This window comes from Toxorhynchites rutilus, chromosome 2 (assembly GCF_029784135.1).
Source record: "Toxorhynchites rutilus septentrionalis strain SRP chromosome 2, ASM2978413v1, whole genome shotgun sequence".
Taxonomy (NCBI): domain Eukaryota; kingdom Metazoa; phylum Arthropoda; class Insecta; order Diptera; family Culicidae; genus Toxorhynchites; species Toxorhynchites rutilus.
In genome coordinates this window covers 41,435,892-41,507,980 of record NC_073745.1, presented here as the reverse complement: position 1 = coordinate 41,507,980, position 72,089 = coordinate 41,435,892, and the positions used below count along the sequence as shown (strand labels likewise).

At 40.3% G+C, this 72,089-nt stretch overlaps 4 protein-coding genes and 1 long non-coding RNA gene across 7 annotated transcripts; 2 read left to right on the top strand and 3 right to left on the bottom strand.

Moving 5' to 3' along the window:
* The first annotated feature begins 13,004 nt into the window (after window positions 1-13,004).
* On the top strand, window positions 13,005-18,298 carry LOC129765691 (uncharacterized). Its single transcript, XM_055766104.1, has 2 exons — window positions 13,005-15,851; window positions 15,953-18,298. The coding sequence occupies exons 1-2, from the start codon at window positions 13,005-13,007 to the stop codon at window positions 18,296-18,298; spliced, it is 5,193 nt and encodes a 1,730-aa protein (XP_055622079.1).
* Window positions 18,299-27,261: 8,963 nt separating this feature from the next.
* On the bottom strand, window positions 27,262-51,388 carry LOC129769314 (structural maintenance of chromosomes protein 5). 2 transcript variants are annotated; one of them, XM_055771476.1, is made up of 7 exons: window positions 51,122-51,388; window positions 50,925-51,066; window positions 50,306-50,862; window positions 44,295-45,104; window positions 43,075-44,239; window positions 27,678-27,953; window positions 27,262-27,570 (listed from the first exon to the last, which is right to left on the bottom strand). In XM_055771476.1, exons 1-7 carry the CDS (start codon window positions 51,169-51,171, stop codon window positions 27,457-27,459), a joined length of 3,114 nt encoding a protein of 1,037 aa, XP_055627451.1. In that variant the 5' UTR covers window positions 51,172-51,388; the 3' UTR covers window positions 27,262-27,456. The 2 variants fall into 2 exon arrangements, with proteins under 2 accessions (XP_055627451.1, XP_055627453.1); XM_055771478.1 differs by lacking the exons at window positions 27,262-27,570; window positions 27,678-27,953 and adding an exon at window positions 39,873-41,197.
* Window positions 51,389-54,372: 2,984 nt separating this feature from the next.
* LOC129764986 (uncharacterized) lies at window positions 54,373-55,002 on the top strand. Its single transcript, XR_008741314.1, has 3 exons — window positions 54,373-54,455; window positions 54,512-54,586; window positions 54,646-55,002. It is a non-coding gene; the product is annotated as an uncharacterized LOC129764986 (long non-coding RNA).
* A 4,017-nt stretch (window positions 55,003-59,019) lies between these two features.
* On the bottom strand, window positions 59,020-59,893 carry LOC129770704 (aprataxin). 2 transcript variants are annotated; one of them, XM_055773694.1, is made up of 4 exons: window positions 59,777-59,886; window positions 59,519-59,724; window positions 59,238-59,463; window positions 59,020-59,182 (listed from the first exon to the last, which is right to left on the bottom strand). In XM_055773694.1, exons 2-4 carry the CDS (start codon window positions 59,678-59,680, stop codon window positions 59,028-59,030), a joined length of 543 nt encoding a protein of 180 aa, XP_055629669.1. In that variant the 5' UTR covers window positions 59,681-59,724; window positions 59,777-59,886; the 3' UTR covers window positions 59,020-59,027. The 2 variants fall into 2 exon arrangements, with proteins under 2 accessions (XP_055629669.1, XP_055629668.1); XM_055773693.1 differs by having other exon boundaries at window positions 59,519-59,893.
* Window positions 59,894-67,276: 7,383 nt separating this feature from the next.
* Window positions 67,277-68,425, bottom strand: LOC129765690 (uncharacterized protein K02A2.6-like). The gene has a single exon (XM_055766103.1). It carries the CDS (start codon window positions 68,423-68,425, stop codon window positions 67,277-67,279), a length of 1,149 nt encoding a protein of 382 aa, XP_055622078.1.
* Window positions 68,426-72,089: the final 3,664 nt, after the last annotated feature.

Below are 72,089 nucleotides of genomic sequence, written 5' to 3'. Positions count from 1 at the left end.
CAAATTTTTGCATAACTCGAGAACTAATCAAGCAAACGAAACCAAATTTGGCATGTGGAGGTTTTAGGATGCAATAAATGTTTCTATGGTGGATCGACACTCCTCCCCCCTCGCTTAGGGTGGGCTGTCACACAAATGAAAAACAAATTTCGGCATAACTCGAAAATTATTCATGCAAATGGAGCCAAATTTGGCATGTGAAGATTTTAGGGGGCACGAAACGTTTCTATGGTGAATGAACACTCCTCCCTTATCTCTAAGGGGAGAAGAGGGGAGAGGTCTGTCTTTATTCTATCATATTTTCTGTATCAAACATTTATTCCATGTAACGGAAAAACATGTTATTTGCAAGTGGTTGAAAAATCTTGAACGAGAATTGTGTCTGAAAATAATCTGATATTATAATGATGAGTTTTGGTAGAAGTAGTAGGATTTTTTTTAGTAAAAGGTAAATTCAAAGGGGTCGATTAGAAGATCAATCAAAGAACAGTTCTGCGATTGGACTCATGAACTTGCGCTTAGTAAGAAAACATGAATGATTGATGGTATTGATAACAAAAAACAAATTTTGGGCGGGATGAAGTTTGCCGGGTCAGCTAGTAGAATATAAATTGAAGCATTGTTTATTCACAATGACACAAAGCAGCAAGATCATAGATTACATATCTTTTTGTTCGTACTGATTACATCCGATGCTACTACTGAAATGAATTCACTGCTTGACTAACTAATACTAGAGCCGGACATCTGCGGCTAGTATAAGTGAGAGACATGAGTACCAACATAATGCCAGAAGAAAATCTCGAATCGAATACACGTAACCCGCGTAAATTCGACAGTCGCGATACTTATTGAACAGACCTCGTATTTGAATAGCATATAGCCGAAGTACAGTCGAAGCGAAACGACTGATACATTGAGTGATCTGAACTTGCGATCCCAGAGCTTAACTAGTCAGCTATGTCCACAAGCGTTAACATGCTCTGAACATGCTCTGGGTAGGGCAATTACGTGTTCCTCCAGCATAGTGGCCTCAATGAGCCTACTAGGATTACGATCTGTAGCTGGTTTGGGGCGCCAGTTAAAAATTACTTTATATAAAATTCAGAATCTGGAATATATCCACCATTTCGTTGCCCGTGATTCCTTGATTGATGGCTAAAAACCCAAAACTGTCGGGTTCAGCTACATCAGCTACATCTGCAAAACTTGGCGAAATAATGTTAAGTCTCAGAAAAATGGTTACGGGTAGAATCTTAGCGCGATGTACGTAGTGCAATTCCTGCAACTCGATTTGGGAAACGTTGGAAAAGGCTAATTTATTCGAAATTATATTCCAGAACTCGTTCGAATGAAAACATGAATACGAATGAGGTTTTTAAACTTTTCATATTCGAATAAAAACAACAATTGGGTCTCATGACTTCAACCCTGTTCCGCCCCGATCTAATCACTATCGCAACTACTTTGTCACCAAAGTGTAGTGCTCTCGGTTCGTATGTGTCCCACTCCGTACTCTTATTTCGTACTTAAGTTGCAATTTTTTTCACTCGATTTTCCACTCAAATGTAATTAGCGCCGAGGTTCATCCGATCGACTTGATGTGTAATCACAGTTCCATACAACATTGGCGGCAGCCGGTTTTGGACTGCGCAAAGTCGAAGACTGTGGGCATCTCCGCGTGTGTCGCTCCAATAAAAGACACACCAGCGCTTCTTAAATATACAGCCTGAGAGTCTGTGCTGCTCGCTCGCTCGATCGATTCCGCTAGGATGGTTCGCTGGTCCCGGAGGCCATCCGCTAGCCCACCAACCAACCAACCAATCAACCATCCGACCATCCAGCCAACCCCTACCGATCGATGACACTTTGCGGTTTAATTTTGTCCGGCACAAGTGCGGCCCGAGGCGCGAGAAAAGAGACTGTCGCAGGATGCGGCCCCGTAGCACTGCTGGCCTTCGTGCGGGAATTTGTCATCCTCAACGGGTTGTCTCGAAGCTTATCGGGATCGGGTGCGGGGGAAAATGATAATAAATACGAAGGTGCGCGTAAATATCACACTTTCGGAACGGCGGGTTAATTATTGGCGTCTTCCGGGAGTGTCGCTTGGAAAGCCATGCAACAATTTGCACCTGTGTGCTTCTTTTCGTTAGCTCGGCCGGGGCCAGATTGCGCGTAGACTCGGGGACCTATTAGCCAGGATGCATTGGGTCGTAAATAGGGGAATTTGTGTCAAAGGGATTGCGGCGCGTCGTGTGCTTGGATTTATGGGCAATGTACACGAGAAGGCGATGACAACCGGTAGCATTACGAGTTTGTTGGTGAAGTCTCAATAGATGCGTGCGAGCACGAAGAGCATAGTTTTAGTTTTGATTTATACATAAAAGTGTTTTGCACTTGTCGCTAACTGTAATTTCGCAGCACTCATAAATCCCCTATGGTTTTATTCGAACATTTCAGCTGCAATGATATTCAGGTTGATTTTCGCTGGCATGCTGGCCTTCATTTCAAATGCACTCAGAATCCAAATAACGATAATGTTGTGCATATGAACAAGCGTATAAAATAGACCCATTCGTGGTCCTTAACTACTTGTTCATAGTGCTCCCGTGGCCGAGTGATGAGCGTCCCACATTATCATGCCGGGGCTTCGGGTTCGATTCCTGTTCTGGTCGGGGGATTTTTTCGTCAAAGAAATTTCTTCCGACTTGCACTGTGGTCACGTGTATTCTAGAACTTGCCACTCCAGAATATATTCAAGGCGTGTTATTCCACATAGAAATCTCAACCAAGTATGTACTACTAACAAAAATGACGCAAGTAATACTTATGTTGAGAAGGCCAAAGTTCCACTAGGGAAGTTAGTGCCATCCAAGAAGAAGCTTCTTGTGCAGAAACTCCTATCCCTACCTCCCAGCGGTGTCGGATGGGGTACGAGTAATTATGATGAAGATCGGGTAACAAACCCCGGTGGGATCTTGGTCGTATGCTGACAGTAAAGGGGGCCTATCCAAGCATCTGCTCACTATGGAGGTGCGACTCAAAACAGCGTCTGTTCAGCATGTCAGGCGCTGCTGATCACTGTCCTCGTTTCAGCGGGGACTCTAAACAGAGCTGTACACGATGATCCTCCGGGGAGACAGGGAGTTAGTGCAGGCCCTGCAAGTCATCCGTAAAAATGAAATGCACAGGAAAATTCACAAAGAAATTCGGACAATCGGACTAGATCCACGCAAAGAACACGGACTAGAGACCGGAAAACTCGGAACATGGAACTACAAGTCGCTCAACTTTCTTGCGTTCACCCGAATTTTATCGGAAATATTGAGAGCTCGCCATTTCAACATCGTAGCGCTGCAAGAGATGTGCTGGAAAGGTTCGATAGTGCGATCGTTTCAAGGTGGTTATACCATCTACCAGAGCTGTGGCCACACACACGAGTCGGGTACAGGGGGAGATGCAGAAATGGGTGATTGGCTGGTGGCCGATCCACGGAAGAATGTGCAGACTGAGAACGCGAGACCACTTCTTCAACATCAGCATTATCAACATCCGCAACCATCTAGCTAGCACCGATGACGAAAAAGAAGAATTCTACGCGCAGCTAGAGCTTGAATACGATCGCTGCCCAAAACACGACATCACAATCGTCATCGGTGATTTGAACGCACAGGTCGGCCAAGATGAGGAGTACAGACCAGTGTTGCCATACGTACAGATTTATCTGGAATGGTACAGATTTTTTCGTTATTTTTGGTACGGATTCCTTACGGTACAGAATACAGATTTTTGTCAAAATGTACAGATTGGTACAGATTTTTCCGGTGTGTGAAATTTCTTACATTCGAACAAAGCACAACGACTTTTACACCCCAGTATCGCTTGGTGCTGCTGATCATAAGAGCATTTACAATGCAATAATTGATCAGTTTCATAAGGACGGAATTCCTTACAAGGATCGTCTGATAGTATTCGCGTTCTTCATATTTCTAAATTCAAGAATATGTCTAATGGCTAGTTGGTATATATATTTTTTATTTCATCATTTAAAAATAAATTGAATCGTTTTAAAAAAACGTGCTAAAGATAATTTATTTTTTACAGGCCCGTATTTTTTTATTTTTTCGTTAGGGTGACTATTTCCGTTGTAGGGTGGTCCAAAAAATCACAATTTTAACTTTTTCCCTAAAATGTTTTTTTTTAAAAAAAACATAACTTTTGAACTACTGGAACGATTCTAATGATCGACGTATCAAATTGAAGCCAATTACCTCGTCTTCATACTTCAGTTGCAGAAAATTTGAATTTTGTTTCCATTATTTTTTTTTTTTTTTTATCCAAAATATATATTTTTATTAAGGCTCATATGGCGTCAGCCTAACGGGGCCGGGAGTTCAATATTTCGACAATGTTTGCTTACAACTATGTTAGTAATATGTAACCGATTACTCGCGGTTGGCTCGAGGTTAGTATTACAAGTGTTCTCATAATTGGTATGTTGCAGTCTTCGATGCTCTGTACGTGTGCCCGACACGGGATACTTCCTATTGGGATGCAGCTGACCATTAATCAGCAACGCCCCCCTAGTCTGTAACCCATATCTAGCGTGGTGCGTCTTTCTCCACTCGAATCCAAGATAGAATGGTCACTAGCCGGCGCAATCATCAGCTCGTGTAGAGTTGTCATAAGCGGTACAACCTTTGGCTCTTGTTGAATAATCAGTGGACTGCACAACCTTTGGCCCGTGTATCTGTAAAGAGTGTGTGTATATATTGCCGCGACTAAGTAAAAGTTTATCGTTTGGATAGGAGGGATATGAAACGGGGACACAACGAAGGAAACATCATTAAACGTTGACATCGGCGTTTCTGAGGAACAGGTATAGATGAAGCAGAAGATCAGGATCACGGCTACCTAAGATATCCCGGACGGGGATATCCGATTGTCTGCCTTGTGCTCTCAGTGCTCTAGAGAGCTGAGAGCGAGCAGCATGGAACCGGATACACGACCAGACAACATGCTCGATGTCGTGGTAGCCATCGCCACAATCACAAAGATTGTTTGCTGCGAGCCCAATGCGATAGAGATGCGCGTTTAGGTTGTAGTGATTGGACATAAGCCGAGATATCACGCAAATGAAATCACGACCTACATTCAATCCCTTGAACCATGCACTCGTCGAGACCTTAGGGATAATCGTGTGTAACCAACGACCGAACTCATCTTCACTCCACATGCGCTGCCAACTAACGAGTGTGTCCTGACGAGGAATGTGAAAAAATTCATTATAGGCAATTTGCCTTTCAAAAAGTGTGCCTTCTGAAGCGCCCACCTTAGCTAGCGAGTCCGCTTTCTCATTCCCCGGAATCGAGCAATGAGAGGGAACCCATGTTAAGGTAATCTTGAATAATTTTTCGACCAAAACACTCAATAGTTGTCTTCTTCTTGTTAGGAAATAAGATGAGCATTTATCAACTTTCATTGAGCGGATTGCCTCTATTGAGCTGAGACTGTCTGAAAAAATAAAATAGTGGTCGATGGGCAATGTTTCAATGATCCCTAATGCGTAATATATCGCACCCAGTTCAGCGACATACACGGAACAAGGATCTTTCAGTTTGAAAGAGGCACTGGAATTTTCATTGAAGATGCCGAAGCCAGTGGACCCGTTTATGTATGAAAGAAAACCTGTCGTAGACAGATCGGAAACCATCTCCAGATGTATCGCCTTTGTGGCGAAACAGATGAATACTGCTATATAAAACTTGGGGGCTGCGGCGCGTCTGTGCGGGGGTTTCAAAAAGAAAGGGCCACAGTAATCCACGCCCTAACTGAAAAAGGCTTGCTGGGGCGAACACGTGCTCCGGGAAGTTGACCGATGGGTTGGTGTATTTTTGCAGGGTTGACACGGAAGCATCTGCGTAGAGCTGCATTGACCACTCGTTTGCCGTGTATCGGCCAGAATTCCTGCCGCATCGTAGAAAGTGTTAAATTGCGACCTCCATGCTGAGTTTGTAGATGAAAATGGTTTACTAACATACGAGTGAAAGGATGATGACTTGGTAGTATTGCCTGGTGCTTAGTAACATAATCAATAGATGAGTTTCGAAGACGACCACCAACTCTGATAATTCCTTCCTCATCTAGGTAGGGGTTTAGTAATCTCAATGGTGATTGTTTGAGGACTAACTGCTGTTTCCTTAATTGTCTGATTTCCTCTGCGAAGTGTTCAGATTGTGCTAAATGCGTCAACACCCTTTTGGCTTTTCCTATCTCCTTCACAGCTAAAGGTCCAGTGATGTGCTTTGCTTGGAACCTGGTATTGTGTCCGAAACGCAAACAGTAAGAGACGATACGTAGAAGTGAGTTTAGAGATGAACGTAAGTAGAATAATGGGTCTGGCTGAGTGCTCACAGCCAGTGCTGGTAGACTAACACGAAGTTCCAGGTCTTCATATGTAAATGAATCATCCGGTCCGTTTTTGGGCCAATTGTTCGGATCCTGTAACCATTCTGGCCCTCGCCTCCACAGTTTACTTTGAATGAACTCTTTTAATCGTTCGTCAGCTAATCGAATATTTTTCAGCTGTTTGTTATTCGATATGATTAATCACCCAAAATAATCGATTAATCGATTGATCGGCACACTGAGAGATATAATTCATTGTATTTTTCATTATTTTAGTTGCTAGTGGTGCTGCGGTTGCTGTTTGGTTTACCAACCTGTTTGTGACATCTCTTCATCAGTTGTAAAAATATAAAAAAAAAACAAGCTATGCATCGTGCCACAAACTCTACTCTCTAATCTCTAAAAACTCTAATAAATACTAAAATTGAAATACAGGTCGGACTCGATTATATACAGAGTCGATTATATATGATTCGATTATATACAATTTTCGACTCGATTATATAAAGTTTGAAAAAACTTTTTTTTTACATTTCAAATATACCTTATTTCAAGCAAAAATGTAATTTTCCAACGTTAAAGTGTAATTTAGGTGGCTATTGTGAGTACAGTGGAGAGAATGAATCATATGGTTAAACAAAAAAATATATGTTGGTTATTTACTACCCAGCAAATTTTTAGTTTTTTTTCACTCACATTCGATTTTTTACTATTATCCAGAAGAACATTCTGAACTGAAAAGTCGATGACAAAGTTATTAATTGCAAAGCAGAAGTACACTGACAAAAACATGCAGACTATAGCGTTTACAAGGCCGAATTAGTCACTACATTGTGAATTTAAAAATGTAAAATATAAATTCAAAAATAATGAAAACACCTCTAAAAAATTAAAACTACAGAAGCCGTACCGGCGTTTTTTTCCCTGCATTTGGATCGATTAATCGACGTGAATTATTCGTTCGCTTCGATTATTGGTTGCATAGTATTCGCTCGATTAAAAAAAAATTACGCCACATGCAGAAAAAAAGACATAATCGATTGCTGTAGGAAGTATTCGATTTATCGATTAATCGAACGATTATCGGGGATCACTAGATTGAGCTATGGGGATAATAGAGTAAAGCCATCATCCAAGATCAGCTCTTCATTGATTCTGCCGACTTCCAAAGGCTGTTTGTCCGAAAAATGGAGAATAACTCCTGATATGCATCGTTTCCCATTGTGAGCTAACGCCGAAATGCAGGCAAAAAGGTTGCTCGTTGCGTCGGGAGGAAAGCGAGTGGTTAATGCAATCGAAAGAAAACATACCCATTTTGATCGTCAAATTGTTAACTTGTTTTACTATATTCACAGTTCATGTTTTAAGCAAAATGCTGGATAAATTTCCTGTTTAATGGTATATAACACAACATATGTCACAATAATGATTTCGAGTAATATGCATTTGAAAGCTCTATCCCTATATACCCTATAAAGAAATCAAGGACATAGTCCTACGTCAAAAAAAAATTTTTTGGCCTTGGGCATTTTTAATTTATTTTGAATTAAGAGACACAGTACTGCTATAACATTTATTTAAATTTTGTTTTTCATGTGTCTAAATTTTGTCGGTATATTTAGAGCATTGTGCTGTACAACTTTTTTTTTCGTATCTTAAAATATATGAGATTATCTTTACATTGGATTTAGTTGGTTTAGCAAATTCATACGAGTCAACAGTGCGATAGTGCTCTGTGAAAAAAAATAAAGTCCTTGTGGGAAGATCATTCGGATTAATGAGAAAAAAAACTTAAAAAATCCAAATTATCGTTATTTTTTTTTATTTCAATCCTACATTTCAAAACCACGAATACAATAAAATAATCGATTTCAAAAAAATTAAAATAATAATGCAGACGACAAAGAAAATTATTTTGGTGTCTCTCACTGCTCTCTTCAAAATTCAGGAAAAAATAACGCCACGTAGAAAAAAAAGACACATACAAACGCATTTGAATAAAATATAGAGCAGAAGTGGGTCTAAAAGTTATATTTTATATAAAAAAAAAATGTGTACCGCGTATTTAAATTTTTTTTATTATTAGATTTATTGATGAAAAAATTGTTTGTAGATATTTATCGATACACCTTAGTGAGATGTACTTTCAGTATTTTTTCTTATTTTTGTCTCAAAGCTATTAAGAATGGCGTGAAAAAAACAAAAAGGAGCATTTTTCACCATAGATCCTATGGTACCATATGAGGACTCAAATATATGGTACTACTGCCAAAATGTTTAATTTGGTGACCTATACAACATTTTCCATACAGCTGGTGATTTGGTTCGGGGGCACTGTTGGTTCTGGCTGCACTGCATTAGCCTTTTTTCTATCATAACCAGGGGCTGGTGCTAGCGGGCGCACTTTAGACCAGTCCTCTCTTCTCTCAGCTGTCACATCGCGAGCCGGCCAGCCAGCTTACCCGACCGACCGGCTGCTTAGAGCAGTCATATTAGTTGTTCGACCCGCTTTAAGGAAACACAACGTAGGGTGAGTGCACCAACATAATTTTGGTGCCGTGACCAGGATTTGGTCCGAACCACGTGCTGAGCGCTGTTGGAACCAGGGCGCCGCCATCTTTAAAGCTAGCATTGACGGCATTCAACAGAGGAGTTTATTGTTCCCGTTTGCTGCTTGTAACAATACAAGGCTCGATTTATCGGGCACAAGGTAATGACCTGTCCGATAAGATTTTGCGAGTATCGCAGGTGCCCTTTAGATACCATTTTTTTCATTTTCATGCACTGATCGACTTCGCTTGTTCGTGGTTAACAATTTGCCATTGAAACTGGACGGTGGCATTGTTTCTGGCCTAGAGCGCCATTTTGCTGCTTCGATCACCGAACACAATTGGAGCATTGTGCACTGTGGCGTCCCTAGCCACTTTGTATTCATCTGCAAATTCCCTTCAACACGTGCTGTGACGATCCCCATCGAGGATTTTTCGTGCTGTGGCACTACGCGCCGTGGTTTTCGGTAGACCTGTTGCAGTGCAGCAAATCTGGCGATACGCACTGCAGCATTGGACCTATTTCCTTGTAGCTGCCCCCTCGTGGCAGTACATCGCCGAGTTCGTTGGATTGACGGTGTCCGTGACGATACTCGCTGCTCTGTAGGACGAGTTACCTTTCCCGCTACCCCTGCGGTGGATTCGAGCTCCCTTCGCTACCCTCTGTGACCATTTCGACGGACTAGTGTGACGATTCTTAGTACGGACCGTACTGCATCGAGTTCCGGTTGGCTGAATAAAAATACAAGGCTCGATTTATAGGGCGCAAGGTAAAGACCTGTCCAATTAGATTTTGCGAGTATCGCAGGTGCCCTTTAGATCCCTTTTGACGTAGGACTACGTCTAACCGGAAGATATAGGGGGTGAAATGGAAATCTAGGCACTGAACAAGTAGGAAAAAATACAAGATTTGGAACGTTTATAACTCGAGCATTTCTCAATAGATCGCAAAGGTTTTTGCATCAATTGATAGGAAATATATCTACGCATCTATCATAACGAATAACATTTCATTTTTCTTGAGATAAATAATTGAATAATTGTGAAATATCAAGCATTGTCCAAATGCACTATGTGCCCATTTTTGATTGGTCCATTTTGTGCTCCTCAAATTGTACCGACCAAAACGGGCAACCAGAGCAGCAGCGAAATAGAATGAAGCACGATTGGAAAGGAAAAAGAAAAAAAAAAGAACGAAACATTGGTCGCAGTCTCATACATGCGTAATTCTCGAGCCAGCCAGTCAGCTTAAAAATCCCCGCTCCGCTGCCGTAACGATCATTCTCATTCAAACCGTACACCACATCAGTTCGCATCACAACCCATCAACAAACCAAACCAAGCAGCCAAATCTGGACATGGCAAAGGAGGAAAAATTAAGGGAAAGGCAAAACCCGCTCGAATCGTGTCGGTCTGGAGTTCCCCGCAAGGGTAGCTAGGCCGAGCGCATTAGTACCAGTGCACCAGTCCACCAAGCCGGCGTTATATAGTTTCGGCCGCCGAAGTGATCGAGTTAGCTGCCAAAGCTGCTCGCGCCGAAAACAAAACCCGCATTCGGAACAGAACACATTCGGTTCGGTGGACATCAAGTCAACAGGCAGTTGCAACGAGTGGTGAATGGCAAACGCAATCGCAAAACGGCAGCTGGTAGCAGAAGAAAATAGTTTGTTCTTTATACAATCTGCTTTGGTGGCAAATCCAGAACAAGGCGGCATCGAGGGCGTTCGAAATGGTTTTTTTCAAAACCACGAGTACAAAGTTTTCTAAATTGAAACCATTCCATAAAACAAGGCGCTTATCAGGGCCATTAAACCTTTCAAAAAAGAGTTTACGAAATATAGTTCAATGTTTTCTAAAATAATATCCAAAATAATAATAAAAAACAATTTGATTTTTTCATAATTTGTTTGCCAGGATCTGCTGAGTATGTGAATTTGGCAGTTGTTCTGAGCTTATTGATAGTTGGGGACTTTCCTGATTATTCAATTTACACCAATTCTTAAATTGTTTCCAGATTGAAAGTACAGTAATTTACAATTAGTTCGACATTTAGCTAATTGGACGGACATGTAATGCGACATAATTAGTTGGACATTTTTGTAAACATAGAGATCCAAATTATGACCCCACATTGAAAGTCGACACTGTACCACTGTCATCGCAAATGTTCAATTACAGGTTAAAATCGCCTCCAATGCGACACTGAGTGGTGCTTCGGCACGTCGCATTGAATGTAATTTACTGTACAACATGTCACAAAGCTGGATGGGAAGAAATTTTCCAACTGTGAAAGCTGTGGCGAGTGGCAACAAATCGCTAAACAGGAAGGTTTAGCCGAACAAGATGGGGATATCGAGTGATAACAAAACAATAAACTCTTTAGAATGAAGATAATTTTGTGATCCTGAAAAGGACCCTTTTTAGCCTGCATGTGAATCCAACGAGCGAACAAATCGTAATGAATGTATTTTTTTGCCATCGCTGCCTTTTAACGCTCATTCGTTCGTCTCGTTGGACTCGTCCCTTTGGCTGAGTCTGCCGATTTGTCTCTATCCTGTGAGCGTGTACCGCTAGAGTATAAAGCGCGCGGATCCAAAAAAAATATCTCATTTTCTTTCAAACCGTAAACCAGTGTGGTTGTACGGCATCGTTTAGCATCGCATCACATCATAAAAAGAAAACAAGCAGCAACGTGGACGTGTTGACGTAACAAAGGAGGACAAGTTAAGGGAAAGGCAAAGTCTCACTCGAACCGTGCATGTTTCCAGTTCCCTGTTGGTCGCATTCATTGATTGCTCCGCAAGGGTAACTAGGCCGAACGGATTGGTGCCGGAGCACCAGTATACCTAACAGCGATTATAGAGTTTCGACCGTCGGAGTGCTCGAGTTGGCTTGCAAAGCTGCTCACGACAATCAGAAAACACGCATCAAGAACAGAGCAGCTTCGGTTCGGCGCTCGTCAAGGAAACAACTAGTTTCAGCGAGTGGCAATCGCAATCGCAAAACGGCAGCAGGTAGAAGAAAGAAAAAGTTTGTTTATACAGACCGCTTTGGTGGCAAAACCAGCCACCGTAAAACACAGCGCTTTACAGGGCCATTAAACCATTCAAAAAAGAGTTATTAAAAGTTTTTCACAATACCAATGCATTCTAAAGTGACATAATATGACATATAATATAAACTGTTTTGTTTTGTTTATGCTTGTTCTTGAACTGGTTGGGGTTTTTTAAATTGATCATTCAGTTTTCACAAACCCATGTATAGTTTCCGAATTAAAAGTGGCTTCAAATTACAACACATTGTATGCAGGATGGCATAAACGAATTTTCTCGGTAGCAAGAACTGCTTTCTTTGGTTGACTGACTGACGTTACATCTGCATTGTATAGGAAAATAACTAAGGAGCAACATGATGAGCTATGTATTTCCTGCTGCTCTGTTCTTATTTTAAGTTCTTATAGTTCGTTTATTTTTCAACAGATCGTCTCCAAAACCTCAGTTCTTTTTTATTTTTATTTACTTTGTTTACGGATACTACAAATCTTACAATTCATTCGTCTCCGAAACCACAGTTTAAGGTACGGTAATGTGCTCAATAATGAAATATATGATAGTGAATGAGTTGATGACTACCTATGCATTCCCTATCACAGCCATCATTTTGATTGTACGATATATGCATACGCCGAAAGATGCCCGGCGTTGAGCATTTAATAAGTACAAAGCCTTTAGAAAAAAATCAAGAATCAAGTTTGTAAAAAAAAACGCAAAAACACAACACCAAAGGTTCTTTTCAGAACCCCCAACATGTTCATAAAAAGTAAACAGTAAAGTAATTCATTTTTCAGGTAGATAGGTAGGTAGAAGAAAATAAAACAATATAATTAAAATATATATTTAGCAAAAGCTGTCCCCTTTGTATAGTCCTACGTCACTCCGGTTATGTCCCCGACATTACCCACCCGTCTTTTTTCTACAAGGCACATTTTGCCTTGGATCAGGTCATCCGGAGAGCATCCATTGCTGATTCATCAAGCCTCTGCGGAAGATGGCAGAAACGCGGACGGCGGCGCAGATGCTATCCCGGCGTGAGACGCTGCTTACATCGCTGGGTCGGGCAGAAGCTTTCATCGAAGGATATGTTGCAGAACGGGACCAAGCGCAGGTTTCAGTGCGTCTTCAATACCTCGACGGCATCTGGAATGGGCTCGAAGCTGTGCAGGCGCAGCTCGAGGACAACGAAACTACGGATGAAGGTAGGGCAGAGCATGCATGTGTTCGTGAGCAGTTTGAATCTCGGCTGTTTGAAATTAAAGCTAGTCTCCTTGCAAAATTACCTCCGCTTCCCGTTATTCAAGACCACAGCCCTCCTCCCATTCGTAGTTCCTCCACTCTCTCTGGTATCAAGTTGCCTACGATCTCTTTGCCCGAATTCGACGGTGATTACATGCAATGGCTTGCATTCCACGACACTTTCATGGCGCTCATTCACTCGAATCCGGAGTTGCCGGATATTCAGAAGTTCCACTATCTACGAGCAGCTGTCAAGGGTGAAGCTGCTCAGCTGATAGAATCCATCGGAATCAGTTCCGTCAACTACGCTTTGGCTTGGAGGACTTTGGAGAGCCGCTACTCTAACGACTATTTGCTGAAGAAGAGACACCTGCAGGCGCTCTTCGACATCCCTCGCATGAAGAAGGAGTCCGCTGCGACGTTGCATAGCCTGGTGGATGACTTCGAGCGGCATACGAAGATTCTGCAGCAGCTGGGGGAACCAACCGATTCCTGGAGCGCCATCTTGGAGCATCTTCTGTGCACGCGACTGCACGACGACTCACTGAAGGCTTGGGAGGACCACGCGTCAACAGTGGAGAACCCGGACTACGCCTGTCTCATCGATTTCCTGCAGAGGAGAACCCGAGTGCTGGAATCCATTTCGGTGAATCACCATACCGCCGAGTCTTCAAGTGGTCATTCTCATTCGTCGAAGAGAAATCACTCTCATTCCCAGTTTCGCCTCACTTCTTGCGCATCGACTACCAGCTCTGGGGGTAAGTGCAGTGCTTGCAACGAAGCGCACTTCATCGCGAGGTGTTCCAAGTTTCAAAGCCTTCCGATGAGAGATCGACATAAGTTGGTGACTTCCAAACGGCTATGCCACAACTGTTTGAGCAGTGGACACTTCGTTCGCAATTGTTCCTCCACTCTCAACTGTCGCAAATGTAATCGACGGAATCACACTTTTCTCCATGAAACTGATTCACGAAAAGCCAGTAGCCAAAATGCTTCTTCTGGTTCAACAGCAGTCTCGTCAGGGTCATCTTCCACTCCATCACCTACGATCGAACCTTCTACGCAATCTATAGTCGCTGCTGCCGAAAATGCTCCACCTGTCGAGGTCAGTACTGCTCTACAACAGCCCCGTGAGAACGTCTTTCTGCTCACCGTTGTCGTGAAGGTCATCGGTTCCCACGGTTCGGAATATCTCGCTCGCGCTCTCCTGGACAGTGCATCGCAACCAAACCTCATCACAGATCGGATGGCGAGGATTCTACGACTACGTCGACAGTCTGCAAATGTAACGGTCCAAGGGGCAGGTCAGCTTTCGAAATCGATCACTGAATCCGTCTTCGCTCAGGTGCAATCCAGGAAGGGCAACTTTTCTTGTGGTGTGAATTTGCTCGTGATGGATAAAGTGACCGCCGATCTTCCGTCGCAAAGCATTTCCACTGCAGGATGGAAAATTCCGGAGGATCTCTTCATGGCTGATCCTTCGTTCAACGAGAGCCAACCAATAGATATGGTTCTAGGCGCCAGGCACTTCTACTCCTTCTTCCCCAGCAACGAACGCATCCAGCTTGACAGAAACGTCCCACTTCTGGTCAATAGCGTCTTCGGATGGATCGTGGCCGGTACTTCGTATGCTGGCCCATCCACGCAGGCATCGATGCCAACCGCCTCGTGTAGTGAAGTTGAGATTTCCATGGTTTCTCTGGAGGAATGTTTGGAGAGATTCTGGCGAACAGAGGAGCTGACCAACACCGATACATATTCTGTAGAGGAGCGAAGATGCGAGACCCTGTATCAGTCTACTGTCTCCCGAAATGAAGAAGGACGCTACATCGTGCGTTATCCCCGCAAACCCGACTTTGAAGTCATGATTGGTGAATCCCGAAACAATGCCCAGCGACAATTCGAACACTTGGAAAAGCGACTGGAACGGGATCCACATTTGAAAGAAGAATATCGCAAGTTTATCAAGGAGTATATCTCTCTCGGCCACATGCGGTTGGTCGAAGCTGACGATGATGATGCTCCTGCGTACTACCTGCCCCACCACCCCGTAGTTAAGGAGGAAAGTACGACGACCAAGGTTCGGGTCGTGTTTAACGGCTCAGCGAAAACTTCCACCGGCTTCTCGCTTAATGAAGCTCTTTGCGTGGGTCCCGTGGTGCAGGACGATCTGCTGGATATTATTCTTCGATTCCGTACCTTCCCCATCGCTCTCGTTGCCGACATTGCCAAAATGTACCGGCAAATACTCGTACACCCCGATGACGTCAGGTTCCAGCGCATCCTGTGGCGATTTTCCGGGAAAACACCAATTCAAGTATACGAGTTGCTAACCGTGACGTACGGCTTGGCTCCATCTTCCTACCTGGCCACACGCACACTGCAGCAGCTAGCGGAAGACGAAGGCGCAGCGTATCCGATTGGCGGTCCAGCGCTCAAGAAGAACTTCTACGTGGACGACTTCATTGGTGGTGCCCAATCTATTGAAGAAGCGATCCGTCTGCGTACCGAGCTCGACGAGCTACTACCGAAGGGTGGTTTCGAGTTGCGGAAGTGGGCCTCTAACCGTCTTGAGGTGTTGCAAGGTCTCAGCAACGAGCAAGTTGGGACACAATCCGCCCTTCAGTTCACTCCTGAGGAATCCATCAAAGCGCTTGGGATCATTTGGGAACCTGAAGGCGATTTTTCCGTTTTGATTCCAAGATGCAGTTCAGCGATGCAGTTCCAACCAAGCGGTCCATTCTGTCCGATACAGCCAGGCTTTTCGATCCTCTTGGACTCATCGCCCCGGTGGTCGTTCGTGCTAAAATCGTTATCCAGGAATTATGGCTGCTTTCCTGCGACTGGGATGACCCGGTACCAGAACCCCTCCGTTCGAAATGGGAATCTTATCAACAGGAGCTATTGAAGATCTCCGAACATCGTGTAGATAGATACGCCCTTCTTTCCGATTCCGTCGTTCAGATGCATACTTTCGCTGATGCATCCCAGTCCGCATATGGTGCCTGCACCTACGCCCGATGCGAAGACAGACAAGGACGAGTAAGAATCCAGCTTCTAGCTTCGAAGTCCCGTGTAGCGCCGCTGAAACGAATCACAATCGCCCGCTTGGAACTGTGTGCGGCTGTGATGGCCGCTCATCTACACTCTCGCATCAAGAATGCCATTGACATCAAGGTTTCCGCTTCTTACTTCTGGTCGGATTCCTCAGTGACACTGCATTGGTTGCGGTCACCTCCAAACGTCTGGCCTACATACGTGGCAAACCGAGTGGCTGAAATACAGCAGTACACACAAGGCTGCGAATGGAAGCATGTTCGTGGAGTTGACAACCCTGCCGACTTGGTCTCTCGAGGAATGACGGTCGAAGACTTCCTGAACAGCGACTTGTGGAGTCGTGGTCCCGATTGGTTATCTCAGCCATCTCAAAGCTGGCCAATTTCGATTCCTCCGGGTGTTCCAAAGGAAGAGTTGGAGGTGAAAACCATCGTGGCAGTCACTCAAGCGTCATCAACAATCAATCCGTGGTTCTCTCGCTGGTCCTCCTATAGTCGCTTGCTTCATATCGTCGGATACTGTATGCGCTTCGTCAGAAACACCCGATCGAAAGTCCGCACACAACCTTCACACTCAGCTGTTCCCACTTCACACCTGCTCACCGTAGAGGAGATCAATAAGGCCAAAGCATATCTGACCCGATTGGCCCAGGAAGATGGCTATTCCGCCGAAATAAAGCAGCTGAAGGAGGGGAAGCCCGTTTCCAAACAGTCGCACATCCGTAAAATGACTCCATTCTTCGATCCAGAGGGAGTCTTGAGAGTGGGAGGACGTCTTGAATTTGCTCTTATGCCCTACCAAGCTAAACATCCTGCCCTAATCCCTACTAACCATCCGTTCACCCACCTAATCGCTGAACACTTCCATCGCAAACTGCTTCACGGCGGCGGGCGCTTTCTGTTGACTGCCATTCGCGAGGAGTATTGGCCACCCAGAGGTCGAAGGCTCGTCCACAGTGTGGTTCGGAACTGCTTCCGATGTACACGTCTCAACCCAGTACCGGCTCAGCAGCAAATTGGACAGCTGCCTTTCCATCGAGTCGTTCCAAGCCGTCCGTTCAGCATCACGGGAGTTGACTACGCTGGTCCTGTATATCTTCGCCCAATCCACAAACGCGCCTCGTCATCAAAAGCGTATCTGTGCCTCTTTGTGTGCTTTTCGACCAAAGCAGTGCACTTAGAGTTGGTCAGCGACCTATCTACTCAAGGTTTCCTGACTGCTCTTCGACGCTTTATTGCCCGACGTGGAAGGCCTTCCCGCATCTATTCGGACAACGGGAAGAACTTCGAAGGAGCAAGAAACGAGCTAGCTGAGATGTTCGCCAAATTCCACGACCGAGCCCAGCAGGACGAAATCATTGCCACCTGCAACGACGAAGGTATCACCTGGCACATGGTTCCTCCAAAAGCTCCACATTTCGGTGGCCTGTGGGAGGCAGCCGTCAAAGTGGCGAAAAAGCACCTCTACCGAACCCTGGGAACAACTCGCTTATCGTTCGAGGAAATGGCCACCGTCCTCACGCAAATTGAAGCAGCCATGAACAGCCGACCATTGCTTCCGATGACCGAAGACCCCAACGACGTGGCCGCTTTGACTCCAGCTCATTTCCTCATCGGATCATCGCTGCTTGCTCTGCCCGACCCAGATCTGCGACACCTGCCTGCGTACAAACTTGACCACTACCAGCAGCTGCAACTGCATGCGCAGCAATTCTGGATGCATTGGAAGAAGGAGTATCTGCAAGAGCTGCTGAAGGACACCCGATGTTGGATGCGCAACAACGACATTACTCCGGGAAAGCTTGTCATCGTAGTCGACGAGATGCAACCACCGATTCGATGGCCCCTTGCTCGGATCGAAGCCATCCATCCTGGAGGTGATGGATTAACGAGGGTTGTTGATCTACGGACCGCTGGTGGCGGTATCATCACTCGACCTATCGTCAAGATCTGCATGCTTCCGTGTTCCATGGGCACCCAGAACGACGAATAAAACTCCAGCACCATCGTTGATGCCCATAGCACTAGATAAGTGGATTTTTGTTTGTTAGCTTAAGATAAAAAGTTCCTAGATTTTAAGACAAATCCGTAGCCTATATAGTTGAAAAAATAATGTTTCGTGTTTATTAGTTTTCTGTTGAACATAACAGTTCAAGACGGCGGGTATGTTGGTTCTGGCTGCACTGCATTAGCCTTTTTTCTATCATAACCAGGGGCTGGTGCTAGCGGGCGCACTTTAGACCAGTCCTCTCTTCTCTCAGCTGTCACATCGCGAGCCGGCCAGCCATCTGAATCGAAAATGTGGGTCGAAACATGCGTCAAAAATGGACAAGTTTGTTGCCATATCCTGTGCTGGAAAATTGGCTGAGCTAGCAGCGAAAATTGTTTGTTTGAAAGTTCAAAAGAACGAGCTACTGACTATGTATTTTAATCAGTGGAGAGCATGTTTTCGAAGTTACCGAGGAATTGGCTTGCCTTTTTCCTATGGATGTAGGATTCGAGGATGTCTTGAAGGATATCGTCAAATCATCAATCAACTTTCACGCATTGGATCATCGTGAGTTCCAAGCTTCTTCTCTTTTTTTCTTTATTCTTTTTTTTTCACTCGAAAACAACAAATGGGATATTTTCATTTTACCCATTTTCTGACATTGAAAATTTCTCAAGTGTCGACAACTAAGAAAAATGATAATGCACTGCAGTCGATTAATGCTGATTTTTCTCACAGATGGTACTTCAAAATACATGAAACAATTCTCCAATTTGTTCTACCCCATTCAGTTTCGATGATGTACATGCCGCTGAAAACATGCAGATGGAACTCATTGAAATGCGGTGTGATTTAGAGCTTCGTGACAAATTTGAAAACCATGGTGTCTTGGATTTCTAGTCCAGATTTGTTCCAGAAGCGTGATTTCCAGCTCATTTTATCACTTTTTGGTCGAATCCACAATTTTAGCCATTGTTTCAGTCGGCCTGATTCTACGCGGCGTGTGAGGTGAGATGACAATTGTCACATCACCATCACGCAACTTTCCTCACTCTATTCCTACAGTCGTATCGGATGCCGTGAGAGGTTCATTTTATGTATGTGAGAGGATGAACAGCAAGTGACAAGGTATTCATTCTGCTGGTTGCCAAATCAGATCAAAGATGCTGCATTCGCACATATGTCTAAGAATTTGCAAACATTTAACTTTTGTCACAACCTTTTATTCCTGCTTTAGGCTGTTTAAAATAGTAACAAAACATTATTGGTTTCAAATGATAAACGAAACTGGCCAGTTTTGCAGACGCTAGTACATATTTACAGATATTTCAGATTTTCATCGCATAAATTGGAGAAAAAAACACCTGGCATCTCAGAATTTTATTTATTTCGCTCAGAGAGATCAGACCATTTGTTTAGGATTTAGTTCGTCCAACAAGCAGACGGAAACGGTTGTTAGCATCATACAGAGTTTAACGCTTTCGTTTGTTTTGATCGTAATTGCTGCTGCTTCCTGCGTACTCACTGTTTAATTGTTGCTCCGGCTCCGGCTTCGATGTTTACCACGGCTTCTGGAATGGATATGTAGTTCGGTGTTGATGGCTCGCTACTAGATAGATTAAACATAACACCCATGTAATAAATATATTGTAGAAAAAATAAATTCATTTCATATAATGGAAAGATTTCCGGAGTGCTCATTCGCCCGATCGAGAGATACTCACTACCGCTTTCACAAGAAATACAAACTGCTCGCAATTCGTCACACGTATTGTGAAAATTAAATAAAAATGGAATATATACAATACCAATACTATTGGGTTATTTACGACCAGAAATGATGCTTACTTTCCTTTTTTGATCGGCCTGATTCTGCGTGGCGTGTGAGGTGAGATGACAATTGTCACTTATGTCACGCGATTCCACCAGGCGTATGCCGTGAGAAATCTCACTTGAATGAACTCTCACTTTATTCCCGCTCTCAAATATACGTGACGATTGTCACATGAACTGGGATTTCTAGGTGACAATCGTCGACATGTCTTGAGGTGTCGACAGTGCATGAAAACAAATGAAAAAAGGAAGAGGAATAATAAGTGTTTTTTTGGGTCGTATAGAATCGATAGTAATGGTATTATATGTATCAATAAATTCAATTTATCTTCAATTTTCACAGTACGAAAGACAAATTGCAAGTAGTTTGTTTTTTTTTGTGAAAGCGGTAGTGAGTCTGTTATTCCTCAATTGGACGAATAAGCACACCGAAATTATTTTCATTTCATGAAATCTATTTATTTTCTCTAAAATATATCTATCATATGGGTCTTGTGTTTCATCTATCTATCCGCGAGACATCGTCACCGAACTGCATATCCATTTCAGAAGCCGTGGTATATGCCCGAGCCGGAGCCAGAGCAACAATTTAACACTGAGAGTGCAGAGAGCAGCAGCAACTACGACCAAAACAAACAAAAATGCTAAACTTTACAGGATGCAATCAACTGTTTCACCAAATCTAAATCAAATACCTGCAAATTCGGCAGAATGTCCTGATACACTAACAACAGGCCAGGTTAAATCAGATCTATAGATACGGTACTGACTGCAGCAAAACAAATATCTGACCTCTCTGAGCGAAACAAATAAAATTCTGGGATGCCAGATGTTTTTTCTCAAATATATGCGATAAAAATCTGAAATATTTGTAAATATGTGCTAATGTCTGACATACTGACCAGCTTCGTTTATAATATGGAATCAATAATGTTTTGTCACTATTTTAAATAGCCTGCAGCAGGAATAAAAGGTTGTGATAAAAGTTAAATGTCTGCAAATTCGTGAACACATGTGCGAATGTGGCATCTCTGATCAGATTTGGCAACCAGCAGAATAAACGCCTTGTCACTTGCTGTTCATCCTCTCACATACATCAAATGAACCTCTCACGGCATCCGAAACGACTGTAGGAATAGAGTGAGGAGAGTTGCGTGATGGTGATGTGACAATTGTCATCTCACCTCACACGCCGCGTAGAATCAGGCCGAGTAAGCATCGTTTTCGTTCTCAAAGAATAGATTGTACTGGTATGGTGTATTAATAAATCCAATTTATCTTTGAATTCCAGAGTGCGTGTGACTAACTGCAAGCAGTTTGAACTTCTTGTGGCCCGGATGGAAGCACATCCTGCGGTGGCAAGGGGAGTAATGTTTTGTCAAGCTTCGCGCATAACCAAGGAGCATTATACGCGGCCTTATTCTGCGTGGCGTGTGAGGTGGAATGACAATTGTCACTTATGTCACGCGATTCCACCAGGCGTATGCCGTGAGAAATCTCACTTGAATGAACTCTCACTTTATTCCCGCTCTCAAATATACGTGACGATTGTCACATGAACTGGGATTTCTAGGTGACAATCGTCGACATGTCTTGAGGTGTCGACAGTGCATGAAAACAAATGAAAAATTGAAGAGGAATAATAAGTCGGCCTTATTCTGCGTGGCGTGTGAGGTGAGATGACAATTGTCACTTATGTCACGCGATTCCACCAGGCGTATGCCGTGAGAAATCTCACTTGAATGAACTCTCACTTTATTCCCGCTCTCAAATATACGTGACGATTGTCACATGAACTGGGATTTCTAGGTGACAATCGTCGACATGTCTTGAGGTGTCGACAGTGCATGAAAACAAATGAAAAAAGGAAGAGGAATAATAAGTGTTTTTTTGGGTCGTATAGAATCGATAGTAATGGTATTATATGTATCAATAAATTCAATTTATCTTCAATTTTCACAGTACGAAAGACAAATTGCAAGTAGTTTGTTTTTTTTGTGAAAGCGGTAGTGAGTCTGTTATTCCTCAATTGGACGAATAAGCACACCGAAATTATTTTCATTTCATGAAATCTATTTATTTTCTCTAAAATATATCTATCATATGGGTCTTGTGTTTCATCTATCTATCCGCGAGTCATCGTCACCGAACTGCATATCCATTTCAGAAGCCGTGGTATATACCCGAGCCGGAGCCAGAGCAACAATTTAACACTGAGAGTGCAGAGAGCAGCAGCAACTACGACCAAAACAAACAAAAATGCTAAACTTTACAGGATGCAATCAACTGTTTCACCAAATCTAAATCAAATACCTGCAAATTCGGCAGAATGTCCTGATACACTAACAACAGGCCAGGTTAAATCAGATCTATAGATACGGTACTGACTGCAGCAAAACAAATATCTGACCTCTCTGAGCGAAACAAATAAAATTCTGGGATGCCAGATGTTTTTTCTCAAATATATGCGATAAAAATCTGAAATATTTGTAAATATGTGCTAATGTCTGACATACTGACCAGCTTCGTTTATCATATGGAATCAATAATGTTTTGTCACTATTTTAAATAGCCTGCAGCAGGAATAAAAGGTTGTGATAAAAGTTAAATGTCTGCAAATTCGTGAACACATGTGCGAATGTGGCATCTCTGATCAGATTTGGCAACCAGCAGAATGAACGCCTTGTCACTTGCTGTTCATCCTCTCACATACATCAAATGAACCTCTCACGGCATCCGAAACGACTGTAGGAATAGAGTGAGGAGAGTTGCGTGATGGTGATGTGACAATTGTCATCTCACCTCACACGCCGCGTAGAATCAGGCCGAGTAAGCATCGTTTTCGTTCTCAAAGAATAGATTGTACTGGTATGGTGTATTAATAAATCCAATTTATCTTTGAATTCCAGAGTGCGTGTGACTAACTGCAAGCAGTTTGAACTTCTTGTGGCCCGGATGGAAGCACATCCTGCGGTGGCAAGGGGAGTAATGTTTTGTCAAGCTTCGCGCATAACCAAGGAGCGTTATACGCGGCCTTATTCTGCGTGGCGTGTGAGGTGGAATGACAATTGTCACTTATGTCACGCGATTCCACCAGGCGTATGCCGTGAGAAATCTCACTTGAATGAACTCTCACTTTATTCCCGCTCTCAAATATACGTGACGATTGTCACATGAACTGGGATTTCTAGGTGACAATCGTCGACATGTCTTGAGGTGTCGACAGTGCATGAAAACAAATGAAAAATTGAAGAGGAATAATAAGTCGGCCTTATTCTGCGTGGCGTGTGAGGTGAGATGACAATTGTCACTTATGTCACGCGATTCCACCAGGCGTATGCCGTGAGAAATCTCACTTGAATGAACTCTCACTTTATTCCCGCTCTCAAATATACGTGACGATTGTCACATGAACTGGGATTTCTAGGTGACAATCGTCGACATGTCTTGAGGTGTCGACAGTGCATGAAAACAAATGAAAAAAGGAAGAGGAATAATAAGTGTTTTTTTGGGTCGTATAGAATCGATAGTAATGGTATTATATGTATCAATAAATTCAATTTATCTTCAATTTTCACAGTACGAAAGACAAATTGCAAGTAGTTTGTTTTTTTTTGTGAAAGCGGTAGTGAGTCTGTTATTCCTCAATTGGACGAATAAGCACACCGAAATTATTTTCATTTCATGAAATCTATTTATTTTCTCTAAAATATATCTATCATATGGGTCTTGTGTTTCATCTATCTATCCGCGAGTCATCGTCACCGAACTGCATATCCATTTCAGAAGCCGTGGTATATACCCGAGCCGGAGCCAGAGCAACAATTTAACACTGAGAGTGCAGAGAGCAGCAGCAACTACGACCAAAACAAACAAAAATGCTAAACTTTACAGGATGCAATCAACTGTTTCACCAAATCTAAATCAAATACCTGCAAATTCGGCAGAATGTCCTGATACACTAACAACAGGCCAGGTTAAATCAGATCTATAGATACGGTACTGACTGCAGCAAAACAAATATCTGACCTCTCTGAGCGAAACAAATAAAATTCTGGGATGCCAGATGTTTTTTCTCAAATATATGCGATAAAAATCTGAAATATTTGTAAATATGTGCTAATGTCTGACATACTGACCAGCTTCGTTTATCATATGGAATCAATAATGTTTTGTCACTATTTTAAATAGCCTGCAGCAGGAATAAAAGGTTGTGATAAAAGTTAAATGTCTGCAAATTCGTGAACACATGTGCGAATGTGGCATCTCTGATCAGATTTGGCAACCAGCAGAATGAACGCCTTGTCACTTGCTGTTCATCCTCTCACATACATCAAATGAACCTCTCACGGCATCCGAAACGACTGTAGGAATAGAGTGAGGAGAGTTGCGTGATGGTGATGTGACAATTGTCATCTCACCTCACACGCCGCGTAGAATCAGGCCGAGTGTTTTTTGGGTCGTATAGAATCGATAGTAATGGTATTATATGTATCAATAAATTCAATTTATCTTCAATTTTCACAGTACGAGAGACAAATTGCAAGTAGTTTGTTTTTTTTGTTGTGAAAGCGGTAGTGAGTCTGTTATTTCTCAATTGGACGAATAAGCACACCGAAATTATTTTCATTTCATGAAATCTATTTATTTTCTCTAAAATGTATCTATCACATGGATCTTGTGTTTCATCTATCTATCCGCGAGTCATCGTCACCGAACTGCATATCCATTTCAGAAGCCGTGGTATATGCCCGAGCCGGAGCCAGAGCAACAATTTAACACTGAGAGTGCAGAGAGCAGCAGCAACTACGACCAAAACAAACAAAAATGCTAAACTTTACAGGATGCAATCAACTGTTTCACCAAATCTAAATCAAATACCTGCAAATTCGGCAGAATGTCCTGATACACTAACAACAGGCCAGGTTAAATCAGATCTATAGATACGGTACTGACTGCAGCAAAACAAATATCTGACCTCTCTGAGCGAAACAAATAAAATTCTGGGATGCCAGATGTTTTTTCTCAAATATATGCGATAAAAATTTGAAATATTTGTAAATATGTGCTAATGTCTGACATACTGACCAGCTTCGTTTATCATATGGAATCAATAATGTTTTGTCACTATTTTAAATAGCCTGCAGCAGGAATAAAAGGTTGTGATAAAAGTTAAATGTCTGCAAATTCGTGAACACATGTGCGAATGTGGCATCTTTGATCAGATTTGGCAACCAGCAGAATGAACGCCTTGTCACTTGCTGTTCATCCTCTCACATACATCAAATGAACCTCTCACGGCATCCGAAACGACTGTAGGAATAGAGTGAGGAGAGTTGCGTGATGGTGATGTGACAATTGTCATCTCACCTCACACGCCGCGTAGAATCAGGCCGACCGTATTCACATTTTCAAGTATAGCTATTATTCTGTCAATGAAATCGCAACTGCTCTCAGCAGAGAAATTTGGAGCGAAGAAGAGTAGTAACACTGCAGTCGTGTGGTTCGATGTTCCCCTTCACTCTCACCAAGTTTCGTGGTCTCATCAGTACCTGTTCGGTTCCCTAGCAACGATAAAGTTCGGTCTGTACGAGAAGCGTGTGGCAATTGTCACGTTGTTTAAGTGCGAGAAAACGTCAAAACAGATTTCTATCAACGAAAGGTTCGTGTTCCGTAGACTACAACAGTACAAAGAAACAGTTGATGTAGGCGATAAGGAACGTCCGAGGTCGGAAACAAAAGTGTTCATCGAAATTAATTGGATAAATTGATCGGTGCGTACATCGATGTGAGTCACTTTTTGACGCCCAGGTTGAAGCGAATATGTTTGGAACGAAGCAAAAAACTTCTAGAATGGTTAAAAAACTAGACTAGTAACAAACCTACCAGACGTCATCTCCGCAAATGACTGGCCATTTGCCATTCCATCGGACTATTCACTTTGGGCCAAGTTGGAGGAGCGTGCCTGTGGACGTTCTCGTTGGTGTTATCAATCGTTGGAGAATTCTATCGAGAAGCTGTAGCGATTGACGATTAGCCTAAGCGTTTTCGACTCTACGTGAAGAAGGGATGGTCGAATAATTTTGCCAAAAAAGTTAATTGTGGATACTTTTACACCTTCAATAAAATTCAATTATCTAATTTTGTTCTCGAGTTATAAATTTTACAAGTATAGAACTGAATGCTTTCTAATTTGAAATAAAAAGTGAGTCAAAAAAGTACCAGTGAAATACGTATATTTTACATTTCATTATGAAAAATATTAAGAAAAAAACCATTGCGACCCGCGGCTATAATGAAAATTCTAGTACGGCCCGTGCCATGTCTGTACCTGACCACCACTGTCCTATACAATATTTGCCATATTGTTGTTGTTTCTTTGTTTTTAAGAGGCTTTAAACTTTGCAGTTCATTCGCCTCTAGGTATTTGCCATACAACTGGTGATTTGGTTTGGGGGCACTTTTTACTCCCTTACCCGGCCGGGCCCTTTCAATGAAAAGTTCGTTCGGATTTTTCTTTCTGTTTATTTTTGTGATCGCATTTTTGCTTCTACTATTGTTACTCTAATTGACAATGACTTCTTTTGCTACTATGGTACTCACCTAATATAGAGGTTTTCTTCTGACGTCGTGTGGTATCGGTGTGAAATGTTTTCTCCCGTCGGATCTCCACCCAATTTTACTTTAATTTTGACAGTATTTTCCGAACAGAAAAATGATTCATTATTTTCCCCAAATATAAGACAAAGTCAGCCACATTACAACTATAATCTATGATAATAATTAAATAAACTAGCTTATTGTTTAAGTGTCAAAAAACGGCAAAATATGAAATCGGAAACCACTTGCACATAATGGTTACAACCCTGACCCAACGTCTGTCTATATCCGATAACCCTTTCACGCACAGGACACCCAATCTAAAGAGCGCACTCATTCGCATTCGCACACACCTGCATGCTGTCGCGCACATGAACGGGAAAATTAATTTTAGCTCTTGTTTAGCGGCGGATTGATCTGCAACGGTTTGCTATTAATCTAGTTTATATTTCCAGTCGTCCGCGCCCCGTGCAACAACGATGATGATGATGATGACAATTTTCTTTTACATTATGTTTTTTTAGAAAGTTCGATTAAATTATTATCACGTTACGCTATTTTAATTGTTCCTTTTGGTCATGTAGAAATATTAAAACAATTTTGAACCGATTACGCGCATGTAATACAGCGGGTAGTACAGATAAATTAGCCGATACAATGTTGTCCGAACAGGTAACCGGAGGCGCGATAAGAGGGATCATATCGACGTGAGCGAAATGTATTACTTTTCATCGTTCGTTCACCACCTGGTCTCGCACGAAGACGTGTGAATCTTGAATGAATTTACCATTGTGGACTATAAATACACTCATTAGATCGTTGTACTTCAGATTGGGTAACAGCTGTATGGAGGGAGAGAGGAAGGGGAAGAAACACATTAGATCCGTTCAATCGATTGCGTTGGTTTGCTTCTAGCCTTCCGTCGGCTTCCTACCGCACGCACACTTACCTTAGGCGTCACGAAGAAGTACTGCGATTGGCCAGGGCGACAAGTCTCGTCCACCAGCATCTCGAACACCTTGCGCTCGTTCCTTGGATCCATACCCTGGTTGATTTCGTCCACGCAACGAAACGGGACATGCGTGATGTGCTGCAGTGACAGCGTATAGATAGCGATGGCGACGGCGCGTTCTCCGCCGGACTGCACGTGCCGATCCAGGGCCTGCAGCTTTTCCGTGTTGCGATACTTCACACGAATTTGAATACCATACTCCTCGTAGTCACGCTAAGGAAAAAAATGCAAACGAAGAGAAATTAGCTGCTGGTTAAGACTGTTTCTCGTTGCACTGCTGATTAGCAGTACCACGTTTTTAATTAGAGATAGATCAGGGGCACGTAATATACAAATTTTGGAAGAAGAGCGCTAATTCTAATGCAGCGGTACTCAACATTTTTCTCACGAGGGCCACAAATACCTGCTAGTCATGGTGTCACGGGCCACAAAGAAAAATAAAGGAGGATGGAGTTCATTCATTTGATCGATCGGAAAAAGCCACCAATATGTCTTTCGCGATTTATCAGCCATCCAACTAGCCACCAAATGGCAACGGCAGGGCCTGTCTCGAGGCCGAGTGTTTAATTTGGTTTTCCAAATTGGCGAATGAACTGAAATAGTCTGAGAGTCTGAAAGAACTTCTATAATTCGAAACATCATCATCATTACACCAATAAATCTGCACACGCTTCTGAATTCTCAGATGCTAATAGACGTAGCGCACACAGTATGCATCGCGAATATTCTTCTGGTGCTAGTCATACAGTGACTCCAGCCGATTACATACTTGTTTTCCCTACCATAATTATCTATTTGATAATGCATAAAATCAACAATTCGCATGTGCGATTTAATCATACACAACCAATCTCCACATAACGGTATAAAACCCGCCGCGTATGTCCTTTTCAATATTTCTCTCCTGCTTCGCTTCCATCCGTCAGTGCAAGCTCTGCACTATGCTTACATCGCGCATATTCTGGTGATGCATTCTGAAGCGACATATTTTGCACGTCCGTTTAACACGATAGTAGGAAAGAATCCAACCAAGCACAATATTTATAGATATTTATATTTATAGATTATTTTTATTTTTTAGCTTTCAAAGCAGTTTTTAAGCTATGGAAATTTATTTGGCTTAAAAAGTCTCAAACCTTTTATCTTTCCAAATAAGCGACTGTCATACCACTTTGTTCAGTCGGCAAATAGGTGTTAAAGCTCAAATTCTGGAACCCCAGAAGTAAAGCACTCGTTTTCGAAATGTTGCAACAATGAAATGGTACAAATATAGCAGCACTCTCCCGTATTAAAACCGACGTGGTGCACACACCGAACGAAATTTCTGTGGGTGCCACCAGCATTGAGAAAAAGTGTCGTCTCCTAGCTAGAGCGAGACTGTGACTTCAATAATGATGATCACGATTTGAATTGTTTAAATCCGCCTCTAGCTTTGAAAAAGACCAATTGGGAAAACTTCACTAAACCCTCAACTTTGAGAAAGGCCATTTGGAAAACCTCGCTGCCATTCGGTGGCTAGCTGAATGCTTTATGAATCGAGAATGCTTCGAAATCGCGAATGCTTCTTTATACTCAATAAACAGGATACGGGCAGAGCTTAAATTGCAACATTTTCTCTATCCACACTGTCCGTAGAACGAACACTGCATTTGCAATTCTCTATTACGAAAACATTCTCTGTTTTCTAATTTTGCACCTGTTGGGGAGCCTGGGTCTAAAAAATTTCGATAGACATGAGCTACCATGTTAATCGCGAACAGCATCATTAATGAAAGAACTAGTTCTATGTCGAAAAAGTTAGGTAATGATTTCTTAACTTTTCGTTATTGTTTCGCTAACACAAGATGGGCCAACCAGAAGAGTCCTCCGGGCCACATGCGACCCACAGGCCGTAAGTTGAGTATAGCTATTCTAATGGCTACTAAAAAAAATCTGCGCCCGACTTTCAATCATAGCGCCCCACAACGATGATGTCTTGTATACGGAAAATGTTGGTAATAATGTTCTAGTTTCACCTTGATGAATGGAAAGAAAAATTACTTATCATCAAATTCACAACTAGGAGCCAATGGATGCTGTTCTATTCACAATTTTAGATGGATTACGCCCAAAAAGGAACTAATGCGGGGGCAAGTCCCACTTCGGAGTTCTCCGTATCCTAAATGGCGGCGCATTCGCTTACCAAGCGAATGATCGTGGGTTCAATCCCAGGACTCTCCATTGATTGATTGGCCTTTTTCAGGGCTAGGGACAAATGAACGATGTAGTTCAAAGCCTCTATATTAGAAAAAAAAATCGATAAAATCACAATCTATTATAGACTACTGCGAATCACATACAGCATTGCGATAAATGAACGGAGAAAGCAAATACTTCAATTTGAGCTCAGCCCGAAGCAACTTGTAACGAGAAAAAAATAAGAGGCATTATGATTCAATTGCAGCAGCGTTCACGATACGATTCAGCTAGCGACCAGACGGCAGCGGAAACGAAGATCTGAAGATCGAGAGTTTATGTTGAGTTTTCCAAATTGGTAGGCGAATGAACTGAGCTTCAACCCTCTAGAATTCAAGACTCACTCACTCTCTTACATTATATCAATCGAATACCGGTCATTGTCTAAGGATTGAAAAAATGGATTAGTAAGTAATGACGACCTAGAAGAAACGCTTTTGAATAGCATTGTTTTCAACACGCTCTAGCAGCAAACTGTGCCAATCGAATCCGGTGGTAACCAATTAAAAAAATGTATTCAAAAAGTTTGAGAAGCCTCTCGTGGTAGTGAAAAATCTACCATTTGCGATGCCCATTGACAAAATGAAAGCGTTCTAGAACAATTACACTCATTCTTTTTTTTTTCATAGAGAATGGTCGTGTCCAAGACACGAAATGAAGGACAAATTTCTGCATAACTCGAGAATGCATCATAGCAAATAGACCAAATTTGGTACATGGAGGTTTTAGGGAGCAACAAATGTTTTGACGTAGGACTACGTCTTCCATTTCTATACCGGGGTGTAAAATCAAAGTTTCGAAAACGAAAGCATTACGCCGGAGACCGAGATTTTGAGCGTAATTGGCTCCTAAAGAACTGAACGAAATGGTATGATAAACACTTCATTCGAAAGATAAAATGTCTACGCGTTATATACTTGTTACTTTTTGATCCAAAAACTTGTTTCAATAGCCTTAAATTGCTTTCAAAACAGGCTATTCAAATCACCAATCGGTATATAAGCGAGCGCCGCTCGGAAATCCACTCAGTTATAATTGAATAGCGATTGGAGCATGTGGTCGCTGTTGTGGTGAAGCTGACTTCGTTCATCATGAAAGCGCTGATGAACGGTGTCACCAAGAACCTGTTTGTGTACATTAGGCCAGAAAGGAATCCACCAGGAGGAGGGTGATGCCACTGAAAAGGTGACCAAGAAAGTACCAGCATCGAAAATTGGCTCCGCTTGAGGCATCGGAGCAGCCACCACACACACACACACACGCAACTCTTTTCGTTTGCTGGTTATCGAGCAGAATCCAGAAAGATGTGATCGTTGCTGCAAAATAATCTGCCGGAAAGAGTTTATTTTAATGTTTTCTATCCATATAATACTGCGACCAAATACATTTGGTTTTGTGATTTTTCAATCGTAATTTAATTTGTTTATTTGGACTATAGGCTGTAAGCCCGTTAGCCTTCTTAAAATTAAACGTGAATACAGAAAACATAAAACATACAAACTTAGAACTTATACATTCAGTTGGTCTCTAAAATATAATCTTAATCTTCTTCGAATTTCTTCTGATGTCATATTTACAGAAACAACATTTTGCAGCACGTTGAACTCACGCATAAATCTGGCTGTCGGTTCATGCTGGGTGTAATTTCTGTTCCTCAGGGGTGGGTCAAACATCCTCCGTCGACGAAGAGAAACGGGGCTGGTGTTAAAACGAATCCTGTCGTAGAGACGCGGGCTTTTGATCCGTCCGTTCAGTACGTTGCAAAAAAAAGTTACGTCTGTAATTTTGTGCCTGCTGCTAATGGTATCCAGATCTACCAAACAGCAGAGATCTTTATATGGTGGCCGGGGTTCTTCTCTCCATCCCAGATTTCTTAGCGCAAATTTCAAGAACTTCTTTTGAACATTTTCAAGTCTTTGAATATGTAGATCGTACTGCGGTCGCCACACCACACTCGAGTTTGGATCGTACAAGGCAGGTGTAAATTTTCAGGATTGCGTGCGGATCGGTAAAGTCCTGCCCGAATCGACGAGTGAGTGCAAATAGTTTCAGCGCTTCTTTGACAATACGCTCTATGTGGCAATTGAACGAAAGAGATCGATCCATCGTCACGCCTAAGTCACGAACATTCTCTACTTGTTGTAGATTCGAACCTCCCAGTCTATAGTCGAAGCTTATTGGCTGAACTCTCCTCGTAAAGGTCATAACGGAGCATTTGTTGGGGTTTACGCTCAATCCATTGTTCTCGACGAACCTCTCAAAATTGTCCAAATCCTGCTGAAGCAGATGACAGTCAGCGATGTGTTTCACTGGCTGGAAAATCTTTACATCATCCGCGTCCGATTTAGGGCTGTTTTCATTCTATCATATTTTCTGTATCAAACATTCATGCCATGTAATGGAGAAACGTGTTATTTGCAAGTGGATGAAAAATCTTGCACGAGAATTGTGTCTGCAAATAATCTCATATTATGATGTTGAGTTTTGGTAGGAGTACTGAAATCTTATAAAAAATAATTTGTAATAGTTTGATTTCAAAGCAGTTTTTGAAACATGCAAAAAAATTGAATTAGTAATTAACAACCGTAGCTCATACACCAGTTGAAGTGATTATCAAACCACTTCGTTCACCCGTCAAAACATTATTAACACTCAAATCCTTATACCACGAACGTAACGCTATCGTTTTCGAAATTTTAAATTTACTCCCCAGGACAGATGCAGTAATGATGTGATGCGAAAATACAGAAGAACTCTCCAGCAGACGGCTTAAAAATCAACGCGGCGCCTTCACTGAAAAAAATGAACCGCCGTGTATGATATCTATCTTCCATTCTTCCTCTGTATCAAACAGACTTCCTGTGCGCGCGCTTTATTTTCGAGAGACGAGCAGGGTTGCCAATAATATTTTTCAAAAAACTGGAAGAAAACTGGATCCTGTAAAACAGTTTTGTTTTAAGTAGATCGGCTTTCATTTATCTAAAATGATTCCTTTTTTCCATTTCAACGCTTGAGAAATCGAATTTCCTTCGAAGCCACGTGTAGTATTTATATGTACTTCATAAAATAGCGGAATAAACTATTCATTTATAATTACATTCAAGCAGATAAAAGTTTCCCGCTACTCGAACATTACTGTGAAAAAAATATTTGAGGATATTTTTTCTAGAACCGCTAGAAATAAGTAAAACTTGAACAATCTCGTATTTTTGCTCTATGTCCATGGAATCGCTGATAGAAGATCGTCGCTAAACTGATCGCCAATGTGATTAATTGAGGTGCATGAGGATACGGTTTCTGGTTATAGATCACTGCAACGAACCTGACCTCAATCCTCTTTTCTTTTTCTTCTATCGCGAGTTTTGACATTTCTGTAGTGTTTCTTTTGACCATCTTCATTGCTATCTTTTTCGCACTCACGAAGAATGTTAAAAATATTGAAGGCAAAAAATTGTACTGAAAATAAATGAAGTACATTTTTTCATCAATTTCGTTTCATCAATCATTTCATCATTTAATAAATTTTTCATCTATAAGCCCCAACTGACATTTTGGCAGGAACTGAAATTTCAGTATTATTGACTTCAAAACAAAACGAGTTCATTCAATAGATAGAAAATCAGAATCAATGCATAATACTTGAATGAACATATTTCGGCTATCGTGCTTTGTTTTTCTCATTTCCTAAAGTTTTTCCATTTCCAATCTGTGCTGTATCAACGATTTGATGAAAAACGCTTCAAATCGTGGCAGTTATGTATAACTATTGAAACCAGCACTTAACTGGAATATTTCGAATAAACGTTTCCTGAATTTTCGATACCTTCGTCTTTCAGCTGCGTGTAGCGAAATCTAACGTCACAAAGATTTCTCCAGAAGGATAATCTTTCTTGGGTGAAATTCTGGTTCGACCAAAAAGGTAAACAAACAAAGCCCGAGCCACGAAAGCGTTTGTTCTTTCGATCGGAGAAACATTTGACTCCGCATCACATAGATTAATACCAATTCTTTGATAAAATATTTATTGTAACGAATACAAACTTTACATGTTTTTTTTTTGTTTTTCTTCGTTTTTCCTGGCACTTCACTTTCTCTTCTCTTGGGTGGCACTAACGTTCCAGTGGAACTTTTGCCTTCTCAACGTAGCACTACTTGCGTCATTTTTTATAAGTAGTACTTGGTTGCGATTTCTATGCCGAATGTGCCTTGAATGTACTCTGGAGTGGCAAGCTCTAGAATACGCGTGACCACAGTGCAAGCCGGAAGAATTTTCTTTGACGAAAAACAGAAAGTGGGTTATATCTATGGTATAACCGCAATGGTGACGTAGAACTATCGTTGATTCAGTGATCCTTTGTTTGAAGTTGAATCTGAATCCATTCTGAATGAATGAATAAATGAATATTTGGGGGACTTCGAAAACGAGAGCGTTACGTTGGAGGTACAAAGTTTTATGCATCCAATATTGGATACGAAAATATCCTACTGATGGGGAAAAATAATCTTCAGAAGCTGTGGTTAATCCTGTTAATTGCGATTGATTGAAAAATCACAAAACCAAATGTGTTTGGTCATAGTGTTACATGGATAGAAAACATTAAAATAAACTCTTCCACATGAATGTATTTTCAAATTCCCAGAGGAACTGGCAGATTATTTTCAGTAACGATTAGATATTTCCACATTTTCCTCGATACTGGAAGCCCACCAGTGGTTAATGCTAATTCGATAACCACCTGATAATAGCACTTGATTGAAAAATATTTGGTCACAGTGTTACATGGATAGAAAACATCAAAATAAACTCTTTCACATGAATGTAATTTTAAATTCCCAGAGGAACTGGCAGATTATTTTCCGGATCTTTCTCGATGGTGAATGGCATCCAAACGGAAAGAATTCCGTGCGTGTATGTGTGTGTGTGTGTGTGTGTGTGTGTGTGTGTGTGTAGCGGCTGCTTCGAGATCTTCCCGGGGAACCGTTTGTGGCATCACTTTCATTCATGTCTGGCCTAAGGTGCACAAACAGGCTCTTGGTGATACCGTTCATCCGCGCTTTCATGATAAACGAAGAGCTTCACCACAACAGCGACAACATGCTCCAATCGCTGTTAAATTAGAACTGAGTGGATTTCCGAGCGGCGCTCGCTTATATACCGATTGGTGATTTCAATAGCCTGTTTTGAAAGCAATTTTAAGACTATTGAAACAAGTTTTTGGATCAAAAAGTAACATGTATAGAACGCGTAGACATTTTATCTTTCGAATGAAGTGTTTATCATACCATTTCGTTCAGTTGTTTAGGAGCTATTAACGCTCAAAATCTCGGTCTCCTGCGTAACGCTTTCGTTTTCGAAACTTTGATTTTACACCCCGGTATAGAAATGAAAGACGTAGTCCTACGTCAAAATATCCCGACCTGAACGGGAATCGAACCCGAACACCCGGCATGAGAGTGTGGGACGCTAACCACTCGGCCACCGGAGCACGACACTTCAGTTAATCTGCTCGTACATTGTGTAGTTATATTTCAACTTCATACTCTTTTTTACTTTTCTACGTAAAAAACGTAGTTTTTCGTAGCCAGTATACCCTTCATCATAACGTTTCTCAGTCTGTTTCTATTCTTCGTTTTGCAGTGGATATATTCAGAAATAGTTCTCTCCGCAGTTTCCGCCACGATAGCAAGAGTGAGGGAGAGAAAATATTTATACACTGTTACTTTAATTTACATAAAATGAGTAAAACTGAAGGGCACATAAAAAACTGGATAAAACTGGATATTTGAAAAAACTGGAAGTTTTCAGGATTTAACTGTTTGACTGGATCGAGATAAAAAAAACTGGAAGAATCCAGTTAAAACTGGAACATTGGCAACGCTGGAGACGAGTATCGATTTTCTTTTCCTCACAACCCTTCCATGTGCAAGCGATGAGATCGGGCTTAAGCATACTGGCTTGGGATTGGCTCTTTCTCTTTTCTTTTTGAATAATCAATCTGCTTCCATTGATATGGACCATAGCCATAACATAAATTTATATTTTTCTTCGTGTATATGGCTTTGACGCTAAAAGTAAATATTTTGATGTAAAGAAACATATATTCGCATGTTATTAATATAGTGTAGCGCGTAATTTCTATAACTATTTCGCTAAAATAAATATTTAAACAAAGCTCAATCTTGTCGATCCATATAAATCCTATGCAGCTATCTCTTTTGCCTGCCCAACAGATCACTAATAGCGAATTCGTTTTTGTTCAGTTTCAACCCCAGTGTCGCACTAACTGCTGTCAAAACGTTTTTTTATTCACTCAGTTTCGCACTCAGTGTCGCACTAGTTCGCCCCGAAAGCTGTTAGTTTCGCACTGAGATGTTTCACGGGTTGGCACTCGGGTTCACCAATACAACTATACTGAACTGTCAAGTTCCGAATATTGTTTTGGAAAATCTAAAAATAAAGACTATGAAAATGGAAAACCTGCTGCTTTTGCTTTTGTATTATTGGAATCGTAATCCAATTCGGATTCTGATCTTGAAGAGTAGAGTAGACGGCATTAAGCTACGTATGCTTTCATTGGGAGGTGAAAATAATTATGGATATTCAGGTGGAATAAATTTCAAAATCAAAATTATGAATGAAAATTTACTTTAACGTATCGAATATTTATTTTATGTGATTAAATAAAAGTTTTTTTTCCGATATCGCAGAATATTGAACGAAAACTGTGTCTAATGATGGTTTTATATTATAATAGTAATTATTTGTGGAACAAACAGGAAATGCATCGAAAAATGGTTAAGTGTGTGTCAGAACTACATGTGTTAGGTAATCAAACAATATTAAGTAAAAAATTTCATTCAAACTTTTATATGTTTACACTGCACTTGGCCCTTCTGATCTGATGGAGAACAATTTACCTCCCAAGCACTAATATCACCACCAGACGTCGACACTGTACATTTGCCGTCGTAAATATAAACAAATCAGACTATATAACGCACACCAACAAACCACCGCATTCGTGAAACTGAAAACGTTTTTTTTATTACAGAGTCAGTTTGGTACTGACTCAGTTTTAAAAACAGGAAGTGGGTTATATCTATGGTATAACCGCAAGGGTGACGAAGGACTATCGTTGATTTAGTGATCATTTGTTTGAAGTTGAATCTAAATCCATTCTGAATGAATGAAAAAATGAATATTTGGGGGACTTCGAAAACGAGAGCGTTACGTTGGACGCACAAGGTTTTATACATTCAATATAGGATATGAAAAACCTTGTTCTGAAGAATAATCTTCAGAAGCTAACCTGCTAACTGTACTTGATTGACAAATCACAAGCCCAAATGTATTATATGGATAGAAAACATTAAAATAAACTCTTTCGCTTGAATGTAATTTTCAATTCCAAGGGGAACTGGCAGATTATTTTCCAGCAACGATTAGATATTTCCACATTTTCCTCGATACTGGAAGCCCACCAGTGGCTTCAATCAAGTGCTATGCTGGTGATACTGGAAGCCCACCAGCATAGCACTTGATTGAAACATATTTGGTCACAGTGTTACATGGATAGAAAACATTCAAATAAACTCTTTCACATGAATGTATTTTTAAATTCCCAGAGGAACTGGCAGATTATTTTTCAGCAATGATTAGATCTTTCCGGAACTTTCTCGATGCTGAATGGCATCCAAACGGAAAGAAATCTGCGCGTGTATGTGTCGATCCTTCGCCGTCCACCTCCTCCAGCACGTTAGGCAACGATGTTGTCTTGTTGATGTCCTCACGAAAAATGAATGTGTCTCACCACCAGAATATCGCTTAAGTATGCTTTTTGTGTGTGATTGAATCGAGAGAAGGTGTGGTTTACGATGGTAATTTGGAAGGCAAACTAGAGGGGAATGAACTCTCTGAGCTCGGAACTTTCGGCGACTGAGCAATAATCGATTGCGGGCGCATACAATATTGGATACGGAAGTATCCTAATGATGGGGAAGAATAATCTTCAGAAGCTATCCTGTTAATTGCGATTGATTGAAAAACCACAAAACCAAATGTATTTGGTCACAGTGTTACATGGATAGAAAACATTCAAATAAACTCTTTCACATGAATGTATTTTTAAATTCCCAGAGGAACTGGCAGATTATTTTCCAGAAATGATTAGATCTTTCCGGAACTTTCTCGATGCTGAATGGCATCCAAACGGAAAGAATTCCGCGCGTGTATGTGTGTGTAGCGATGTCTTCCCGGGGAACCGTTTGTGGCATCACTCTCCTCCTGATGGATTCCCTTCTGGCCTAGGGTGCACAAACAGGCTCTTGGTGACACCGTTCATCCGCGCTTTCATGATAAATGAAGAGCTTCACCACAACAGCGACAACATGCTCCAATCGCTGTTCAATTAGAACTGAGTGGATTTCCGAGCGGCGCTCGCTTATATATCGATTGGTGATTTCAATAGCCTGTTTTGAAAGCAATTTTAAGACTATTGAAACAAGTTTTTGGATCAAAAAGTAACAAGTATAGAACGCGTATACATTTTATCTTTCGAATGAAGTGTTTATCATACCATTTCGTTCAGTTGTTTAGGAGCTATTAACGCTCAAAATCTCGGTCTCCGGCGTAACGCTTTCGTTTTCGAAACTTTGATTTCACACCCCTGTATAGAAATGAAAGACGTAGTCCTACGTCAAAACGAATTCGCTATAATACATATGCACGCTGCAAGCGCCCTATTGATTTTTACCTCCTCACAGCCCCTTCATGGGCAAGCGATGAGATCGGGCTTTAGCACACGAGCCTGGGTTCGGCTCCTTCTCTTCTCTTTCGTAAAATATTGAGATGCGCTCAAGAACATCCCGTTGCACCTAAACTGAGCGATGCACATGTGTTGGTGCTCGCGAGACTTTCTCGTGTACCTGCCTCAAAGTGACATTTGGTGCTGTCGGGGGACGTTGTGCTTCTGGTGTAAAAATTTTAACATTCGTAATATAGCACGTAGAACAATTAGTGATGAAGAACTGTTTCACATAAATATCGCAGTTAAAACAATCCAATCAATTCATTCATTTCTTGCACACAGCTCGCAATGATTGTGTGAGATACGAGGCTGAATAGGGTAAAGCACATTTTCTCTTCTACGTGCTGTGCGAGATCTCAGAAAGCCTAACCAAATGTCACTTTGGGGCAGTTATACAAGAAAGTTTCGCGAGCACTAATGCACGAGCATCTCTTCGTGTACACAACATATGTGCATCATTCGCATCAAAACGCGACGATGCATTCCTGAACACATCAATAAATTTTACGTAAGAGAAGAGAAAGAGCCAATGCCAAGCTCGTGTGCTAAAGCCCGGTCTCATCGCACATGCACATGGAAGAGTTGTGAGGAAGAATAAATCGATGCTCGTCTCTCGAAATTTAAGCACGCACAGGAAGTCTGCTCGCTTATTTGTTGCAGACAGCTTTTAATGATTTTCTGAGATGCGAGAGTAAACAACACCAAGCACACTGTCTCTGACGTGCTGTGCGAGATCTCGGGAAGTCTAGTATCAAATAAAACAGTTATGTCTGACATCAGCATAATTAATTTTTTTCAGTTCATTCACCTCTAGTCTTGAAAAAGGCAAATTGGAAAACTTAACTAAACTCTCGTCCTTGAGAACAACAATATGGAAAATATTGCTGCCATCTGATCGCAAGCTGGATGACCGATGAATCTTGAGTGCTGTGAAATCGCGAAAAGCTTGTTCATACTCCATAAATTAGAAACAGGCGGATTTTAGATTACTATAATCTGCCTATCCATATTGTCCGTAAAATGAACGCTGCATTTGCTATTTCGATTTCATACAAACGTGTTATTTTTCTAATTTGTCACCATTACCGAAAAACATAGTCTTACGTCAAAAAATTAGGTTTCTGATTTCATAGATTTTGTTATAGTTACACTGAGAAAATAGTGTTAGGGCAGGATCGTTGATTTCTAATAGGAACTAAGAAAAATTCAATATGCACTTTGGATCGACTAATGGCTTGTAATAAATTTTATTTAACACTTCTGTTCACTTTGGCGGTACAATTGGGATTGACTTGCTTTATTGGACCTGATTTATTATTTGCTAAGTCGAATTCAAATCAAATTGAATATGTTATTCAAGCTATTATTTAGCTGCCTATTCAAACTGACAGTATTCTACCACTACACGAACCTGTTCAGTTGTATTATTTCAGTGTGGCAGTACTAGATCTGACTGTAAAAATCCCTGTCGCTAAGCTTATTTATACTGACAACTGTCAAATAGTTTAAATTAAAGTAACACCAGATAGGCAATCAGAAGAGCCCGCCGGGCCGCAGGTTGAGAATAGCTGTTCTAGACCAACCTATCATCTACAGCAGTTGATTTTGATGAGACAGAGTGAACTATGTAGGGTAGAAAGGGGCAATATGACCAGGCGGGGCAAAATGGGCCACCGTTCGCTTATTTGCCAACAATTGTGTTAGAAATACTCTTATTAAATATCTCCGTGAAAACCGTATTCAAATTTAATTGTTGTATATTGAGATATTGATATTGAGAGAAATATCACACTGACTGATTATCACGAAAAACATATAAAAAACAGTCAACAAAAAAAGCTCTGTACGCTCCATGCTGAAAGTTATGAATCTGCTCTTTGTATCAATTCGTACTGGTATTATTTCTGAGCATTTTTACTGATTTATTGCGCTGCTTTGCCGTTTCATGTAAAAGAACGGTTCATTTTTTATTGAGCGTAAATGTACGGGGCGGAATGGGCATACCTGCTTGGGGCATTTTTTTTTTATCCCATTTATTTATTTCAGGCTCATTAGCATTTTAGCTGTAACAGAGCCGAATTTTAATCGTGTACATGTCACATGGTTATCATATCTATAATTATAGCACATTACATTACACAGTTGCCATTCGCCAGTATTCCTTCTATACCATTGCATATGGTACATTTACACAGTAGCCATTTAGGCGTAAGAGTATTCTGTATTGTATTTTTCTTCCATTATCCAGTTAGACCATCGGACAGCGGAGACAGTTGATTGATCATTGTTGAGCTATTTATAGAACAGCAGCCCGATGTGTCTTGCAGAGCAGAGCAGTTGTATGGATGAATCGATCTAATTTCGACCGTGGATCGATTCTCCATCGCTGATGATTGTTGCGTGGACGTAGCTATTCTGTAACAACACAAAGATGGTCAATGAGGGTCCTGAGTTTTGAACTCACGATCGATCGCTTACTAAGCCAACGCGCAACCAATGTGGCTACGGAGACCTGCTTGGGGCATTATGACCAGGTATTTTTTCAACATAAACTGTAAAAACAGCTGTCAAAATTTGTAAACATAGTTGGAAATAGTTAGATGTGGAATCATGGTGCGGAATTATATCAGAACATCCAATTGTAAAAAGTGGTAACAGACCTTGAACGCGGCCACCGATGCAGCGAAGAGAAGTACGACAGAGTGACAAGCATCCTTAGTGCATTGTGTCCCGCGAGAAACACTTAAACGTTATCTACGTTGTGCAGACCCTTTGCTACTCCATATTTCTCACCCTTTCAATAGTCAAAAGCAATTAGCCGGAATAGATTAGCTGGCTGGTTTTCGAAAGGGATACACAAATCTCACTTCGGGCATCAGAAGCAACATCCACTGCTAGGACTAGATGATTCAATCGCGTTGCAGTCGGGAAATTCTACGATTTACAGGACGTACAGAAGAAATACAACACCAAAAAGGCAATTCAACGTCGATAAAACATCAGTAATTCCAGAAACTATCTTTGTTTCCATAGGAGCAGCAAGTAAACTAAAAATTATTATCTTTATTCAACAGGTGCAGACAAAAAATTCCAAAATCCTAGCAATGCGGAAAGAAAAGAGAGAAACAACCATTATAGAATATTCCACAGGACACCTTATGTTGCTACTGTGGGACACAATTCAGTTCCTCTACGGGTGGCGATAAACGGAACCAATGCTATCGATGCATAAATATTCTCTGTTCCTGATTTGAGCAACGTAAAATTGTAGTCCAATCACTTTGATCACATTATTACTTTTTGTACATGCAAACTGAATGGAATCCAATGAAATACACGTAAAAGTTAGCATAGGTAAGTTAGCTTAGATAGAATAAGCTTTCGTTTTATGAACTCGTTACGTTATTCCCCTACGAAAACATGCTTAAATTATTGAATCAATAAACATGGTCATATGGTGGCCCATTTTGCCCCGTAGTGTTTTCGATCGATGGAAATGGAACACATTTTTAAAAGTGTAATTTTTCCACATAAATCTTTTTTAAAACGTATTCATACAATCTACATCGATCAATAAAGTTTCAAATTGTGAGATTTTAATATGTAGCATAATTTATAGATGTTCCTACATGATTTAGGACGTTTCGTTCTCAGGGGGACCATATTGCCCCTATCTACCCTACTATTAATCATGGCGATATAGCTCTATATCATGTGCATACAGAGTTAACCATGTGTCAATAATCTGTACCGTTTACTCGCAAAGCTAATACTAACGCTTCCATTAACCACAGAATCGGTCGAACTTAGTTTTTCTGTTCTTCGTTAAATGTAGATATACTTAAGATCAACGTTGGGAGAGCAGCGACTCGATAAGCTTATACTTATGGTTATTGAAAATGAAATACTTCTTGAGCTCCAACTCCAGACTAATTTTTTGGCAAACATAATTGACCGATTTGCCCATCGCACAGAGCGAATACTTTCATTACTGTATCGCTAGAAGAGATTTAATTGAAAAAATAATTTGTTTCCGAAAACAAGACTGTAATATTATATTTAACGAATGTCCAAAATTAGAACTAGATTCAGAAATGCTTGAATTACGATGAAATACGAGATAGTTCAGCCAACCGATTAAAATTCTTGCATAAAGAAAACAATATTCGAGCACTAATTAACCCCCATTTTGCAATTTTCAGTAAATGTTTTGGGTCACCGCGTAGGTGCACAACTAGTCAATTTACTCACGAGACGCCACTGCAAATTAACCAATTTTAAAATAAACCTACCTCTCCGTTTCTAATGATTTCCACCTCCCCAGCGAATCCCATGGAGCTCATGAAGCGCGAAAAGTTCCCGTTGATAGTTTCCACCACCCGACCGATCTCGGGATACCACCGATCGTGCAGCTGTTGTAGTTCGGCCTCCAGCGAATCGCTACTTTTGGAGGAATCGTTAATTGCTTCCTTCAACGTTTCGATCTGACGATTTCGTGTCTCGTACTCTTCCATGATGTTCCCATTGCTTCGCGACATACAATCGACCCGAGCTTGGATGTCTTCCATGTGATTCACCAATTCGTCCAGCGTTCCGGGCAGTCTTTCGAACTCCCGTTTGTACGGGAATTGATCATTGGTAGGGGTCGTATCATTGGTGAGACTTTTAGCGAATGTTTGCTTACGCTTCAGCCGCTCTTTGACTTCGTCGATCTTTCGAGTGACCGACTCGAAGCTCCGCGTTGCCGATTCAATGGCATCTTCAGCGGAGCGGATTTCACCCTCCAGGTCAGCGTTGTTGTTCAAAAAGATTGTCAGTTTTTGCTTGAAAACATCGTGTTTTACGGTCGCCATTGCGTACTTATTTAAAAAATCAACCTTTTTCTCCTGCAATCGTATCATTTCGTTGACAATATTTTTGCATGAAACCCTGAATTTCTCCTTCTCTACGCTATCATCGACAAGACGCGCCTGCAGATCCACACATTTCTGTTCCTGCCGCTTCGTTTTGAGCTTGCTTTGCTGGTAACGATTGAACTTTTCCTCTATTTTCCTGCGTTCTCCCGACAGTTCGGTGCACTGCTCCTGGATTTCCTTTATCTGATTCTCGATCTGGTTGCGGTGGTTGCGAATCTTGTCACATTCCCGTACGAGTCTCTGATAGGTTCGTTTCCGTTCATCCAACACTTCCGGATCGACGTTTTTGTTGAGTAAATTTAGTGCGTGCAGTTCATCGCAGCGGGAGCTCTTCTCACCGGTGTAACGGGATTTGGTCATCGCGAACCTGTTCGATGGCGTGAAGAATATTCGAATATCATCCGGCACTTGGGATGCGAACTTGGACGTTTCGTGTTGACCAACTGGCACGTTGTGAATATTGTACAGCTTGCAAAGGAAGTTGAGGATCGGGAATGGTCCTTCCACCATGTCTATGAGGTAGCCATGGAACCCGTAGCGTCTGGAAGAGAATAAACTTAGTAAAGATGGAATGATCAAGCTAAATGCAAACATACTGTAAACTTTGTATCGGAATTTTGGAAGCATAGTGCAATTGATCGGCAGGTTCAGAGTACACCACATTAACCCCTTCGAGATGCATCTCCTGGCGCACCTTCCGCAGGAACAACGCCATGTCATCCCGGTCCTCGCAAGTGAACGCAATCATATCCCGTTTGCCGATCGTGTTCTCCAGATACTTTGCGTTTTCACTGTTCGGTACATTCAGCTCCAGAATCATCGGTTCGTATATTTTCCCCCGGAAAAGATGCAGATTATTCCTGAGCCAAATAGTCGCTTGATATGTAGTTTCGAACTGCGACTGCAGCAGCTTCAGCTTCACCTGAGCCACATTCTCGAGCGCTTCGATTCTGCGCTGGACGCTGATCATCTCCGGCTTGAGGTCGGCTTCGATTTTCTGGCTCAACTCGTTCCTGCGGCCCATCAACAGATCGCCCTCCTGCTTCAGCTTGTTTATCTTAACAACCAGCTCCTGTTTCCGCGCTTCCTGGTCACCTTCGGAACCCAGCTCCTGATAGGCGTGCTTGCAATCCTGAATGGCCAGCGAAAGGGCCTTTTTAGCCTGCTCTAGCTCGTTTTCCTGGTCGACCGCTTTCGAGACCACGTCCTGAAGGTGACGTTTTTGACTGCTTATCGAATCCTCAAGCTGCTCGGTTTGGGTATCCATTGTTCGCAGCTGATCGGCATAATTCTGAACATCCGATAGCTCCTGTTTCACTTTATCGTTCAGTTCGTTTTTTGTTTTGTTCAGTTTGACTGCCTTGGATTTCAGCGGATTCAAACGCTTCTGCTTTTCGTCCAAATTACTGCGGGGAAAAATGCGATTTTGTATCTCAAACAAACTGGGCAATTATAGTGGATTATATTAAATAGTAATGATGGTCCCACTTCAGAGGAACAACACATATGCACAATAATCAAAATGCGGAACAATCAATGCTTTGTAAATCGCCATTTTGTTTGTCAGCAATCGAGAACACTGGGTTCTTTTCTTACCCGAATTTTTTCCCGTGATTTTTATTTCAAGCGATATCCTTGAAATTACAGTGGAACCCCGATTATCCGCGAGCAGATGATCCGCTTACAGATGGAAAGTTTAATGATTTCTGTTTTGATAAAACATAGTGTTCATCTTGAAATATCTTTTTTTTTGTGTTAGAAACTCATTTTTAATTCTCTATTGCTTTATCCGCGATTTTCGTTATTCGCGGTGAGCTAGCTAGAGGGTTCTACTGTACTCGATTTGACGTGGGACTACGTCTAACCGGAATATATGAGGGGTAAAATGAAAACCTGAACACAGAACATGCAAACAGTGATAGATTTCGAATGCTTGAAAACATCAATCAAAAATCAATCAAATGAAGTAGCGGTCGGCAAAGCATTAAAAAAGCTTTTATTCGGATATATAAAACTGTAGTGGAAGAGTGGGATGGCGTTTGTGAGCTACAACATGTAAGTTTTTTGAGAACCCGTTTCAATACAAGCCGTATTTTTGATTCGTATGAAAATTCAACAGTGACCAATGCGCTCATCATGAAGAGCAGATACTAAAACCTATCCGGCAGAAATTGAGAAACTGCTCCCCAGTTAAGTAGTTATCGTATGTGCGGCAATGCCACTAAGAGTTTATAACCGTCAACAACATTTCCGGAATGGAGCCAGAATTTTTGGCTATAAGACGGATATAATCGAACAGAAACCCGAAACGCTAATCAAGAGACAACATGAAAAACTCTTATATCAGAAAAATGGACGGAGAAAAAAACAACACCTTAATAATTCCGGCTGCAAGAAAAGGTAGTTTGGATGCTCCGCAAAAGAAAATCCGTCATAAAAGTAGAAAAGCCTCGCGGACGGAGGTTTGATGTAATACCACATACGGTTACACACAGGTGAGAACATGATGTTTTTCATTTTGTAAACATTGACAGATAATCTATTTTAGAAAAAAAAAATCATAAAAATTTAAGAAACGTAGAAATTTGAAATGCGAACTCTAATTACAAGTTGGAACTCATTCGAATTGATTAAATCGAGGTCTATTCAATAATTCATTCAGATTTTATCTACATTTTCCGAAGACGTTTAACGCTCTACAATCTAACCCCGCCTTTAGACGGGCTTCACGTTTTTTTTTTCAAATTATTCAGACATTATTTTCAATGTTCACCCCCACCAGATGTCTTTAGAATACTTTCATCTATCACACATACAAAATTCTGCATGAAAAGGCAACAGTATACATTGTTGACCGTTGTTGACCGCTACCACTAAAACTCTACAGATTAAATGATAATAACATAGTTCCACTCTTGGTTTCAAAAATGATTTTTACGTAGATATTTTTTGATATACATAAAGCCTACATAGAATGTTTTGTATATATTAAACAGTAAGTAAAAGTCTGAGACGAACCAGCTCATCCAGAACCAGAACCATCTTCTCGACGATGGATGGCAACCAAACGAAAATAGTTCCGCACGCGTATGTGTGTGTGTGTGTGTGTGTGTGTGGCGGCTGCTCCGATGTCTCCGATGTTTTTCGATTCTGATACTCTCTTGGTCGCCTTCTCTTCTCCTTCTGAGGGATCGGCTTTTCTGCGCTCCCTCACAGTTCCAAACAAACTGAATGCGTTTCAGGTCAAGTCAGGTCAGGTAATGAATCCCTCGATCCCTCGCCGTCCAGCTCGTTCAGTAACGATGTTGTCTTGTAGATGTCCTCACGAAAAATGAATTCGTTTCACCACCAGGATATCGCTTAAGTATGCTTTTTGTCCGTGATTGAATCGAGAGACGGTGTGGTTTACGATGGCAATTTGAAAGGCAAACTAGAGGCGAATGAACTCTCTGAGTTTGAAACTTTCAGCGACTGAGCAATAATCGATTGAAAATTATATGATTTTCGTGATGCAAAATATTTTCCGTTACGCGCGCATCCAATATTGTATACGAAAATATCCTACTGATGAGGAAGCATAATCTTTAGAAGCTTTCCTGCTAATTGCACTTGACGATAACGATAACATCTTTCCAGATTCTCCTCGATACTCGAAGCCCACCAGTGATTAATGTTAACTCGATAACCACCTGTTAATTCCACTTGATTGAAAAATCACGAAACCAAATGTATTTGGTCGCAGTGTTATATGGCAACCAAACGAAAATAGTTCCGCGCATGGATGTGTGTGTGTGTGGTGGCTGCTACGATGTCTCAAGCGGAACCGTTTGTGGCATCACTCTCCTCCTGATGGATTCCCTTCTGGCCTAAGGTGCACAAACAGGCTCTTGGTGACACCGTTCATCAGCGCTTTCATGATAAACGAAGTTAGCTTCACCACAACAGCGACAACATGCTCCAATTGCTATTCAATTATAACTGAGTGTGTTTCACTCTTCTTTCACTTAAATTCTTTTTATTTCTTATTTTGGTTTACATTATAATATAATACTACATTTCAAGTGATCAACCCAGGGTTCTACATATTTAAGTTGCAATGTCAAATTTTGTAATGATTTTTATCATACATATTATCCGAGTGTTTCATATTCCTATTGTAAAATCATGCTTAAACTTTTCTAGTCTTTTGTTACTTTTTTTTGACGTAGAGCTACGTCTTTCATTAAGGGTACCAAATCAGAAAACGGGTCACGTTTTTATGAAATAAAGTTAACGTTAATAACTATTTTTACGGCGAACGGATTTTGGGACTGTTGAGCAATCCAGTTCACTTTGCTTTCGCTGCACTTCGATCTAAGATTGGACTCCACCAGTGGTAATCCAACTTGGATATCGTCGTTTGGTTTTTCTGTTCGTTTTTCGCGTTAGTCGTAACGTGTGTTTTTCTTTCCGCGTCATAAATTGGACGCTTCGCGTAGTGTGCGATGAGCAAGAAGTAGAGGAGAACAGGCTCGAGCCCTGCAAAAAACGAACGCATTGCCAGAGGCAATAAAATTTCGAGGCAAGCGTCATCTAATGATGCACGCGATGTTGGTGTAATAAAAAGCGCTCGCACTGAACCGAGCCTTCGCCAGTGTGACAACGCATCGAACAACAGCGAAGTAGGCGATTTCGGAGCGTCGGTCGAAAATGTAAACTCCGTTACCCAGCCAGCAACCAAAATCAACCACCCCCCGCTGGTGGTGAAGGCGGTCGCTCTTGACAAACTCATCAGCGAATTCGCATCGATGAGTGTTACAGCAGAGTACAAGCTGTGTGGTATAATTCAGTCTTTTTCCAAGCAGTTAACATTGTTTGTTTTCCGTCATCATAAGAGCTTCGTTGGTGCCTTTGAGAATGCATCAATTCATTAAACTGACGTTATGGCGAAGCAGGCGTTAAGGTTGTGCGCCAAAAAATTATTTGGGAGTACCAAGCATCTTGAATGTCTTACTAGAATGTTATAAGTTATTTGGATTCGCGTGCCAGTCGCAAAACTGCTTTCCATTAGGATTCCATTTGCGCTCATATTGATCCTAATGAAGCATTGCTACTGTTTTCGAGGTTGTTTATATTAACAAAAAGAGTTTATTTCGCTTGTTTAGTCACCAAGAAAGTAAATGTCGTTCTGGAATTTTGTATGTGATCAGCTAGTGTACTGTTTTGCGAGGGCAAGAATGAATCATCAATCAATTATCGTCAACTGATTCTACAATGAAAAAACAATTTCAGAGATTATTCTACTAAGCAGTTGTTTCTAAAATTTCACAGCATTATAGAATAATATCCGAAGGTATTACCTTGTACCTTGAAAGGTAACGACTAGAAGGTCAGGTAGCATAATCATACAGAATTTGTATTGAGAGAGCGCAACTCTGTTCAAATTTCATACAATTGTTATTGATAATTTCATCCAGGGTTTTAATCCCGGCCAGCTGATGTATCTCCGAATTTCACGTTCTGGGTGGAGGGTTTAGAATTATACGAAGAATTTTGTTTTGTATGCGTTAAAGTTTTAGTTTGTGTGTTGGAGCACAGCACTCCCAAACGGGCATCGCATATGCGATAACTGCAAATATTATTTGTTTGTATACTGCAAGTTTATTCGTTAGAGATAATCGAGAGTATCTATCGTTCAGGGAATACAATGACCTGATTAAAATGTTACATTGTGTCTGTTTTGTCAATGTGTGCTCTGAAGGTAAGCTTTCGATCGAAAGTTAGACCCAGATACACTACTTCTGACTGAGTGGATTTCCGAGCGGCACTCGCTTATATACCGATTGGTGATTTCAATAGCCTGTTTTGAAAGCAATACTAAGTTTATTGAAACAAGTTTTTGGATCAAAAAGTAACAGGTATATAACGCGTAGACATTTCATCTTTCGAATGAAGTGTTTATCATACTATTTCGTTCAGTAGTTTAGGAGCTTTCGTTTTCGAAACTTTGATTTTACACCCTGGTGTAGAAATGAAAGACGTAGTCCTACGTCAAAATGAAAGACGAGACGAATTGCTCGTCTCGTTTTCTGGAATAGGACCCTATATTGCAAAAACCGAAATATTGCGCCCACGTAGGTGGCGTCCCATGTGCTCCCGTGGCCGAATGGTTAGCGTCATAACTAACATGCCGGGTGTTCGGGTTCGATTCCCGTTCTGGTCGGGGGAATTTTTCGTCAAAGAAATTTCCTCCGACTTGCACTGTGATCACGCGTATTCTAGAGCTTGCCATTCAGAATGCATTCAAGGCGTGTTATTTGGCATAGAAATCTCAACTAAGTACTAATAAAAAATGACGCAAGTAATACTACGCTGAGACGGCGAAGTTCCTCTAGGAACGTTAGTGCCATTGAAGAAGAAGAAGAAGAAGGTGGCGTCCCCTATTGAACTGACAGAAGCCAACATATCGAGTTCCCCACTGACATTTTCCCTTTGTTTTGCACTGAATCGGGTTTCCCACTGACAGTTCAGCTTGAGATTTTCCCAACGATCTTAGCACCCGACTGATTGCGCAATAATATTGAACGTCTATGAGCCGCCTAAGGGCTGCCAATATTGGACAACTTACGTTTTTGCCAGCTTCAAATCATTCTTCGTGGAATTAAATTCAACATAGATCTGCTCGTACTCCAACCAGGCCTTCCGCGCGTTACAGATCTCGATCTTTTTCTCGTACTGCTTCCTAACCTTCATATTCTCGATCTGCGCCCTCAGCTCTTCGTTTTTCGCTTCCGCTTCCTTCAGCTTCGCCAGATTATCTGCGTTCGATTTGATCACATTCAACTGCCGCTTGCGTTTGTCTATCAGCTGATCCATTTGTTCGATCATCGCCGCAGAACACACGGAGGCTTGCGTATTCATCAGGAGCTCTCGGGGATTCATTTTGGTGAAATCCTGCACTCGATCCTGGGGCAGGAACTGACACAGGTTATCGATTTGGATGTTCAATTCACGAATCCGTTTCAAAAACTCCTTGTGAGACACTTTGGTGCCATCGATATCGAACCGATCGGTCCCGCTTCGGTCGAATGTCCGATTGAACATGATTATGGCCCGCTTGGCGTTCTTGTATATGCCCACCTCTATTTTGGCCACCTCCTTCCCGTTTTTTATGTAGTCTTCGAGCTGTAGCAATTGTAAAAACAATCAATTGAGGGTAAAATAAACGAAACACTGAGGAAACTCACACTGCCCGATCGCGACAGCAGCTTGCAGTGACCTCCCATCCCGAGCACAACGGCCGCTACGATCGTCGATTTTCCGGTCCCATTGGGACCGATGATGATGTTAAGATGCTCATCGGGGTAGAAAATAGCAACATCATAAGTACTGAAAAGCTTGAAAATTTCAGAAATGTTTTCAGAATAATTTCACGGTAACTCACACAAAATCCTTAACAGCTACAGATTTTATTTTCCCAATTATTGATGCCATTTGTGTGGTATACAAAACGGTCTCAATCAGTTAACATTATACGGTCGGAATATATATTTTAACATGGCACAATCATCTAACTTATCAACAAGAACAAAACAATTCGATAACAAGTTTTCAATATTATAAACACTATTATTTATTCTATTCGGAAGTACGACAAAACGTTGGCGCAATTTCCGCTGTGTGTGGATTGTTTACGAACTGCGAAAACGGAAAATCTTAAACTTGTTGTTTCACGTTTATATCGTTTCATTCGACCAGGAGCTCGGTGTTGCGCCAGGGATGCCAGATTTTTCGCAGATGACATCTTTTAATGATACAGAATGCGTTTGGTAGCTAGGCGAGAAAGAAAGCACAATTATCGACATTAGCTTTCTAATATGTAGCGAATTCGTTTTTGTTCAGTTTCAACCCCAGTGCCGCACCAACTGCTGTCAAAACGTTTTTTCATTCGCTTCATAAATGGAAAACCTGCTGCTTTTGTATTATTGGAATCGTGAACCAATTTGGATTCTGATTTTGAAGAGTATATTCGAGTAGACGGCATTAAGCTACGTGTGCTTAAGAAAATAATGATGGATATTCAGGTGGAATAAACCTGCTTTCAAAATCAAAATTATGAATGAAAATTTACTTTAACGTATCGAATATTTATTTTATGTGATGAAATAATAGTTTTTTTCCGATATCGCCGAAACATATTGAACGAATACTGTGTCTAATGATGATTTTATATTATAATAGTAATTATTTATGGAACAAACAGAAAATGCATCGACAAATGGTTGAGTGAGAGTCAGAACTACATGTGTTAGGTAATCAAACAATATGAAGTAAAAATTTTAATTCAAACTTTTATATTTTTACACTGCACTTGGCCCTTCTGATCTGAGAGAGAATAATTTACCTCCCAAGCACTAATATCGCCACCAGTCGTCGACACTGTACATTTGTCGTCGCAAATATAAACAAATCAGACTATATAACGCACACCAACAAACCACCGCATTCGTGAAACTGAAAACGTTTTTTTATTACAGAGTCAGTTTGGCACTGACTCAGTTTTAAAAACGAATTCGCTATAACAGGACCGACCTGTATAACGACAAATAAAATCGAGGGAAGCTTCAGTGAAATGTTTGATTCGCGTTAATCGAAAAATAGCAGCCGTATGGCACCCGCCATGTTTTTGATGCCAACATCTCAAACGTCAAAAGTATTTGTTTTCTTCAAAACAGCGATCCGCGTTGACGCCATTGAGCTTCGTTTACTAGTTTAGGGGAGTGTCAAAGAATAGCCGATTTTCAGTCGGAATGAACGCTTTCAAAATTAAAATTATGAATGAAAATGAGCATTTCCATATCAAATTAGTGTTCTATTTAAATTAAAAACATTTTTGTTTGCAGTAGGGGAAAAAGTCTCATACGAAAATTGTTTATGGAGACAACTTTATATTATAATGAAAAAAATTGGAATTGTATAGCCATATGGTTGAATGAAAGTCAGAAATATGTGTCTCAAGTAATTAAATAACATGATGTGAAAATTTTGATTCAAATTTAGAAATTCAAAAACCAGCTTGGTGTCTTTCAATCTGATAGAGATTATTCTAACGAGTTTGGGACCCAAATTATGGCCCTAATTTGAAGTCGCCACCAGACGTCGACACTTTTTGTTCTGTCATCGCGAATTACCAATTTACCACCATCTGATATATCGTGAAGTCGATGATGAACTTTTACAGCAGAAGGATAGTGAGATATGCGGTGACGGTAGGTAGAGTGAGATAGCGATAATCATGCCATACACCTGTAAAATTGGTTTCCACTGGAAGTTTTGCATCGAGTGCGATAACTGGTATGTAATATAATTTAGCAAAACATTTTTCAATCTTTTGTCATGCGAAAATAATGTCGTTGGCGTTAGTTTTGAGCTTTTTGTTAAAAAGTCGAGTGGGTAATGTCGGGGACGAAGAGGCGTAGGACTCCTTTTGGTCGGTGTAGGAGATGAGATAAGGATAAGAGAAGAAATTCTTAAATAATTAAAATAGGTATATGTATATGTAAATATAAATCGATTATAAAATCCTTGTGTTTCATCTGCTCATGGTCTATGGTAAAGCTTTGGCTCTGTTAATTCATGGACTACGCATACACACGAGCAAGACGTGAGAATATTCCTCCACAAACAAGGAGAGGAAAATAATATAAGAGTGAAAAGAACCAGCGTTGCCAAATGTCTTTTACAATAATCCAGATGCATGAGAAGTATAAATAAGAAAATTGGGAAACATTGGCACCATTGGTCCGAAAGAGTATACGAAAAATGAGCAATTACCGGATATCTCTTTGGCTGATGCGTATCACTAGTTCGATGGAACGTCAGTCTCTAGAGTAAAGTTAAAAGAAACGGTCGCTTAATTTTAACGATTCCAAAACGGAAACACGACAGTCGGAACCATTCGTGGAGCACAAATTGGACCAATCAAAACATGGCACATAGTCCGTTTGAATAATGCTCAACATTTCCCAAATGTTTCCTATCAAATGATGTAAACATCTTTGCGATCTATTAAGAAATTCTCGAGTTATAAGCGATCGATATCTTTCATTTTTTATGTAGAACTACGTCTTTCATTAAGGATGCCAAATCAGAAAACATGTCACGTTTTTATGAAATGAAGTTAACGTTAATAACTATTTTTGCCGCGAACGGATTTTGGCGATTTATATACCAAACGAATCGGAAATTCCCTAAGATTTGTTTGATATGCTATACATTACAATCCCATTGTCTGTATATGGTTTAAATTGAACAAAATTGAACCATTCTCATTTCCTCATACATTTGTTCTGTCCATTTGTGTGCTTTCCCGAACAGAGCTGGCAACTTATGGACGAACAACGAAGGGGAAATCGTAAGACTTAAAGTCTCAGTGAACAAAGGAAAAGAAGAAGAACGAAGGGGTATATTTGCCTAGAGTATAAACAGTGGATCTCGCTGTGGTAAACTTTCATTCTTCGTGAGGACACAAACTGAACAACATCGTTGCTGGGCGAGCTGGACGGTGAGGTGTTCGCCGCACCAGCCCCTCGAACAGGTCTGTGACGGTGTGTAACGCAACTCTAACGGATGATCTGGGAAGTATGGGAGAAAGCGACAGTAAGAAAAAACGTAAACATAAACAAAACAGAAATTATACAAAAAGCGGTGATTTGGTTAATTGGGGAATAGAACATATTAAATACGTGATTTAAATTGGAATCAGTTGAATTTTAAAAGTAAAGGTGAACTATAATTTATTATGTAAATCTATTAAAACCTATACGATTTACAGGCTAGTAAATAGACACTTAAGTGTCGTGGAAAAAACAGTTTGTGATAGGAAAACACATTGTGCGGAGACCAAAATGTAAGCGAAGAAATGAGATTGTTGTAGAACCTATCCTAAATCAATATATACATTTATAGGTTTAAGCGGATCAAATCATATACACGGTTGATTGATTTTTTGCTGGAAGAACTCCCATCGATTCTGTCACAACAGTGAGGAGTGGAGGAGTAATACGAGGAAAATGTAAAGTTTTCCTAGGGCCTTTTTGAAGGTTAGGGACGAATGAACTGAAGAAGTTTAAAGCCTCACATGTCTTTGTTTCTGATTGAGCTGTAGACGCGATCAAATTATTGACTCGCTGATGTCTCTGGCATTGCATCAATCTTTTTTGTCTGTGATTTGGTTTCGCCTGACGGCAGCAAAACTCTCCACAAAGGATGATAACTAAGCTGATCTAGACCGGCAATATTTAAATAAAAGGGCTTCTGTTGAGAAGAGCGCAAAACGGAGATAAATGTGTGCGTATTTAATTGTTTCAAGCCATCGATATATGGATATTTGTGTGTGTGTACATGCGTGCGTTTTAACGGATTGCGCTGTTGCGGGTGAACATGTCGATCCGAACGTGGCGACAAGCAGGGGAGATAGTAAATGTCGTTCTGGACCAATAAGTGACAATTATATAACTCGTTAACATTTTATCTTTCGGATGAAATGATTATTATATCACTCCATTCAGCTGGTAAAGAAGTATTAACGTTCAAAACCTTGCAATCCAGCGTCACTCTCTCGTTTTCGAAACTTTGAACTTACACCCCGGTACAGAAATGAAAGACGTAGTCCTACGTCAAAACTCGTTTCCAATTGAATGCGATGAACGATGGCTTCATAGTCCACTGACTATCCTCAGTTAAATATGACTTTGCCGAGCTCTGTCTAGAAGTATGCGTTCTTATAACGCAGCTGAAGCAATAATGTGCGATTCACATAGAACGTTACGGAAAAGAGCGTCCACGTTCCGTCACCGTCTCGACCAATTCGCACATGCAGTCTGTGCTTGCAGCAGCACCGTCACGTCAAATGTCGAACGAATGATTTATTTAATGTTATTCATGGTGTCGCCACCTACAACAGTTTTAAATTGCAATGCCCTCTTTCGAATCAACATGCCTAGAACCAATACTAAATTTAGAAAAATTCAATGAAAATCATGGAATAATATTATTTAAATGGTTAAACCCCATGGTTCCGACCCTTATTCAACAATAATAATATACAGGCTATTTTTCTCAGCTAGTCGCGAATGATTTTGACTCCGTAATTTGGAATTGAGAGATATGTTGGCATAAAGAATAGAACCAAAATCGAAACAAAAGCCGAGACTCAAAGCCCAGACGAAACCCCAACAAACCGTCCGTCTCCGTCAAATATTCTTTTCTACAAATTCTGCCGGTCTTAAGTGCGCTACACATACAGCGTCACCGTCACCGTGTCATCAACTATTCTCTTAGACTTAATTTGCCAACATTGCCGGTTGCCGATGATGGTGTATGTGAATGTTGCCATACGATTTCCATGGGAGAATATTTGACATTTCATTCCTTTACGTTGACTTCACGGTGACGGGACGGTGTATGTGTAGCGCCACCCGGGTGACGTCTTTAGAGAACCCCTATTGAACTGACAGGAGCGAACATATCGAGTATCCCACTGACATTTTCCCTTTGTTTCCACATGTATTGGGTATCCCACTGACAGTTCTGTTTGAGATATTGCTAACGATCCTAGCATCAATCATAGCACCCGGCTGTGTAGCGCACTTAACTGACGTAACGTGACGTGACGGGTCGTGAACATGACGTGGATGTTGCATGTGAATCGCATGTAACTGTAAAACACCGCATAGCTTGAAAGGGCGCCCAGGCATGCGCAGCGGAAAAATCAAAAGAGTATTGGTGTAATGTGATGTTAGATTGCTCAATTTTGGAAAATCCAAGAGAATGGTTGTTTTAGATGAATCGAATGACGAAGAAAGTGAAAAGTTTCGTATAAACAAAATGTAGAAAGAAAATATTACGCACCAAGAATAAATTTCACTTTTCATGAAGCTGATTCTTATGTAGTACTAGCTGACCCGACGAACTTCGTCCCGCCCAAAATAGATTTTTTGATTTGAATACTTTCAAACATCCGCGTTTGTGAACGTTAGTGAGTCCAATCACTGAACTCTTCATTGATTGATTACCCTTTACAATTTCCTTTTACTATAAACTGTCCAGTACTGCTACAAAAATTCGTCCTTATAATATAACATTATTTTCAGACACAATTCTCATTCAAGATTCTTCAAGCATTTGGAAATAACATATTTCTCCGTTGCATGGAATACATGTTTGATGCAGAGAATATTACAAAATAAAGGCAGCTCAAATCGGACCATTCCTTCCTCGGGTTTAGAGCACACCAACACATTTGGCCTTCCATTTTTGTTTATATAGATAGAAGATATAGGAATGCGTTATTCCGTCGGGAAATCCTTTTCCACTTTCGAACAAACATCAATTTCGTTAGCGCCAACATCAAATGGGCTAACAACGCTTAGCTAATTGTAGAACATATGGGAATTCAATTTTCCGATTTTTCTCTCCGCTATATTGATCTACGGGAAGAGACGAATACAACGAAATATAGATGACTCAAATTGAACCATTCCTTCCTCGAGTTTTGCGCTTACCAACACATTTGGCCTTCCATTTTTATTTATAGATATAAGATAAGGAAATGCGTTATTTCACCAGAAAATCCATTTCCACTTGCGAACAAAGATCAACTTCGATAGCGCAAATATCGAATGGACTAACAACGCTTATTATGATGTAATATTCGAACATGTGGGAATCCAATTTTCCGACCTTCCTTCAGGATTTTCCGTTTTTTCTCCACTATATTGATCTACGGGAAGAGACGAATACAACAAAATACAGGAGGCTTGAATCGGACCATCCCTTCTTCGGGTTTTCCGCTTACCAACAGATTTTGCCTTACATTTTTATTTATATAGAACACTAGCTGACCCGGCAAACTTCGTCTCGCCCAAAATTTGTTTTTTGTTATCAATACCTTCAAACATTCACGTTTTCTTACTATGAGCAAGTTCATGGGTCCAATCGCAGAACTGTTCATTGAATAATCTTCTAATCAACCCCGTTGAATTTACCTTTTACTATACATTCCTAGTATTTCTAACAAAACTCATCATTATTATAACAGATTATTTTCAGGCACAATTCTCGTTCAAGATTGTTCAACCACTTGCAAATAACATGTTTCTCCGTTACATGGAATAAATGTTTCATACAGAAAATATGATAGAATAGAGACACCCCCTGTAATTTGTGTTTCATTAGTATGGCAGCCACCCCTTAGAGAGGGGGTGGAGTGTTTAACCACCATAGAAACATTTATTGTACCCTAAAACCTCCATATGCACAATTTGGTTCCATTTGCTTGATTAGTTCTCGAGTCATGCAAAAAATTGTGTTTCATTTCTATGGCAGTCTCCCTCAGAAAGGTGGGATGAGAGTTGAACAATTTTAGAAATGTTTCTTGCCCCCTAAAACCTCCACTTGCCAAATTTGGTTCAGTTTGCTTGATTAGTTTTTGAATTATTCAGAAATTTATGTTTCATTTGTATGGCGTTCCCCCTTGCTCCTCAGAGAGAGAGGAGGAGTATCTATTCACCATGGAAACGTTTCGTGTCCCCTTAAACATTCGCATGCCAGTCAACGCAACACCAGCCAGCTCAACATACGACACTCGAGATAAACAAAATACGAGTCATCACAATATCGACCAGCGGTCGATAAACATAAACATTCTCAGACGGCCCGGATAATATCAACAACACATCAGACCACCCGGATTGTTCCCGCTAAATATGCTGAATTAAGATAAGATAAAATTATTGTAAACCATCTCAGTGAATATAAAAGACAGGGATAACAATTGTAAAGGCATTCTGAAGTTATATTTCAACCAGTAAATAAAAGACGGAGCTTCACTCCGAAAGAAAAGATTTTTTTTTTTAAATTAAGTAAGTCCGAAGTTTCTTAAATTGCCAAATCTGGCTCCATTTGCTTCATTAGTTTTCGAATTATGCTGAAATTTGTCTTTCATTTTTATGGCAGCTCCCGCTTAGAGAGGGGAGTGGAGAGTCTAACCACCATAGAAACATTTATTGCACCCTAAAACCTTCACATACCAAATTTGGTTTCATTTGCTTGATTAACTCTCAAGTAATGCAGAAATTTGTGTTTCATTTGTATGGCGGGTTTTTGCGGGTAATTGATTGCTCTACTTTTGAAAACAATTATCTTTTTTTTTGAAGTCGCCAATCAAGTAAGGAATTGATTACTGGCCATCACTATGTGCCTTTATAGCATGCAACAATGAACAAACAATAAACTGCGAAAAAAGTACTTAAATGTGAATATGTTTTTATTTTATGTATCAATTATTTTCAAATATGTCTTAGAAGGTGTTTTTTCAAATCTGGAAGCCAATTGAATTGAGAATCACATTTGTTGCATTTTAAAGGCGCCTCCATCAACCGTTGTATCTTCTCCCCTGCTGGTACATCAATTCTTCCTTTTTGTCTTAGTTCTTGTATAACACCTGAATGAAAGGAAATATTATATATATATACATATATAGTTCAATATAGTCATACTTTCAATTGGCACAAAAATGTCTGTGTTAAAAATATTCCAATGTTTGAATTTTTTGAGCGAATCCGAAATAAAATCGTTGGAGATCACATGCAAGTGCAAGTGACGCATGCTTGGATCGTGGTGGAATCCCATTTTAAAATCTTCCTTCCGGAATGAAGTTTTTTCAATCGCATTTAATCCCAAAATACGCATTTCCTCAAGCAGTTCAATATCATTTTCAGTTAGCTGTTGATAAAACGTAAATAAAAAAAATACCGTAAATATTCAAAACAAATATTACCTCGTAAATTGTGTCAATGTTCTTCCAGGGAAGCACTAAAAAGTGATGCTTTGCCTTCGGATATTTGTCCGATATAACGACGGCTTTTTCCGTACGTATGATATGATTTGAAGAATTTTTCATATCCCGAATAAGATTGAACGACCAGTGGTGATTCATCATTTTAGTTTTTCTCAGCACAAATGAAATGGTTCTACTACTACAGCCTACTACGAATGGAGATTTTCGTAATATTGCAAAGGAATTGTGCAAACAAACCTTTTTCTTGCTTTTCCCGGCAGTATAAACAGTTTGTTTGTCTTCTGGCTAAATTATATGAAAAATATCCACTATCGTGATTGGAACGGCATTGGTAGCTAAAGCGGACCTTACACGGTCAACTTTATTGACAATATGATGACATTTGAGAGCATAATGACAGCTGAACATGGCCCACGACGCAGAAATCCGGATTTTCTGATTTTCGAGCATCAATATCGTGACATTTCATATAGATGCATGATGTTGACGTTTTACCTCACGGACTTCCAGACTGAGTTGCCAGATATGCAAGCGCACATTTAATTTTTGTTAGTCTTTTTTGCGATTGCAATTAAAATTTATAAATTACTGAAATTGTAGGAATCATAAATGGAAGCTTTTGGTTTGGAAAACCGATACTTTGAATAGCAAAATACGGTACTTTTCACGATACAAATCAAAACTTCAAAGTAAACTGACAATGTGATGGTGAGAGAGTGGATGAAACTTAACAATGTTTTAGGAATTTTTTAACGTTGAACTCGGTCATTCTTTGCGCTAGTGAGCGGGTTGTGTGTTTCTTCACACTCCGCTATAAAATTTGGAATGAGAAGATCTGGGAAAATCACAGATGAAAAAACATCATGTGTTAATTCAAGCTACAGTAGAATCCCGATTATCCGCGGAATAGTCGGGCAAACTCACCGCGATTAACGAATATCGCGATGACCCATTAAAGGACAAAAAAATGCAAACACGAAAAGAGATGTTTCAACATAAAAACTATGTTCTATCAATACAAAAATCAATCAACTATCCATCTATAAGGTCGTGTACACCAGTGGCTAAATAATGTAAAAGCCATGACCACAACAAAAGAGCATGGGCCTACCACTCACTAACAAATTCCGGAAAGGCCTATTGATTTACTATGGAACTCGCAGTCACGACTAATCCGCAGGGTGGATCACCCGCTCGCGGATAATCGGGGTTCTACTGTCATAGACTCATTTATGGAATAAAAACATTTGCTTGCAGATAAAATAACTTGCATATATTTTCGTAAACTAAAATAATCTGGCATCTCTGAAACTGAAAGGAACAGTCTGTATTTGTGAAACGAGTATTATGATGTATTTTTGAGAAGAAAAACCGAATTCTAAAGTTTAAATTATGAATGAAAATTAACTTTTACGTATCAAATTAGTATTCTATGTGAATGCAAATCACTTTCTTTCTGCAAGTGGTGAGAAAATCCCATACAAAAATTATGTCTGAAATTGACGTTATATTATAATAATACATTTTAGTAGGAATATCTGAAAATTCAGAGGAAGTAGGTTAAGTTAAGGTTAGGACTACGCGCTTCAACTAATTAAATAATACCAAGTAGATATTTTCATTCAAATTTTACCAATTGAAAATTGCCTTTTAGCCTTCTAATCTGATAGAGAATAGTTTGGATCCCAAACTCGAATGTCGCCACTAGCCATCGCGGATATTTTCGTTGTCTCGGGTTGAGGGCGATATTGACCGTGTAAGGTGGAAAAATATTGATTGAGGTTAGATCAGATGTTGAAAGCCTAGCTGTCACGATATTGAAGACACTTATTGTCAATCCGGTTGATCGTGTAAGGTGCCCATAAGACAAGACCAGACAACTGGCTTCTTACTCTTCTTCGTCGTCCAAAAACGAAGCCATGACATGAAGATGCCAGAGCTGCCAAATATTATAAAATATCGGATTTTTCAAATTTCTATTTTAATGAATCGTAACATTTGGTTGGTGCGAATTCAATGATTATTGCATATTTTCAAATAGACAATCTCAAAAATATGCTTTAAAAGGATAAAATAAGTCTTTTAAATACCCATATCTATAATATAATCGTTTCCAAAACAAATTTGGGATTTTTTTTTAGCAAATAAATCTAATCTGACAACCGTTACAGCGTTATGCAGATTCTCATTGTCTGAACCAAAACATTCTATCTTATTATATGAGCAGGAATACAACCAAAACAACGTTAGGAAGCCATTTTATTCATACAAAACGTAATTCAAAAATAAAAATGAAGTGTAAAGCCTTAAATTGTGAGCGAAGGACGGATACTCATCCTGAGTATAAATTTTATCGGTTCCCTCAAGACAAAAATATTCGGAAAGAATGGATTCGATTTTGCGTGAACAGTGAATTAGAAGTTGCTTTCGAGTACACCGGCAACTCTATACAAAAAGAGTTTTTGAAGAATGCTGTATTGTCTGCAGTTTCAAGAGCAGAGGGAATCAGTTTGCGTGTCCATTTTATAACAACAGATTCCGGGTCCGAAAACCAGCGCATGTGGAAGGATTTGGGGATCGATATTCGTCGCAAAAATGAGACATTAAATGCTGCGATACCTCATCCAAACGCTGAGAACAGAATGCTAGAGATCATACCCGATCCCGTACACGTATTTAAAAATACAGTACATGGCTGGTTGAACAATGTCTACCTGAAAGTTCCGGATTGGTATGTTCGTGAAAAAAAGCTAACATCCAATATTGTTCATCGAGACCATTTAACCACAATCGTGAACTCCGAAATAAACAACACGTTGCGGCTTTGTCACAGACTAACGGCCTCGGATGTGTGCTTTGACAACAGAACATCTTCAATAGATAAAATGAAAGTATGCAACGCAACAAAATATTGCAACAGGACGGTGGCTGCAGCATTGAAGTTTCATGCGGAAATACGAGAATTACCGGACCTTCTTACTACCGCATGCTTCATAGAAGACTTTGCTCGATGGTTCGAGCTTATCAATAATAGGGCAGAAGAAAAAGTATTTTGTTTGAATGATCCTATGAAATATGACGAGGATATCGCTCATCTGAAGACCATGGTGCGGTTAATGTATGATCTCCAAGTAGGACACGGACATTGGAAACCATGGCAAACAAGTGTAATCGTTTGCACGAATGCAATTGTGAGGTTGACAGATCGGCTTTTGCATGAAGGACACCCACAAATATTTACATCGCGGTTCGTCCAAGATTGTCTGGAGAGTCTTTTCTCATTGATTCGTGCAAAGCAACGACGCCCAACTCCATTGCAATTCAGCAATAACTTGAAAATTGTGACTCTTTCGCAATACATGACCGTAGTACCGAATGCTTCGTATACAGCCGATACACAACAACATCTTATTGGATTGATAGATTTGCTATCAAAGCGGCGTGAAGAATGTTCAGCCCAGAAATTGATGGACAATGAAGCAGCATCGACATCATATCGAATTTCAGCTTCATCTAATTCTAGTGATAATGTGGATGATATGAATATTGAATTCGACTATGAGTACACCGTCGATGAAGCGAAAACTTTTCTCGACAGAACAGAACAAAATTCGTTGTTCTATATAGCTGGTTTCATCATCAAAAAAATTATTCAGCGGGAAAGAACATGTCAGTAGTGTAACAAGAGATTGGTAGTCAGCAAAACACAACCTAGATTGTATCAACCGTCTCTTTTTTCATATTTGCGAGCTACAGCTTCTAACTCTCCCATCTGCATAGTGAATGATGAGACTTTTAATTTCTTCTTAGCAATGGAAATTCTATTCCGAAATATGAAATCGCATTTGGAACCTAACGAAGCTGATTTGCCGAAGAAAATGGCAGGAGAAATGTATGTTTTGCCATCCACTTTATTCCATTGTGAAAAAACAAGGAATGACATTATAAAAAAATTTATATCTTTTCGTTTAAAAAGCGGAGAAAACAAAAAAACAAGGAAACGAAAATTTGATAGCAGGAGCATGGCATGGTAGAAATAAAATATATTAGTATCAGAAACCAAATAGATTATTATTAAACTAAACTTATGTCCATTTCCATTTTAGTGTTGTCCGAAAACTCATTTTTTCCACTTTTTCCCAAAAATGACTTTTTCAAAAAATCATAACTTTTGAACCTCTGAACCGATTCAGATGATCAATAAATCTAATTGAAGCCAATGAGGTAGATTTTTAATAGAAAAAATATTGAAAAAAGTATTGAACTTGGAAAGAGGGTTCTAGAGAGGTGTTTTTTTCGTTTTAGAGTCATTATTTTGTAAATTTAAGATGTTTTAAGTCTTCGTTCAATATTCTTATGTGACTAGACTAGACCTATGCGACTAGAATCCTATCTTTCCGGTAAGTGTGATATTTTTTCAAAAAAGATTGGCTTATTGGCTTCAATTTAATATGTCGATCATCTCAATCAGTTCAGTAGTTCAAATGTAATAAATTTTTGCAAAAAATTTTTTTTGGATAAGAGTGGAAAAATGATTTTACGGACGACCGGTTAACTTTGAAAAGTCACTCAAAAACACAAAAAAGCCTATCTGATATCGAGATATGTTATGTAATAAATCCTCAGCTTTCAAGAAAAAACATAAAATATAAAAACATAAAAACAAAAAACATAAAAATAACAAAAAACAACTACAATCAATAGTTACGAAAACAAAATTCGATTTCTTGGCAAGCCTAATTTTTCCAAAAAAGATTAATTGGCTTCAATTTGATATATCGATCATCTAAATCGGTTCAGTGATTCAAAAGTTATGAATTTTTAAAAAAGGCACTTTTAGGAAAAAGTAGAAAAAAATGATTTTTCGGACCACCCTAAAATAAGAAAAGGTCACCCTAACGAAAAAATAAAAAATACGGGTCTAATATTTTGCAATAAAGAAAGAAACTACCACTTTTCATGGAAATCTGAGGAGCACTATATCGGTTTGACATGAAATGGATGTATATATATATATATATATATATATATATATATATATATATATATATATATATATATATATATATATATATATATATATATATATAAATTTTTCAATTCAATCAAAATATAGTAACAAAATAATTAGGTAAAACGTGTATACAATTCCTTCACATTTCCTCTAAACTAAGTATCGTAATATCAATTAAATTCATTTTTTTTCTAAATTCAATACAAACCCAACGTAATTTATTTTTATTGGCAACACTGGAAAAATCGACTTTGTTTACAAAATTTATCGAAATCGACCAATCAGAAATCAGAACGACTGACAGAAATTTGGTCCGTATCTGACAGAAATTTGGTCCGTAAAAGACCCCCTATTGTCTGATCTCATCTTAGATTGGTAGTAATGTATGGCTAGTGATCCCCGATAATCGTTCGATTAATCGATTAATCGAATACTTCCTACAGAAATCGATTATTAATCGAACGAATACTGCGCAACCAATAATCGAAGCGAACGAATAATTAACGTCGATTAATCGATTCAAACCCAGAGAACAAAAAAACGTACGGCCGCTACAGTTTTATCCTGCAATTCAATCATTATCTTTGACGCTCCCCTAAACCCGTAAAAGCAGCTCAACGCCGTCAACGCGAATTGAACTTCGTTTACGCGTTCCAGGCGGAATGACACTTTTTTGATTTTACATGGCTCTCTAGCAAATGAGAAATATTAGTCTAACTAATTATTTCTCTCAGTGTGACGATTAATCGATTAATCGATTATTTGGGGCGATTAATCGTATCGAATAACGAACTGCTGAAAATTATTCGATTAGCTGATGAACGATTAATTTCAAAAATCGGGGATCACTATGTATGGCTGTATACGCACATGATAGTACTTTTGGATTAGTAACAGGGATGTCAGGTGATTTTTTCAAATGTCTTCACATGGTACGAAAAAATGTCTGCAAATGTCTTCACAATCATATCGGAGGAGACTAAAATGCATAACTTACTTTTGAACAAAGTTGAATAGCTTATTCAATGTTTTTTCTAATTGGTATTTTTATATAGCACATTTTATTAAAGTTCCCTTGAGGTTTTGAAATTTATTTCAATAAATGTGAACAAAGAATGTTTTGCGCAACTGTGAAATAAATTTTATCTGCTTAGATAATTGGCTCAATGGTGTGTTGATTGAGTGAATAAAGCCCTAGTTCTTCTACAAAAACAGGAAGTGGGTTATATCTATGGTATAACCGCAAGAGTGACGTAGGACTATCGTTGATTTAGAGATCATTTGTTTGAAGTTGAATCTAAATCCATTCTGAATGAATGAATAAATGAATATTTGGGGGACTTCGAAAACGAGAGCGTTACGTTGGAGGCACAAGGCTTTATGCATCCAATATAGGATACGAAAAACCTTGTTCTGAAGAATAATCTTCAGAAGCTAACCTGCTAACTGTACTTGATTGACAAATCACAAACCCAAATGTATTATATGGATATTTTATGGATAGAAAACATTAAAATAAACTCTTTCGCTTGAATGTAATTTTCAATTCCAAGGGGAACTGGCAGATTATTTTCCAGCAACGATTAGATATTTCCACATTTTCTTCGATACTGGAAGCCCCCCAGTGGTTAGTACTAACTCGATAACCACCTGTTAATAGTACTTGATTGAAAAATATTTGGTCACAGTGTTACATGGATAGAAAACATTCAAATAAACTCTTTCACATGAATGTATTTTTAAATTCCCAGAGGAACTGGCAGATTATTTTCCAGAAATGATTAGATCTTTCCGGAACTTTATCGATGCTGAATGGCATCCAAACGGAAAGAATTCCTTCCCAGGGAGCCGTTTGTGGCATCACTCTCCTCCTGATGGATTCCCTTCTGGCCTAGGGTGCACAAACAGGCTCTTGGCGACACCGTTCATCCGCGCTTTCATGATAAACGAAGAGCTTCACCACAACAGCGACAACATGCTCCAATCGCTGTTCAATTAGAACTGAGTGGATTTCCGAGCGGCGCTCGCTTATATACCGATTGGTGATGTCAATAGCCTGTTTTGAAAGTAATTTTAAGACTATTGAAACAAGTTTTTGGATCAAAAAGTAACAAGTATAGAACGCGTAGACATTTTATCTTTCGAATGAAGTGTTTATCATACCATTTCGTTCAGTTGTTTAGGAGCTATTAACGCTCAAAATCTCGGTCTCCGACGTAACGCTTTCGTTTTCGAAACTTTGATTTTACACACCGGTATAGAAATGAAAGACGTAGTCCTACGTCAAAACGAAATTAGGATAACTCAATTTGTTTATTTCAGCTTTGAAGTTTTTGTTATAACACGAATCATATCCATAAAACTAATTATTGTAACGGTACGTAACCGGAAAATTTTGTGAAGTGGTCGTTTGATAGATTTATATCAGAGATACTCAAACAAGACTCCTTTTCCAGAAAAAAGTGATACCTGTTAGAATCTGCTTTCGGATGATTACTAGAAACAAGGTAATTCGGTTCACTAGTTTATTCGGCCGATAATTTATAGAAAGAATCACTCGCAACAATTTTCCGGTTTTCAAATCTTTTCTTCAATTCTGTATCTGACATTTCAACATCCAAGTATTACAGTATAGCAGGTGAGAAATAGCAAGGTTATATTATAAGGTAAACTAAGTACAGGGTATCACATCTCCTTTTTTTTCTAGATCTGCCACGTCGCCACTAAACATAGTCATCCAGCCTCAATGGACGACGTATCGATCTCCTCGGTCGCGAGTTCGAGTCAAACTTGTCTCCTGCATCTGACGAATCTCCTGGTGGATCATTTGGTTGACGTACCTGTGGAATGAAAGAAAGTCTTGGCTCTAGACCTGGTTCTATTTCCTGTGGATGTGTGATCCGCTTAAGATGAGCAGAGTTTCTTTGAAAAACTCTTCCTGTTTCGTCATTCTGAACCGTAACTCTTGATCCTTCTTTATCAAGGACAGTAAACTCTGTCGGAACATAGGTAGTGCTCAATTTATTTTCCGGATTCAAATTTTGCATAAGCACTCTGTCTCCTATTCCAATCAAAAACTCCCTAGTGTGCCGATTAGAATTTTCCCTATCAATCGATTGGTGCTTTTGAATCAAATCACGATCTCGAAACGCTTCGCTGGTTGGAGCGGATTCTATGTCTTTTAGTGAGGGTATTTTGGTTCGGATTGTACGGCCAGTTAGTAGTTCCGTGGGAGTCTTACCGGTGGCTGAATGAGGAGTGGAGTAATACATCATGAGATAGTCGTCCAAATCCTGGCGCCAATCTCGTTTCAATGCACAGCTGATTTGAAGTCGCTTTAGCAATGAACGATTCTGTCGTTCCACTTCACCGTTCTGTTGGGGCCAGTAAGAAATGCTGTAGTTTAGAAAAATCCCATTTTGCTTGCAGTATTCGCTGAACTCTAAACTAACGAACTGTTTTGCGTTATCGAGGGTTATTGTCCTTGGAAAGCCCAATCGTCTGAAAATCTTGTTCAATCGTTCAACCGTTTCTCGTGCCGTAATTCTGGTCATAATTTCAACTTCCTTATATTTACTAAAGTAATCGATGATCACGAATAGGTATACTCCGGAAGCCAACGGCCCGAGAAAGTCAATTGCGACGTCTGTCCAGGCTTCTGATGGTAAGGGTCTTCTTCTCAATGGTTCAGGTTTTTGGGGCAGGCCGACTAGTCTACATCCCTCGCATCCAGCTACCCACTTGGTGATTTCTCTGTCCATCCCTGGCCACCATACTCTTTCACGCAGTCTCCGCTTCATAGCCGACTCGCCTGGGTGTCCTTCGTGAGCGAGAGTAAGAAATCGTTTCCGCAGGTTTTTCGGAATTATCATCTTTTGACCTCGTACTACCAAGTCGTCAATACTACCCAATTCGTTCTGGAATGGCTCATACTGCTTAGTCTCTACGTTGGTCCAAATTCCGCCGCGCAAACTATCTCTAACTAATGTCAACTCCCGATCTTTTTTGACATAGGATTACGTCTTTCGGGAACATATTGGGGTACAAATTAAAAATGAAAATCGATCGCATCATGAAAAATGTTTCAAACGCTTGTTACTCATTCATTTCATGATGGATTGATGAGATTTTTGCATCAAACGATTACGGCACTCCATAACAATTTTTCACATTGAATAAAATAGTATATATCATATAACTAACTATCGAACAATTGAAAACATAAGTCACGCATAAGTGGCAGTAGCAGCAGCAGCGGCGGTAAACATCAAGGCTGAACCTCAACAATCGAGCTGTGTTTCGCATCGGTCCACTACTGTTGGCAAGAACAAACATCATGAGTAGAGAGTTTCAGGCATGCTCTCTTTCTCTACTGCTGCTGCTGCTGCTGCTGCTGCTCAGTTAGATTTCTCATTCTTGTTAGACGCTCAGATCGATAAACATATGTGTTTCTAGTGTGCATTGCTGGTACTCCTGTTTACATCAACCAATACAATTGGATGCGGATATGGAGGTAAAGGAGACAAAGGATCCGGTTGAGGAAGAGTGTATCGCAAGGTTCCACGTGATAACATCCAGTGTATCAAACCCGCTATCCGTTGTTTAGCTCACCGTGATGGTGTCAACGAAACCCTTGCAAACCGACGCACAGAAGCCGAAGATGCCAAAGCCAAGGAAAGCAGCAGCGACTCGGAAAAAACTACCGCTGCCAAAAAGTTAACAACTGCTACATCCGACTGAAACCTCACATTAGCACGCAGCAGATTCCGTACAACCCATTTAACCATTCCAGCCCTTTTCAGGACTTTCGATATTGCTTTGAAACGAAAGAGTTTAATTTATTGTTTTCCACTTATCATAAAAATGATATAAAACTACGATCAAAAATACTGTTTACTTTTATATTTTCTTTGATCATGTGCAACTAACAGGAAACTTATCACGTCAGAAACATACTTTCCATCAACCAACCTGACTGGATGCGATAAGGGAGGCGAATGACATATGTATGCATATATATATATATATATATATATATATATATATATATATATATATATATATATATAGCGAAACGGCTCCGGTCATGCCTCAAGGAATTTTCTAAAATAATATTTTGCCGATGCCTTTGCGCGAACTACACGGGCGAGTAGCACCATAATAGCAAATAAAATGTCGAAGTTCGTGATATGGGTGCGTTCATCGCTATTCGGTTCGGCGTCGGTTTAACCCTTTCATTACGGCAGTGTGCTCCGCCGAAGTGCTACCCCTGTACGGAGCACTGCGCCGAAAAGTATGCACTTCGCGCTGGTGTAATCGAAGAGCAGTATGAATTTCATGTCGTCTAAAGACGACGCTCGTACACACAGCTCGTCGCGCGGATGTCGTCTATAGACGACGCTCGTAACGGAAGGGTTAACCATCAATAACTACGCTTGGCAACATTGAAATCTGGCAATTTTCATATAAGATTTTCCCGCATGTTAAAAGTGGTTTTTCATGTACATAAAAGCGCAGCGTAGTATGTTAACTGCTTCCCGGTTAGAAAATAAATGATCGTTAGAAAATAAATGAGCGACCCGTCCAATTTCAAACGCTTATTGCTCATTCATTTCATGATGGATTGATGAGCTGTTTGCATCATACGTTGTCGGCACTCCATAATAATTTTTCACAATGAATAAAATAATATATATCATGTAACTAACAATCGAACAATTAAAAAATCTCAACCACTATCCAAACAGAAGATACCTAGGCCTGATTGATCGAAATTGACGTCATTTCTTTTTCGCGCCCGATTCGTTCGTTCACCGGCAAGCTGCATGACAATCGAGTAGGAGGCGCCTACTTCACACATACCAAATGATATAAAAGAATGGAGCGTTCGTGGATTTTATTCATTTTTACAACGGACGTGGAACGGACAACAGTGGAGAGCAGCAGCAGTTGACGCGGCTAATATATAGACGAGCATCGAAGCTTGTAACCGTTCGAAGTCCCGACACGCGAGTGTAGTGAAACACGGTGGCTTTAGCGCCACTCCCAGTAGGGAGACCACCTGTCGTGTTGAATTAATGCCCGACTAACTACAAGAATAGCTCAGGGTCAAGTTAGCCTCGAACGATCACGTACGATTCCAGTAAGAGGTCACGTAGTTACAGGTGAACTCTCTTGCAAGAAATCATGTCCGACCAATGCGCGGATTTCATGAACGCACAAAGAAACACTTTCAAAAATCTCACCAAACCGAATGAAAGCGTTGGGAGAGCGAATCAATCACCAATCTTCGAGAAATGAATAAAATCTATTAGGAAATGTTATCTCAATGAAGGAAAGAAAACAGTGTTTAGAACCCTATTTACAATTTTATTTTCTACTTGTTACCTACTCTCTCCTTCTTCTCTTCCTACCCTAATTCTCCCTTTTATCCTTCTCTCTTCCCAAATTTCTCCAAGTTAAGAAATTCAACATAAATTAACGTAACGTGTAACGTGTTACGTTTCACGACATGGCCATGCGTAAAGTTAGCACCTACCTGCGCGCAGGGTTTTACCGGACGTTGCTGACTGGCTGCGTGCTATGCTGTGTGCGCTGATACAGGCTGGATACAGATGAAGCCCGATTTATCGTCGGTATGCCACCGTTTCTTCCAGCAACTACCTCACAGTATATTGCGGTCGGGTCACAAATCAAAAAGCCCAGCGTGTAATGGCGGTCGCTGGGGGACACTGCGACTTCGTCGAATGCCGGTCGGATGATCCTTAATGTCACACATCCGTTTCGTTGCGGTTGGAATAAAAACCTATCGTGCTCCGAAAGAGCTCATTGAATCGGGGAATATCTCCATCCCACGTATGCCGCCTGTTGAACAGGCTTTCTGTTCAACGGTAAGGGAAACTCATAATTTTGGGAATGGGAATGAGAGAAGCGGAATTACCTGCTATCCTTGTATAATAAAATTCAAGCGGAACACAATAATATTTTCTTTGTAATTTCAGTTCACTAATGAAACAAAAAAAAATAAATCTATATAAACTAAACGTACTTTGAAAACTACCGTTTCTATTATCTATCGAAACAACATCTCCACTAAGTACCTTTTGTACTTTCACTTTAGGAAAAGATCGTTCCACTCTCCGACCGCTCCGCAAACGAAATGGCCGAGAGTTCCTGAAAATAGTAGGCCGAGGCCGTAGCATGCCAAATGGCGACTTATTTCCGCCCGAAAGTTTCTTGCAAACGATTTCGCCGTGAAACTGTACGTCGTTCCCTTATCGATAGTCATTATCGATAATGGATACCTGAGGAAAACTGGACCCCTAATAGATGTCGTTGTTGTTGTTTTTTTTTAAATATTCGGCAATTATTCTTTTTTTTTAATATTGACAGCGGAAAAACGTTACATCACCCCTCACAGTTTTATGAAAATTTGATCAATTAATTGATCAAATTTTCATAATCCAGATCATAGATATTTTTTTCTACAACCACATATGTCAGATCAATCACAAGATGTATGCTACAACAATTCAA

Bases quoted from the DNA above. Each gene is read 5' to 3' on its own strand.
- LOC129765690 (XM_055766103.1), bottom strand. From the start codon at position 68,425: ATGATAATTCCGAAAAACCTGCGGAAACGATTTCTTACTCTCGCTCAC.
- LOC129765691 (XM_055766104.1), top strand. From the start codon at position 13,005: ATGGCAGAAACGCGGACGGCGGCGCAGATGCTATCCCGGCGTGAGACG. The intron at 15,852-15,952 runs GTTGGGACACAA...TTTGATTCCAAG, and splicing joins AAGGTCTCAGCAACGAGCAA to ATGCAGTTCAGCGATGCAGT.
- LOC129770704 (XM_055773693.1), bottom strand. From the start codon at position 59,680: ATGATGAATCACCACTGGTCGTTCAATCTTATTCGGGATATGAAAAAT. The intron at 59,464-59,518 runs GTAATATTTGTT...TTTTATCAACAG, and splicing joins ACATTGACACAATTTACGAG to CTAACTGAAAATGATATTGA. The intron at 59,183-59,237 runs GTATGACTATAT...CCTTTCATTCAG, and splicing joins CATTTTTGTGCCAATTGAAA to GTGTTATACAAGAACTAAGA.
- LOC129769314 (XM_055771476.1), bottom strand. From the start codon at position 51,171: ATGGCATCAATAATTGGGAAAATAAAATCTGTAGCTGTTAAGGATTTT. The intron at 27,954-43,074 runs GTAGGTTTATTT...TTTTTTCCTTAG, and splicing joins AAATCATTAGAAACGGAGAG to CGTGACTACGAGGAGTATGG. The intron at 27,571-27,677 runs GTAAGTGTGCGT...CCCTCCATACAG, and splicing joins ACTTCTTCGTGACGCCTAAG to CTGTTACCCAATCTGAAGTA.